General features: G+C 38.2%; 1 protein-coding gene and 1 non-coding gene across 10 annotated transcripts; one reads left to right on the forward strand and one right to left on the reverse strand.

Moving 5' to 3' along the window:
• Window positions 1–4345: 4345 nt before the first annotated feature.
• Window positions 4346–52248, reverse strand: ZMAT1 (zinc finger matrin-type 1). Of its 9 annotated transcripts, none has more exons than XM_074030171.1 (7): window positions 51944–52248; window positions 25765–25874; window positions 19759–19860; window positions 19505–19679; window positions 17882–17947; window positions 8683–8725; window positions 4346–6873 (listed from the first exon to the last, which is right to left on the reverse strand). In XM_074030171.1, exons 1-7 carry the CDS (start codon window positions 52227–52229, stop codon window positions 5562–5564), a joined length of 2094 nt encoding a protein of 697 aa, XP_073886272.1. In that variant the 5' UTR covers window positions 52230–52248; the 3' UTR covers window positions 4346–5561. The 9 variants fall into 9 exon arrangements, with proteins under 9 accessions (XP_073886272.1, XP_073886270.1, XP_073886271.1 ...); XM_074030169.1 differs by having other exon boundaries at window positions 8683–8782; XM_074030170.1 differs by having other exon boundaries at window positions 17882–17950.
• On the forward strand, window positions 35631–35733 carry LOC123571417 (U6 spliceosomal RNA). Its single transcript, XR_006695582.1, has one exon. It is a non-coding gene; the product is annotated as a U6 spliceosomal RNA (small nuclear RNA).
• Window positions 52249–72089: the final 19841 nt, after the last annotated feature.

The following is a 72089-nucleotide window of genomic DNA, read 5'->3' on the forward strand; positions in this document are numbered from 1 at the left end:
CCCTTTTCCCTTATGATACTAGTACTTCTCAGGTCAGGTTAAGTTGTGATTTGATCATAGTGGTTTAGTGGCCAGCAGGAGAGATGAGGACAGAAGCTAAGCGAGGAAACTTGTCTTGTAAGGCAGATGGCAAAATACTAGCCTCATGTAAGAAGTGGATGCTAGTCCTTAATTGGGAGAAATGGGATGGGTTGCCAGTTTAGCAAAAAGAAAAAATAAATACAAAGATACTCAGTTAAATTTAATTTCAAATAATGAATTTTAAAGTATAAGTTTGACTAAAGTATTACATGTAACATATTTATTACAATTAGCTCTTTATCTGAAATGCACATTTAACTGGGCATTCTGTATCTTATTTGACAATCCTAGAGCTCAGAGGGTTCAGGTGAATGTGGGATGAAGATGAAGAGATAAGTCTCTTTATATGTCACCAAGGATGCCTTCTGACTTTCATGTTTTGCCCTAAATTGTCATTCATTTTCTCAGCTTTTTTCTACAATGCATCAATGGCATCTAAAAAGTCAGCAAATTGTATATAATTGCCATTTCCCCTAATCATCTCAATTACTTGAGATATTACACTTGCATGTACATTCATTTCTACTAGTATTACTTGAAAGTTTTAACAACTGTACTGCCATAGCATGCCAGGGACGACCTACTATCAGTATTTTATTTATTACCAATGACAGAATCCTTATTGCCTGCTCTGAAAATCCCATTTTGGGGTCTGTTCCTTAGGATCACTTCTGTTATCCCGTTTTAGGTAAGGTTCTAGGGGAAAATGACTATGAGATAAAAATTCGATTGCAGACAATTTATAGGGGCGTGCTCAAAAGAACCCTTGTGAATTGGTGAGGGAGGAAAGAACAGCAGAGAAAGAATTGAACTGATATAATCACAACGAAGGCCTCAGCTGATCCTATGGGGAGTTTGGGAACTGAGATGACCTTTCAAAGTTGCCCAAAATTGAACCAAGAGGTCTGGCTTTTGTCTATCTACATCATTCCATCAGTGGATGCGGGCTGCATAACCTTAGAAGAGGCAGTTACTTTCAGATAAGGGCAGTTCTCCAGAATTTGGATAAGAGAGTGCCCCTGACCCGAGAAGGTATGGCAAGGGGTGAGGAGTGGTTGTGGGCAGCATAACACAGCCTCCATTTCAACAAATTTAATTGTATCTCTGTTCGCTTTTTTATCTATTACTTTTATCGATCTTTAGTGTTTTTTTGTGTGTGTTTATCTTCATTTTCCTCTTCATTTCTCTCATTACCAGTTTCTACTGTCATGTATTCCCTCCAAGTTAATCTTCACTTTTTTTTTTTGTTTTTATTATTATTTCCTTAGTCCTGTCGGTTTTTGTTTCATAGCCTTCTGTTCTTTATCTCTGGGTTCTTTTTCTGATTTATGCTGTTTCAAAGGTTTAAATGTTTACTTTCTTTCAGCTCATTTAGAAATACTATGTCAGAGTTTTTATCTGCTTTGTGTGTGCATGTTTCTGTGTGTTCACATCCTATGGGTCTTGTCTCTTAAGGTGTTACACTCACCTTTTGATGTTTATTTTGCTGTCATCATACTTTCTGGGATTTGATTTCTCTGGATTCTTCCTCCATCTGCTACTATCTGAACTTTCCTTTTCCTTTACCCACAATCTCTCTTCTCTGTTCAATTTGATTTCTGAAATAAGCAGTTCTCTTTCTGTATGTGGATTTTTTTCTTCTGGAAGAAAACAAATGCTGGATAGTTGTGAAATCCTTAAGGGACTAGTTCACCACAGCTCTCTCTGATCTCTTGATGATTCTGTGCAGTTTTCTTACCTGTCATTCAGAACCTGTGATCACTTCTTCCAGTGTTTCAATTGCTCTCAAATCTATTTTCCCAGTTTGGTGAAGAAATATTTTGGTGATATAATCAAGGGGAATTGCTTATGGTCTAATTTAGGAGAGAAGAGATTCTCAAAAATGGTTTTTGGCTTAGGCAATTAGATGGTTTTACAGAAATAAGGGAAACTAGATGAACAATTGGGAATGACAGAAGGCGGCATTCTATTTGGCTATATTAAGTTTGCAGCGCCTGTTAGACAATCATGTAGATAAATCAAATAAATAAATCTTTGAACTGAGAGAAAATGGTTTGCTTAGATGTCCTTTGGGAAGCCTTTTCTGAATGCCCTCTTCCCATCACATTAGGCTCATTACCTTCGCTACCCACAGCATCATTCATCACTTTGATTGAAGCCTTTATAACTTATTTTGTAATTGCCTGTTTATTGGTCCATTTCCTCTGCTGGACTGTGAGCTTTTTGAAAAACAATCTGTATTCATTCTTTTTTCAGGTTCCTTCCTGGCACAATGCTGACAGTCAGCTCTTATTTGTTCAATGCATGCACACAAGACAGTCAATTCTATTTTTTTCTACAGCTCCAATTTTTGAAAACTGTTTTCCAAATTTGCCCAGTACTTTTCCCTGTATCTTCTACCCAGTTCAGGATTTATCTCTGTAGTTAGATACTTTTAACTTGTTCCAAATATTCTCTTATATATTTGACTTAGACCATATGTGATTTTTATGTCTGGGTGAGCATATTAGTCTTTCAAATCAAACATGTAATAAAATCCTCAACATTGTTTTCACATGTATCTTAAATTATGTCTCCTCAAATATGTTTTTGTATTAAAATACCCAAATGTAGGATTTACTATTTATATCATTAAATTTCATCTTAGTGAATTCAACACTTAATTCCAGAAGTGGAGATCATTTGGGATCCTACACATAAACATCTTGACTTACATATACTCTCACCTCTAAGTGCTCAAAGGCAGAAAGAAGTTGGGAGCATAACAAATGTGCCAAAGTTGGGCTCCTGACCCTTTCCCCACCTTCAACCAGAAAATTATGTATTTAGGTTAATGTAAAATTTGTTTTATAGTGAGGTTAATGTCACATTTATTTTTGGCAAAAAATTGTTTTAAAACTTTTGAAAACCACTTTTCTAGAGCAAGTCACTGGTGCATGTCCCTAGACTGTAATCAATACCACATCCTTTTCTGTCTACTCAACCCATCAACAATTTAAATGGTTTTGATTTTTAAAGTTTGCATGACTTATCTACTATAGGTAACAAATGGGTGGATAATTTTTATGAATCATTGTATCTATTTTTAAAAGATCAGAGTAATTTTTTATCTTAGTGAATATTCTTATATAGTTTTGAGTCCTCTCCAACTTTAAACACAAACTTCTATGAAAGAATTCGTCAATTTAACAGATGTTGGCAATTCAATTTATCTTATCTTGCACTTTGTGAAAAGGTGCTGCAGTTCTTGGTGTGCTCAAAAATGGTAACTGGCCAATTTGTGCTTGGTGATTCGCAGTCTATGTATTCTACTCTAGTTCTTATTTCCCCTCTCCTTTCACCAATACAACAAATGTGTTTAAAATGGGGGATGATATTGTAGCATAAAATAATCTTACAAGTCTCATGGAAGAAAATTTGATTTCGGAACCATCTAATTCCACTTAGGACTATTTTTTCAACTAAGTATACACCCAATTAATCATATTATGCTTCAGCTCACACTTACTATTTTACTTAAATTGCGAAGAACAAAAACAGTTATTAAATGCCTTGCCCAAATGCAGACATGTCACCTATTAAATGCCGTGCCTAAATGTAGATATGTCACCATTTAGATTTATTTTGTTATCTTTAAAAAATAGAGACAGGATCTCACTATGCTGCCCAGGCAGTTCTTGAACTCCTGGACTCAAGTGATTCTTCTGCCCCAGCCACCCAAAGTGCTGGGATTACAGGCATGAGTCACTGTGTGGAGCATAAATTTATTTTTTGTTAGGATTAACACAAAGAGAATACAAAGCCTATTTTTTCATATTCCTGGTGATTCCGAGTTGGATTCTGGAATCACAGTGCAACTGAGACCAGAATCCTGGAATTTGCATTCACAGGCCATTGCACTTTCTACTATCCCATTGTGATCCTCAAATACTTAGTGGTACTGCTCACAAATAAAGGGAGCACCAGTGTAAAAAATCTGTCAAAATCAAAAAATTCAAAGGTAACACCCTCTGGTCCTCTACCACTTACAAATTCTTCCTCCTTCGGTTTCAAATATCTAATTGGTCACATTTTCCTAACCTTAAACTGAGTTTGAGACTCAATATCAGCTTCTATGAGATAAGATGTAGAAAATATAAAATTATTACAATTTCACAGTGTGATCTCCCCAGAGGTATTAAGTGCCAAGTGTTTAATTATTGCCCCTCCAACTCCCAAAATAATAATTTTGGATGGGAAATCATCATTTACATAAAACAATATGTAGAAATTAAAACACTTTAATATAAACATTTCCAGAATATAGACTGACTTTTTATATCAGTACTTTTTGAGAGCTTTTTAAAACTATATATCATCTAAGTTTATTATAGACTGTTTCATTTTTCCACTTTCAGAACTAGAAAATGCAAAAATACACTGCAAATTAGATTTAACAAAGAAAAAATCAGTAAGTTATTTCATACATATTCCTTGGAGAAAGCTGAGACACATAAACACAGAAAAACAACAATAAAATACCACCAACACTAACACAAAACCAAGCAAAGAATTGATTTTGTAATGCTTGGTAATTCTGTCCTTTAAAATAAATTATCTCTCATGAGTAAATAATTCACTATCACAGCAATTTGATGAGCAGAAGTAGAGACAACTTCATTTAGGGAAATTACATTATATGTGAGATATGTGAGAAACATTTAATAATGTTTTTTCTTTTTTAAGAAAATGAAGGAAAGTAACTTGAGGAAAAGGCATATTGAATACTTTTACTTCACTTGGCTTTTTTAGAGATTTAAAGTAGCCATCCACCTAGAAAAATTCCAATAACATGAATTTTATAAAACCAAACTTTTTTTTTCTTCAACTTTGAAGGAACAAAACTAAAAAGTTGAAAATCCTACAGTTGATTCATCCCAAATCACTGTCTCTTCTGTCTTAAGTAGGTTTCTTTTTCTCTTAAGTTCTTTTGTTCTCATGTTAGTGTTGTTCAGAGGCTAGGTTTAGGCTTTTTGTTGTTGTTGTTGTTTCTTCAATTAAATTTCAAGTTTTCTTAAATAGCTTTCCTGAAGTGACACTGACGTGTCCACCTCTCCTTTTCTTCATCTGATCTTCTTGCTTTTGTCTAAGTCCAGTTTCTTAGCTGATTTCCTCAATTAATCCTTGGGCAAACAAAACTAAAAGTTCAATACCCAAGAGTAGACTCATTCCAAAACATAGATTCTTGTCTTTTCTTTAACAGGTTACCTTTTCTCTTATGTTCTCCTTGAGTTCTTATGTTCTTTCTCAGAGGTTAAGTTTAGGCTTTTTTTTCCTCCTTTTAATTCAATTTAAAATTTTATACAAAAACTAAGTGTCCTGAAGTGACACTGACTGTATCTACCTCTCCTTTCCTTCATCGGATGTTCCTGTCTTTTTCTAAATCCATATTGTTTTGTTTTTTTTTTTCAATTCAACCTTGGGTAAACAAAACTAAATATTCAAAATCCAAGAATAGACTCATCCCAAAGCATTTCCTCTTCTGTCCTTTCTTCAACAGATTTCTTTTTCTCTTTCCTGTGCTTACGTTCTTCTTTCTCAGAGGGTACATTATGGCTTTTTTTCTTTTTTCGATGCTTAAGCTTTCCTGAACTGACCCTGACTCTATCCCCCTCTCTTTTCCTTTGTCTGATGCTCTTGTCTTTGTCTAAATCTGTATCTTCATAACTCTTTTTCCTTTTATGTTTGGACAGCTCTTTCTCTGGCCTTTCTTTGCCTTCTTCCAGGTGTCGTTTTCTCTTCTGATGTTTCCGTTTATGACCTGCTTGATGGTCAGTAGTATTGTTTTCTGAGGAGAGGTGCTTGTAAACTTCAGATTCTACACTGTATGAGCCAGAGTTATTTTCTTGCTGATTAAGGCTCAAGGGTACTGGTTTTTCTGGGAAACAGTCTCTGGTGAGTTGCCAGTAGCTAACAGAATCTAGTCTCTGTTTGCTGTCATGAGCTGGTAAGCAATGAGGTAACTGGTTTTCCACTACTTGTGAAATACTGTATGGTCCTGAATAGGTCTGGAAAGTCTCACATGGGAGCTTTTGCTCCAACATTCTGTGTCTGGGTCTGACATCAACCATTTCTCTGTTCTTATGTATTTCTACAGAGCTATCTCCTATCTTTCTGAAACAAGTTTTTGGCTCTAGTCCTCTGGCTTTCTGCACTTTTATGTAATCTTCAAGTTCATCTTGGAAAGAATCATATGTCCTTTTTGAATGGGTTGGTAACCACTGAGGTAATTGGCTTTCCACTGGTGAAATATGGTATGGTCGTTGGTAGGTCTGGGAAGCCTCATGTGAAAATCTTTGCTCGCACATTCTGGATCTGGGTCCAGAATCAACCATTTCTCTGTACCCACGAGTATCCACAGAGTTCTCTCTCACCTTTCTGAAACAAGTCTTTGGATCTAGTCCTCTGGCTTTCTGTACTTTGATGTAATCTTCAAGTTCATCTTGGAAAGAGTCATATGTCTTCTTTGAATGAGGTAACTGCTTTTCCACTGCTTGTGAAATATTGTATGGTGCTGGGTATGTTCGGAAAGTCTCAAATGGGAGTCTTTGTTCAAATATTCTATGTCTGGGTCTGGAATCGACCACTTCTCTGTATCTGTGGGTTTCCAAAGAACTCTCTTCCATCTTTCTGAAACAAGTCTTGGGCTCTAGTCCTCTGGCTTTCTGCATATTGATGTAATCTGCACACTCATTTTGGTAAGAGTCTTGTGTCTTCCTTGAATTCTTCACTAGATTGATAACAATGGATTCTCTGTAAAGAAGACAGTAGAAAATTCTTATTAGATTGTTTTATTCTAAGTATTTTCTTTGCTCTTAAAAGTATTAGTCTGAAAAAAGAAAAACAACAAATACCCAAATTTTAAAAACCTACTTCATTATAAAAGCTATAAATTGTGAATTTTTATGCCAAAAAAGCAGCATGGACAGTGAGAACCTACCTCATTATAAAGCCATAAATCATGACTTTTTATGCCCCCAAAAAGGAGCATGGACAATGATATATCTCCCAGGTACCTCACAATTTTTATCCAAAAAAAAAAAAAAAAAAAAGGAAATTTCCTCAGGCCCAGGATGAAAGGGAAGAAGGGTATAAAGTAGCAGATATATCTGATGTTGTCGTAGCACTAAAAATATTAAGGCATGTTGCAATGTATGGGTAGGGAATAATAATATTTAATGTCCTGAGAGATGCTCTGATTTGAATGTTATATCATTTTTAAAGTTTTCATTAATTCCTTATATATATCTTATAAATGTGATAGGTGTTTATTCTGTAATATTGAGATTTTTAAAAATCTAAATTATAAATCTAGCCAGGTGTGGTGTGTGTGCCTGTATTCCCAGCTACTGAGGCTGAAGCAGGAGGATCTCTTGAGCCCAGGAGTTTGAGGCTGTACTGCACTATGATGGAACCTGTGAATAGCCACTGGACTCCATCCTGGGCAAGATAGCAGGAACCCATCTATGAAAAAAAGGAATGTAAATTTAGGTTAATTGGGTAAGTCAGACAATTTAGCTTCTAAATATTCAGATACAAATAATAGAAATATTTTCTACTACAATAAAACAATGTAACAGAAAGAATATGTCTTGATTTTATTTTATTCATTTTATTTTATTTATTTTCTTGAGACAGGGTCTCACTCTGTTGCCCAGGTTAGAGTGCAGTGGTGTGATCATGGTTCACTGCAGTCTCAACATCCTGGACTCAAGCAGTCCTCCTACCTTAGCTACCCAAGTAGCTGTGATGATGGGTACATGCCACGAAACCTGGCTAATTTTTCTTTTTTCTTGGGTACAGGTAAGGTCTCACTATGTTGCCCAGACTTGACCTCAAACTCCTTGGCTCTTCCTCCCACAGTGCTGGGATTATAGGCATGAGTCACCAGACCTGGCTCTATGTCTTGACTTTAAAAGCATCAATACAAAGATAAATAGTCAAATACCCTCTGCTATCTGAACTACCCAATCTCCAACTGTCCATTCAATTCTCCTCTCCTTGAAATAACAGAACAAAATGGACTAAATATTTATTGAACTCCTACTATGTGCCAGGGCAGGCACCTTACACATATTATATTTCCTCATAACAATCTTATATAAGAACTGACCAAAGTTACACACTTGGTAGAAAAATGGATCTGGTATTCTAATCCAGGTCCATCTGATAGCAAGACCTTTGTTCTTAACCACTATACAGCACTGGAAAAATGGTGACTGGATCACTGAATCCCTGGAACCAAGCTAACCTTCCAGAAATTCTCTGAATTTGTGTGATTAGTGTGAGAGTGATCCTTTAGCATCTCTCCAAAGAACACTGCTCTCTAGTCAGGAGGGTTGCCAGTTAGCCAGCTTTGCCAGTACACTATCATTACTAGAACTAAAACTAGAACTCCCTGAGGGACACTAGTATGCAACATGTTGCGAATATTACCAACCACATCCAGGTTTAACTCATAGGGACATGAATGCCTAAGAAGTTTGTAAAATACATTGAAGAGTGCTTGACTAGAAGCTCTGGTCTTTAGCATCATAGGAAAATTTTAGCAAAAATACTTACTTAATTTGATGTTCACTTCCTTGCATATGGGACCGGAACATATCTAAAGATGTAAAAGCAATACTACAAATATGGCAAACATAGGTTCTCATACTAAATGCTGAAAAAACAAAGAGTTCAAGTTAAGAAGGTCAGTATACATTTAAAATCACATAATGTTAGAACTGGACAAGAATTTATTAGAGACCATCTACTTGACATTTTCCAATAAAGATGGGGCCCAGAGAGGTCAAATGACTTTGTCAAAGTCACAGAGCAAGTTAGTAGTAGTGTTAGCCTCTCAGAGCCACGCCTCTTAATTGAATGCCCACAATTCTTTTCACTACACCACACTGCTTCTCTAGCTTAACTTCTTCCCTAAGAATCTGCTATCTGTCTACTGACTGTTGCTACATGGAGGTGCAACAGACACCTGAAATTTAGCATGGCCAACCAACCTTTGCCTCTGAATCTCTTAACCAACCTTTTTTTGTTTGCCCCAACTCTGTTTCCACCCAACCAAAACCTGAAACGTCCCAAAACATTAAAAACAAATAAAGGCAAATTTTTTACTCTCTTACCTGAGATCACTGCAGTGCCTTAGTTACCAAAAGTAATTTCCACAGATTTTAGAAAGGAGAGAGGTTCAGTGAGCCCCACTCTCAGGATAAAAGCTGAAAGCAAAATTCTAAAACAAAACTACTAGTTACCACTTCAAAAGAGTCAAAAACTATACACTAGCAACTATATAGTAACTAGCACACTATTCTGCTTCATAGGTAGAATTAGAAGCAAGGGATACATTAATTTTTTAAAAATCTCATCATCTTCCACTTTATCTTTGATCAGAAAAAGCAAATTAATACATTTCATAAGCCAAATATAAAATCATTCTGACCCTAGGGAGGAGGAAATAAATTGGTACCTGCAAAGACTTTAGGGACAACAATGGTAATCTTCTTTTAAACCAAAAGGTCACCTAATCATTTAAAAGAAGCTAAATTAATTATTATCAAGTATATTGGCCTTGTCTGAGCAAAGACTATTCATAGAAACAGAAGACTGCTTGCAAGGGGAAAGAAAGACGCTGACTTTGAAGAACGTGAGGTTGCACACTACTGACTATTGCGGGCCTAGGAAAACTCAGCAGGTTATGTCAAAATCTGAATGAAATGATCCCTCAAAACTATCCTTTTCTATGCTCTAATTTCATGTGTACTAAGTCACTTTCTGATTATAATTGGTTTTTCATATTCTTTGATACCAACAAAAGGATACCCTGGATGACAGACATCAAGAAAAACTAGGAAATGGAAATATGTATCTCCTCTTACCATAAATCAATAACAGAATGACAATACAATAACTTAAAGTACAATGTTTCCCAGACTTCTGGGAAACCACCTAGGGTGTCAGTTAAAAATATAGATTCCCAGGCTCTCCCCTGGAGAACATGATTCAATGCTTCTGGGGCAGGGACAAGAAATTTCTATGATCACAAATATGGCAAATGATTATCACAGGCTTTGTGAGAAACATATTAAAGTAGTATCTTTCCAGTTAGTTTTTTATCAGCCACTTTCAAGTTTGTGGTTACTGAGTCCCTGATTTGAGGCTGATCAACTTGAAGATATTAGACTTCTTGCAAAGCTAAGGACTAAACCCAGGAGAGGACATATTCACAACAACCTCTTTCAGGAAATTCTTACCATCTTTTACAGGTGCTGGAACTTAGGCTCAGATTAACTTTGCCAATACCATATATTTTGAGGGCACCCAAGTTGTGCAAGATAAGCAGGAGTCCTGGTTTCCTCTGGATTAGTGTTTCTCAATGCTGGTTACACATTAGAATCATATGGAAAAATTTAAAAATATTGATGTTACAGCTCCATATCAGACCAATTAAATCAGAATCTCTAGGAGTGGAATCAGGCATCCTTACTTTTTGAAAGCTTTACTTATGATTTAACTGTGCAGCCACTGTTGAGCACTTGCCCTAAATCAAGCTTGTCCAACCTGTAGCCCACAGGCCACATGTGGCCCAGGGTGGCTTTGAATGTGACTCAACACAAATTCACAAACATTCTTAAAACATTATGAGATTTTTATGTGATTTTTTAAACTCATCAGTTATTGTTAGCATTAGTGTATTTTATGTGTGGCCCAAGATAATTCTTCCAGTGTGGCCCATGGAAGCCAAAAGATTGGACAACTCTACCCTAGATTATTGGGCCAATAATCTTCATTATGACTATAAACTCAGATTATATTTCAGAGTTTTTACATATTTATTTAATGCTTATAAAGTATACTGTATATAGTGTTCTCCTCAGTTCCTGCTTTCTCTACAAATTACATCAGAAATAATATTCTAATAGAGGTAATACAAAGGTTTAGAAGAGCTGCCAGTCATGTATTAAAGATCCAGAGGGGCATTTCTAGAACTGTAGTCTGATTACCATTACCTTAGCCCTTGGCTTTTTCACATATTGATGTTCTTTATCTTTTTATAGGATTCAGATATCTCAGAAAATGATATATAAAAGTTGCGTAAACCCTTTCTGTGAAGATATGAAACCTATTCATGGCCCCAAGGTCAGAATTCCTGATTGAATCCTCCTGGGGCTTGCCTCCATTCTGTTTCTTAAACTCTTCACTCTTTTATTCCAGAGACTACTCCACAGTTCTGTTCTGTTCTTGGCTGTTCTGCTCTCAGCCCTTCTAGGATTCGTTGTTTGAGTTCACCCAGAAACTCAGGCTCCTTTACAGCTTGTACCTTTCAGAATCTTCACTAACCTAAAACTTGTGGGGCCTACTCTTCCCCTAATCATACCCCTATCTCATAAGTCTCTGAACTAAGGTCTTTGTTTTCAAAGTATAAATTGGGAAAGTGCATGTCTAATACTATTTTCAATCTTGACTCCATATAAAAATCACTTAGGGAGTTAAAAAAGAGAAAACAAAACACGAATGTTAAATTCCCAGAGACAGTAATTTAATTGATTGGAGGGATGGCCTGAGCAATGGGAGGTCTAAAAGCTCCTCACATGATTCTAATTAGTCAAGGTTGAGAACCACTGGTCTCACATCTTAAATGGGGAAAAGCCAATTGAGAGCTGCACATAATCAAAACTGCAGCTATCAGAAAGAATAGCTAATGGATGCTGGGCTTCATATCTAGGTGATGGGATGATCTGTGCAGCAAAACCACCATGGCAAACATTTACTTATATAACAAACCTGCACATCTGCACATGTACCCATGAACTTAACATAAAAGTTGGAAAAAAACTGCATGTGAATATGGAATTTATGTTATAAAGAAAAATAGAAAACGTCCAATTTACCTATTTTAAAATTATGACAGGACAAAATATTTTTACAAACCTAACATTTGTTACAAACCTATTCTGTGATGGGTACTATATATACTACTTCAGTTAATTATTATTCAATCCTGTAGAGTTACATTATTTTCATTTTATACCAGAGGAATCTGTAGTGCAACTTGGCAAGTGACTATATCTCCAAATCTATGTTTATCCCTCTATACAACACTGCCTCTCAATAAACAATTTGCAAATATGAATTGAGAAAAAATTATGTCCTCATTACCATATAAAGCACTAAGAAGGATACTGCAGAATAAAATATAATCCTTTGTCTCAGGGAAGCTAATTCCCTTGAGGGGCTATAACTGATGCAATTGTCAATGAACAGTAAAGCCTATGAGAAATCAGAGAAAGGAGAGAATACAAAGAACCAGAACAGTAAGGGAAGTTGTGATGGATCTTTGAGGACAGAAAGGATTTGAATTTGTAAGAAAGCAGGTAAGGGCATTTCTGGGGATGAAAATAATTTCCTGTATGGCAGAGATAGAAATGAGCACAATATGTTGAATCCAAATAATCGGTTTAACAAACACTGAATACCTTTGTGGCACCAAGCATCAGGTTAGATGCCAGGGATACAAGATAAATAAAACAGCCAAGTTGTTCACAAATCCAGTGTGAGAAAGATACATGAACAAAATATTTCAGTCTCACTTGGTAAAAGTAAGAGAGGTATGTTTAAGAGGTATGCAAGCACAAAGAAGCAGGAGCACTTAGCATACTATGGGGGTCTGAAAAAGGCTACTGGAAGAGATAATGTCTTAGCTAAACTTGGAGGGATGATGAATAGTTAACCTGAAAAGAGTTGAGAAGAGTGTTTTAGGGACAAAAATTCATGAAAATAGCATAGAAGTGCTTACACGAACTTCTTAAACTTTGGAATTGTTGTAGAGTAAAACATAAGGGAAAGAGATGGGAAGAGGCAAAATGGGTCAAAGAAAGACTTATATGTTATGCTAAGGAGCCCGAATTTTTTATTCTGTGCTTTGGGAAACCTCAAAGTGTATTAAGTGACGTGGTTGGTCAATTGTGTGTTTTAGATGAGTCTCTTCTGTGGCTGCAATACAAAGGATTAATTTAAGAAGAGTAAGCCTAGAAGTAAGGAGATCAGGCAAGACATAATGAAAACATGGACTAGATAGGTCTCAGTAGGGGTAGAGAGAAGCAGGGAGATTGGCATAACATTTAACTTTAAAACTGGCAAAAGTTAGTGACGGAATGAATGTGAGGGATAGTGGAGAGGAGAGAATCTAGAGAAGTCTAAAATAATTCCCAGAAACCTAATTTGGTAAGTGGGTGGGTGGTGATCCCATTAACTGAAATTGGAACTTCAGATGTATGTGTTGTTTTAATGGGTGGGAGAGTAGGCAATGGTGAATAGTGTAAGTTTGAACACAGGGTCTAAGATATCTACAAAACTTTCATGTAAAGGTGTCCAACAGGTAGTTATATACAGGAGTATGAAAGGCAGAAGATAGGTCAGAGAGATTTTGGAGATGTCAGAACATGCGGGTGGATAGTCAAAATAATCAGACTGGATGAAATCTCCTGAAGATAATGTATAGGTGGGCACAGGAATAGCAACATACTGATAAAACCCTGGAGAATGCCATTCTTTAAAGAAAGATGGTGGAAAAAGATGAGCCTATGAAAAGTCCACCAAAGCAAAGGACAGCAAATTATAAGAATGAACAGGAGAGAGTGATGTCAAAGGAGCTAAATAAAGATGCTCATTGGACTTACAAATTTAGAAGTCACTTTGGCACTGTGAGCAGTAGTCACAGTGAGGTGGTAGACTGGTGGTGTGAAGGCTGAGGGAAGAAGTGCCAACAAATGGCAGTGAGTTGAGTAAATAATAAGTGAAGACAGTAAGAGTGGACTACATTTAAAAAAAAAAAACTTGGTTAAGAAGGGAAGGGGAGAATGTAGTAGTTAAAGGAAAACTCAGGGTTACAGGAGGGTTTGGTTAAACCAAGATACTTGGTAGTAATCCACATCTGAGGGCCAAATTTTTCTCGATGAAATCACAAAGAAGCTTGTCTGAGAAGTGTGAGGAGAAGGAATGTAGAGCAGGGGAAGAGAGTCTTGAAGAATGATACAGGTTTAAAATTGTCGCTAAGGGGAAAGTGAAGGAAAAAGAAACAGATTAAGTAGGACTAAAGGCCCAAAGAGGTTAGCTACCAAGACTCTGAAAACATACCCAATCTCTAGGTACCAAGACTCTGAAAACATACCCAATCTCTATACTTTATAATTTTCCATAGCATCACTCAGTAGGCTTTATGCAGAAGTAGAAAATGTAGAGGGTGGAACTGATCCAGGGATGAAATCCTGCTACTAGGGAGTGAAAGAATAACAATGAGGTACAAGTAAAGCTTTCCAGAAGGTTGTTACAGCATTAAGGTGTGAGGTGATGGTAGTAGAAATGTAATGAAGGGCTACAGAAAGGAGAAATAGTTCTAAGATTTGCTAATGGATAGAATATAGATAATCAGGTAGTCAAAGATACCCTCAAAGAGTCAAGTGTAGGTGAATAATAAACATTGGAACTACTAGCAAAGACAGAAAATTTGGGAAATTCAAGTTGATTGTAGAGATTATTAATTCCATTTCAGGTATGTTGAGTTACAGGTGAAGGTGAGGCATCTAAGTGCAATAATGGGGCCAAAAATTAGTAAGATAAACAAAACGAATACAATAAATAAAAAATACATACATACTTTAGTTCCATATCGTTATGGTAGCCATTCCTGTGCTAATAAGATCTGAGCTGGATGAGGGATATGAAGAAAGCAGTGAGAATGATGAAGAAAAAGAGAAAGATTAGATATGGGAGAAACATATATAAACAACAGCAGATGGAGAGGAAAGCAGACAGTAGAAAATGGGTGATGAGTGAAACAGTTAAGGTGGCATATGTTAAATTATTACCACTTGCTCACTTGTAATGAGGGCATCTGCTGTTACTGTTCTTTGAAATTCTCATTAGCTAATTAAAATTCTCCAGGTATTTTTAAATGTTCAAATGTTTACTACTCTCAAAATGAAAGAGCCAAGGCAGGGTTGAAAATATGCTGAGCTCTTGCTTCAGAGGCTAATGTAAAGTGATTCCAACGACTGGATAAAATTATGCTGATGATCATCCCCTCTCCTCCACCATCAGATGAGAATTTCACCAAAATCCTTCTTTCCTCATTCTAATAACATTAAAACTTCAGAGTGCCAAAACGGCCCTCCCCATTTAGAAGTGACAGGAGTGCACACACTTCTCATAGTTAAAACTCAGTTCAAATTTACCTAATGCTACAAAATTAGAAGCCACTTATTTCAGATACACTCAACCTAGCAACGGGAAAAATACCTTAACAAGTGAAAGTTGTCATTTCTCTGAACATATACTCCTATTTTCAGAAACCCTATCACTTGCATTTCTACACTTGCCTAAATCAACATTCTTCATAATACTAGATAAAAACACGTATCTCTATGTAACTTGCTGGGATATGCTGAATCACACTAAGTAGAAACCTGAAAGAGTAGAAAACAGGATAAACACTCAACAAATAAAGAAAATTAATAGTTCTCTGATACATATATTAAGCTAATCTCTATTGAAGTGGGCCTATTTCTGTGCCAGTTTCTATCTATAGCACTGGAAATACAGATGAATTAGATGAAGTCCCTTGCCTCAAACACCATACATTCTAATTGGAGACAGACACAGGAAGAGATAATTAGAAATGCAGGTTAAGGAAGCACATAAGATTAACCTTGAAGTAAGTGAATGAGTGGGAGTTAGCCAGGAGAAGTGTTATGGGGATATTCCAGACAAAGTGGCAGCATGAAAGAGGACATAGACACAAAAAAAAGGGTAATAGTTTCTGGAAACCATATGTGGTTTGCAGGTACTGACCCACACAGATCATGCCAGGAAGTAGCAGGGGATAAGCCTGGAGAAGGCAGGCAGAAACAAGATGGTGGAGAGCTATGAAGCTTAGATTTTATATTTAGAAGATGAAGGAACAATGAAGGATTTTAAAGAAGGGGAATGACATGGAAATACTTACATTTTAAATGAAACACTCTAGTGGTTAAATTGGGGGTGGGTTTGGGGAAACAAAACTGGAGACAGAAAGAGTAGTTAGGAGGTTGTGGCAATCGCTTCTCAAAACTTATTCAGTACAAATCACCTACAGATCTTGTTACAATGCAGATTCTGATTCCGTAGGTCTGCAGTGGGGCCTGAGAGTCTTTGTTCTAACAAGTTCCCAGGTGATGCCAATGGTGTTGATCCACAACCCACACTCTGAGTAGTAAACCTCTAGGAAAGATCTTGAGGACCTGAACTAATGTGGGAAGCGTAGGGCTGGAGAGAAGGGGAGAGTAGTATTCAGGAGGTAAAAGAGTCACAGCTTGGTGCTTCATTAGATACACGAAGTGAAGAAGGTGGTATTTGGGGGTTCATAGTTACTTGCCGGTTTCTACTTTGAATGACTAGGTGGATGTGAAATGGCTATGAGGCATCCAGGTGAAGCAGTAGCTGCCTTTTGGATATGTGAATCTAATGCTTGACAGAAAGGTCATAAGTATACAGATGAGAAATGAAACCAGGGAAATAGAAATTGTGTTTGCAGAGTAAGGTCAAGAATGAAACCATGGGAATACCTACATCTAGGTAATGAATAAAACAAGAGTCCATAGAGAAAAAAGAAACAGCAATAGAGAAGAACCAGAGCATAAAGAGTTACATATGACAAAGAATAGAGTTTCAAGGAGGAGAGAAGAATGAACATTTTCACATGAAGGAGAAAGGCTGGGTAAAGAAAGAACTGAAAAATAATAGTAAGTGGAGGAAAAGAAGTGGGTGGAAGAGAGAATATGAAAGGGGAATAAAATACACTAGTAGTGAGAAGGTGCCTGTGGGGGGAAAAATGAAAAAAAAAATATGGTTAGAAGAGCAAGTGGATCACTCCAGTCAGGATCAGTCTCTTTACTGTGCCTGAATTCTTGCCACTCTTTCTTAGCTCCAAGCCCTTTGGTTCACCCTTTCTTCTTCCCACTTCTATCCACTGAAAATCATCTAAATATATGAAGATTTTTCTGGACCATTATGCTTCACTCATCTAGTTAACAAAAAAATGTACACAAAAAGGCTTCTGTTGGCTCTTTCAGTGAAGTATTATTAACCTAACTAGTTTACACGCTCGCTCCTTTAGGGAAATGTATTCCCAAGACTGACTAGCCTAGCACCAAAGAGACACTTAAAACATACTTAGTAAAAAATGATATAACCACATGATATTAATTTAAAATGCTTCCTTATGTATGTACCTAAGGATCCTTATTTACCTAAAATAACATGAAACCATGAGAATTCCTATATTTGATACTAAAATCGACAGGGGTCATCTAAACCATTCAGGTTCTCATTTCCTAGGAAATGAACAGATCAAGTTAGATGGACTTGAAAGTCCTTATAAAATGCTATGATTCCATGAATACTATCAACCTCTCACTCAATAAGAGTAAAATGGTATGCAAATAAGCTAGTATGCTTTATAAAATACAAACTTCCTATAAAAAAGTTTTGGGATAATTTTATGTTTACCATTTGCATTTGATTTTGCTGGAAGAGATTTCTCTCTTATTTTGTCTACAAATGTCTCCCTGGCTTCATTTTTTTTGTGTTTTTTTTTCCCCAACATAATGTTGTTAGGTCATTAATGGACTATTAAAGGAAGCAGGATAGAGCTTGCAAAATTTGTTTGGATTACTCAAACCCAAATCACTGCTGGGAGAGGAAGGCATAGTCTTGTCTTTAATCCCACCTGGAGGAGGCTTGACAGGAAGGGGCTTCAGGAAGGTTGACTCTGCAGAAGTAGTAAGAGGCACTCCTGCTGAAATAGTTGTAATAAGAAGGGATAAACACATTTTCAGATATTAGAACTGCATTTATTGTAAAGTACTAGGGAAATTTAGAATTCTCTAAAAACCCACTCCCTGGACTCTTTTTTTCAACAGATAGCTGCTGGATAAAGCTTCTAAAGTAAAAAAAAAAAAAACTTCCTTCTGTGAGAATGGAAATGTGAATATGAATTTGTCACCAAGTTTGATATGAGAAGGAAGAAGTATTCTGTATTAGGCATTGCCTAACTATATTCATATAAAAAATCAGTGAAAGTATGATAGCCATCTTACGATTCTTTGAAAATAGTGAGGATAAAACATATACTAACTTCTAAGTTAGTCTTTCTTGAGTAACAAAGTAAGGCATCTATTCACTCTACATTTGTGATGTTTGCATCAGAATAAAATCGATGCAGTTGTTTAAGGCTATAAAACTATACATGTTCCTACAATTCCAGTATTTCACAGCTCTTTTATTTATCCTCCTCTCTGAGCCCAAGTTGATAAATCTTGGGACTGAAGATAAAAGTTTTATAAGATGTTTTTTCTTTTAGGGCACACTGATGCTATCTTATCTTTTGAATGACAGGCCGAAAAAATGTATAAAAATTAGAGACTAAATTAAAAAAAACAATTCTGGCTTCATTTATTAAGAAAATAAAAGTTTTAATAACATATCTCGTGGCATTGACTTTGCTGGGTGACTATGAGTTCAAAATTGATGTATCATGGTGAATTTTCCATGCCAGGCATGCCTTAGTCCTAAAGTGCTGAAGCTACAAAGAATGTGGTAAATTATTTATTACAGAGGGTTAATCATCATTTTTTGTTCTAGCACATGCATTTATAAAAATACAGGTTGGGTTTTCCAGGGTATACTCTGACATCTTGGGTAACTTTGAGTCAGTTTTCTCATATGTGCTGGTGACCCAACATCACTGGAAGAAGGAAAGACGCAATGTTTTATAATTCCCTGTTTCTTTAGGATTTAACATAAAATAAGTACTCAATAACTAACTGATGATGCTAGTAGTACTTTATATTCATAGGAAGAAAGAAATAGGCTGTCATAACAGAAAGAGTCAGTAACTTTTTTTGCCTACTGTTAGTAGGAAACACATAATTATATTATGGTGAAGACATTGATTTGAACACTCATATGAGATGTTTTGGAAAATACTAACGCAAAAAAGATACCAAGGGGAAGAAGTAAAAAGTGAAGATTTTATTATTTGATTAGAAATGGACAGAGCTCCAGCTGCTTACTGTTGTTTCTTTATAGCAGTATAGCAAATCACTTGCTTTTGTTTCAATTTGGTGAACTGAAAAGGAGAGGTCATAACATTTCTTAAAAATCAACTAGCAATTAAAATCTCCATACTAAATAACAAAGACAGAAACAGAGATTAACTGGGAAGAAGAATAATAATCAAGTTATTTCAACTGGGGTGAAAGTCTCCCCCAATAAAAAGGATATGGCAGAGTTAGACAAAACATGATAGGTAGATCCTTCATTGAATATCAGGAGGTGAATGGAACCTTACCCATCTCTGGTTGAAATCCTGATGGAGATGTCTGATCATGTTCCTCCATTAATTGCTTCAGTTTTTTAGCATGGACCTGTCCCACATAGTGAGACTGAGCAATAAATGGAGAGCTAAACATCATGTTGCAGAGATCACAAAATTTATTTTTGTCGACTCCTTCATACCCATGCACCTGAAATAGGCACAATCTTGTTAGAAAGATTCAATAACTCAAAGTTTAGAATTACACAATACCGACACACATCACTCACCTGAAAATTCTCAACATGCATCTTCATTTTCTTACCAGGCACTTCATTTTGTTCCCCATGCATTTGAAAATAAAAACTAACATTTTGAGCATGTTTTTCACCCTGAAAAAAGATATAATATGACTTTGTTTATTCAATAAAAGAGTCATTCAAAATTTACACCTTTCTGAATTTGAGGATGGCACTCATGTGTGTTAATATATTTAGTCAAACTTGGAGCAGACTCACATGATTTCAAATCTCTGTCAGTTAAAATGAAAATAATGCTAAATTTAGAAGCTAACAACTTTTAGATTCTTGTTTTTGAAATGGATTCCTAGTTGCTGCCCAATATCAAATACCTTCTTTTTACTTAGTTACAGATCTTGAGCAATGTACCCAGCTAAAAGACTATGTTTTTCAGCCTTCCTTTCAGCAAGATGTATCCACGTAACTAGATTCTGGTCAATAAGATATAATTTGAAGTGTTATGTGGAACTTCTGGGAAGCCTCCTTAAATGACTGGGCCATAATCCCTTATTCTACCCTTCTTCCTTGCTGCTTTTGGAATTAAGATACAAAGGATGGAGTTCCAATAGTCATCTTTGGACCATGGTGGACATTGAGGAGGAAAACCAGTTCATCAGAGCAGAAAGACAGAAAATGCCTGCTGAGCGTGGTGGCTCATGCCTGTAATCCCAGCACTTTGGGAGGCCGAGGTGGGTGGATCACAAGGTCAGGAGTTCAAGACCAGCCTGACCAACATGGTGAAACTCCGTCTCTACTAAAAATACAAAAATTAGCCGGGCATGGTGGTATGCATCTGTAATCCCAGCTACTCAGGAAGCTGAGGCAGGAGAATCACTTGAACCCAGGAGGCAGAGGTTGCAGCGAGTCGAGATTGCACCACTGCACTCCAGTCTAGGCAACAGAGTGAGACTTTGTCTCAAAAAAAAAAAAAAAAAAAAAAAAGCCTAGGTCCCTAATAATGTTATAAAGCTGTCATATCAGCCCTCTACTACCTACCTTACAAATTCTTTTAGTGAGAAAAGAAATCCTCCTGGGTTTAAGAGACATTAGAAATAATCTCTAACAAATATATAGCCAAATATGTAAGAATAACTAAGGTGTTGGTGTAGGGGGAAGGGAAACTAACATTTCTTGAGCACATCATGTGAGATAATCACTCTCTCTACAGAATTTTATTTATTTTTAAAATTATATTTTTCCATAAGTTATTAGGGTACAGGTGGCATTTGGTTACATGAGTGAGTTCTTTAGTGGTGATTTGTGAGATTTTAGTGCACCCAGCACCCAAGCAGTATACACTACACCATATTTGTAGTCTTTTATCCCTCTTCCCCCCAAGTCCCCAAAGTCCATTGTATCATTCTTATGCCTTGTATCCTCGTAGCTTAGCTCCCACATATCAGAGAGAACATACGATATTTGATTTTCCATTCCTGAGTTACTTCACTTAGAATAATAGTCTCCAATCTCATCCAGATAACTGCAAATGCTGTTCATTTATTCATTTTTGTGGCTGAGTAGTATTCCAGTGTATATATACCACAGTTTCTTTATCCACTCATTGATTGATGGGCATTTGGGTTGGTTCCACGCTTTTGCAATTGTGAATTGCGCTGCTATAAACATGCGTATGCAAGTATCTTTTTCAAATACTGACTTATTTTCCTCTGGGTAGACAGCCAGTAGTGGGATTGCTGGATGAAATGATAGTTCTACTTTTAGTTCTTTAAGGAATCTCCACAATGCTTTCCACAGTGGCCGTACTAGTTTACATTCCCCCCAGCAGCGTTAGAAGTGTTCTCTGTTCACCACATCCACACCAACACTACTGTTTTTTGATTTTTTGATTATGGCCATTCTTGCAGGAGTAAGGTGGTATCCATGTCCTTAGCCCACTTTTTGATGGGATTGTTTGTTTGCTTCTTACTGATTTGAGTTTGTTGTAGATTCTGAATATTAGTCCTTTGTCAGATGTACAGATTGTGAAGATCTTCTCCAACTCTGTAGGTTGTCTGTTTACTCTGCTGACTGTTCCTTTTGGTGTGCAAAAGCTCTTTAGTTTAATTAGGTCCAAGCTATTTATCTTTGTTTTTATTGCATTTGCTTTTGGGTTCTTGGTCATGAAATCCTTGCCTAAGCCATTACGTAGAAGGGTTTTTCCAATGTTATCGTCCAGAATTTTTACAATTTCAGGTCTTAGGTTTAAGTCTTTAATCCATCTTGAGTTGATTTTTGTATAAGGTAAGAGATGAGAATCCGGTTTCATTCTCCTACATGTGGCTAGCCAATTATCCCAGCACCCTTTGAATAGGGTGTCCTTTCCCCACTTGATGTTTTTGTTTGCTTTGTTGAAGATCAGCTGGCTTTAAGTATTAGGGTTTATTTCTGAGTTCTCTATTATGTTCCACTGGTCTATGTGCCTATTTTTATACCAGTACCATGCTGTTTTGGTGACTATGGCCTTATAGCATAGTTAGAAATCAGGTAGTGTAATGCCTCTAGATTTGTTCTTTTTGCTTAGTCTTGCTTTGGCTATGTGGGCTCTTTTTTGATTCCATATGAATTTTAGAATTGTTTTTTATAATTCTGTGAAGAATGATGGTGGTATTTTGATGGGGATTGCACTGAATTTGTAGATTGCTTTTGGCACAGAATTTACTGTAGACTGCATTTACACAATATTGATTCTAGCCATCCATGAGCATGGGATGTGTTTCCATTTGTTTGTGTCATCTATAATTTCTTTCAGCAGTGTTTTGTAGTTTTCCTTATAGAGATCTTTCGACTCCTTGGTTAGGTATATTCCTAAATTATTTTTTCTTTGCAGCTATTGTAAAAGGGGTTGAGCTCTCTTGATTTGATTCTCTGCTTAGTTGCTGTTGGTGTATAGAAGAGCTACTGATTTGTGTACATTAATCTTGTATCTGGAAACTTTGCTGAATTCTTTTATTAGTTCTAGGGGCTTTCTGGAGGAGTCTTTAGGGTTTTCAACGTTAACGATCATATCATCAGCAAACAGTGACAGTTTGACTTCCTCTTTACTGATTTGGATGCCCTTTATTTCTCTCTTTGTCTGATTGCTCTGGCTAGGACTTCCAATACTATGTTGAAGAGGAGTGGTGAGAGTGGGCATTCTTGTCTTGTTCCATTCCTCAGAGGGAATGCCTTTCAGCTTTTCCCCATTCAGTATTATATTAGCTGTGGGTTTGTCACAAATGGTCTACATAATTTTAAAATGTGAAATATACCCATTGTATGGGAAATAACAGGAAACAATATAATCAAAACCCATACCCACTACTCAGTTTTAACACTTTGTTGCATTTCTCTCAAATTTCCTTTTTAAAAGAGGTAAAATTTTACAGATACAATCCTATACCCTCATGCTCACAATCCTTTCTTCCTCTCTCTCTCTCTTAAAGTTGGTGTACCTGATTTCCTTTCATGCTTTTATTCTTTTACTACACACACGTATCCATAGTTTTATTTATTACTATCTTGTAAAATTTTTTTATAAAAATGGAATCATTTGATACATATTCTTTTCAAATTGCTTTTTAAAACTCAGCATTTTATTTATAAGATCTATTGATATTGATACATACAACTCTAGTTCATTCATGCTATAATATTCTACTCCATATGCTACCTATCCAGTTCCCTGTTTAGGACAATTATCTTTCAGTTTATTTTGCTAATACAAGCATTGCTATAATTAACATATATAAATAGATCTCCCAATATACATGTTCAAAAGCTCCTTTAGAATAGATACCTAGAAGTGGAATTCTTGGCCTATAAGGAGTGTGGATTTTCAACTTTACCAGGTATTATAAAATTTTGAAGCAGTTTACATCTCCAAATGCAGCGATGAGAGTGTCTGTTTCCCCATATTATCTTGAAGTGTTAAGTGTTATTAAATTTTAATTTTTCTCAGTATTATGGTTCTTATATGATAGTTTATTATCATTTTAACTTGCATGTCCTGGATGATCACTAGTGAAGTTGAGTATCTATTCCATGGACTGTTGACATCACTTTCCCATTTTTCTATTTGCTTCTTGTTCTAATTGATTTGTAGTCCTTTCTATATTCTAGACACTAATCCTTTGTTAGTTATACAGGTTATAAATATCAACTAATGTGAGGCATATATTTTTAACTTAGTTTATGATTCAAAATTTTTTAATGTCATATAAATTTCTTCTACAGATATTGTGACTTATTTGAAAGCCGTGACTTATTTTAAAGGTGAAATTGTTGTAGATATAGGAAACCAGGCCAATACAATAAAACAGGATAAAAGCCTCAAAAGAAACCAATATGTATGTGGAAATTAGCATACAATAGAGGTGCCACTACAAATCAGTAAAGTAAGGATCGACTATACAATAAATAGTGCTGGAACAACTGGCTATCCATATGAAAAACCTGTTGTCACCCTCTATACACAAAAATCAATACCAGATGGATTATAACATAAGAGGTAAATCTTCAAAGTTTTAGAAGAAAATAGAGGGAAGTATATGACAAAAGTGTATAGAATGGTTTATTAAACACATAAGCACAGACACAAAAGAAATATTAATATTAAAATTAAAATTCAAAACTTCTGCAATACTGTTATATTTTACAGTACTATACTGAGAGAGTCTGTGCATCTTTTTTTGCAAAACTGCATGTGTATATGTATGTGTGTGTTCAAAAATCATATTGGAATCACAGAAGCAAAAGAGAAATTCAATAATGGTTAACTACAAGTGATAGAATTATAATTTATATTTATTTTCCTGTATTTTGGCCTATTTTCTAAACTGAATAGTACTTTATGATTCCATAAAAAGCTGTTTTTCCAATGTAAATTAAAATGGTTCAAATGGATCAACTGTAGTTATCACAGAGCCCCCTGACTGTCTGTCTCTGTTACTAATTCTAAATCTTTGATCTATGGAGTCTAAAGATGTGCTAGGCACTCTCATACATTTGATTTCACTTAATTCTCACAAGTATAGTAAGAGATTTTTACCACTCTCATTTTACAGGTCCAAGAAACATGCTCAGAAAGGTAAAGTGACTTGCCAAAGCTTATGTAACTAGTCAGTGGTGGAGTTAAGACTTAACCCCACCTCCTCTCAATGCACAGTCAACACAATTTCCCTATCTGTAATTATAGGAAATTAATTTCAACAAACATTAGGACTAAAACATAATTACCAATAAGATTAGCAATAGGAAGAACAAGATGAGGTGTTTAAAAAAGTAGAACTGGCATTACATTAGTTTTAATTGAATGCGTCTAGTATTTTTGGTAACCTAGATACCAGATATGAAAGAAATCCAACAGCTCATCAGATGATGTAGAAACATGAAGCAACACCAAATGAAGGGAAAGAACAATGGATATGAAATCAGAAGAAATCATGTTTAGGCTTAGTCATACCAGTGACTAGCCATGGAGAAGTGTTAACCCTCTGGGTCTCAGTGTTCTAATCTATAAACTAAGAGAGTAAGGACATTAAACACTCTCTCTTTTAGCTCTAGGATTCTACATTCCTGTGTCTAAAAACATGTGGCTCAATCAAGTGCAAGACTGGTTTGTTTTGTTTTTATAGTCTTCATTTGCTATAAAGGAAGACTCTGGGAGTTCTACATAATATCCCTTGATTCACATTAATAGTTTCCTATGCAAGCTTCATAATGCCTCCCTTATATTTAATACAAGGGTGGATGGCTTGATGGATACAAAGTGAGGCAGAGTGGTGTGAAGAAAAGAAAACAAGCTTTGGAGTAAAAAGACTGAGTTTAAGTCTGAATTCCCCAAACTTAAAGTAGTATATTACCATCCCTGTCTGAGCCAGTCTCCTCATCCATCAAAGGAAAATAACACTACCTTTTTCACAGGATTCTCATAGCAATCAAGTAAGATGACTTATGGGACGTTTACTTGCTACATTTAAAAATCTGCTTTAGACCCTATTCCCATTATTTTTAACCTACCTCATAATGTGAAATTCTTTGTGATTCAAACTGTAGCATCACTCCACATACTTGACAAAACTTATCTGTAAAAAGTTCAGCCTTTTCCTCCTGTTCATTCCACATGGCATCTGTGAATAAAAAAGGGAAGACAAATATATCACGTTAATAAATATTTAGAGGTATCATTTTTCATTCCTTAACTATGTATGATTTCATATGCCACTTCAAATTTGAGTGCTTGTGAGGCTAGAGTAACAGCTCTTTGTTTGAGTATGCAATTTAACACACACATACTAAGTATCCCTCTAATGACAGATATGGCAAGAGTTATTTATTTAGTATGATAAGTCTAGGCAATGGCATTCTAAAAGAATCATTATGGGGGCACCAGTAACTTCATGAGCTTCATGGAATGACTTGGGACACCAGTAATTAAAGGCTGGGTTTAAAAACCCAGCCTTGGCCAGGTGCAGTGGCTCATGCCTGTAATCCCAGCACTTTGGGAGGTTGAGGTAGGAGGACCGCTTGAGGTGAGGAGTTTGAGACCAGCCTGGGCAACAGAGCAAGACACAATCTCTAAAAAAATAGAAATAAAAATTAGCTGGGCATGGTGGTAAGCGCCTGCGGTCCTAGCTACTCCAGAGGCTGAGATGATCACTTGAGCCCAGGAGGTCCAGGCTGCAGTGAGCTATGGCTGTGCCTTCCAGCCTGGGCGACAGCAAGACACTGTTTCAAACAAACAAACAAAAAACCTGAAAACCAACCAAACAAACAAAAAACAGCGTTGATATTTTGCGTTTAACAGCAGACAATCCTAAGAAACACTTTGTTTTAGGACTGTCACTTGTCACAGGATTCTCATTAAGAATCAAGAGATTTTTACCACTCTCACTTTACAGGTCCAAGAAACATGAAGCTATGCCTTCAATGTTATCTAGAAATCACAAGGAACCACAAAGTATCTTTGCCCATAGTGGGCAAACATCCTTCATCATTGTACAAACACTAGCATACTAATGTGGCCAAACAAGTCTCACACAAGCCCCTCAAAGCTATAATGTAATGTTCGTATACATATCTAGAAATGTATACTATAGTGTTTCTCACTGTAATAAATAACACATGCCAAAACTTTCTGCATTTACACTTGAGGTCTATACTGTCATCTAAACTTCTTAAGAACTACTCTGTATTCTTCCAAAGTTTATCCATTTTTCTATACAGTATGAGTCACAAACATCAAAATTCTCATTGTTATTTGGCTATCAAAGTGAATAAGTTGGTACCACATGCTTTCACAGAGACGCCAATTGCTTATTAAATGAATAAAAAGTTGTAGAACAAATACAATACATCAAATTCCCAATACTAACAAAAATTAAATGTATACACAGAAGAGTCTGGAATAAAATAAACCAAATTTAAAAATGGTTAACTCTGGTAAGTGGGCCTAGAAAAGGAACAAGGAGAGACAACTTAATGTTTAACTCTCTGTATAACTGTCTTAATTTTTGCAGAAAAGCAAGCATGCAGGACTTTCTAATTAAAAGACCATTAGGACAGACATCATCAAGATGGTGGAATAAGACTCTTCAGCACTCATCTCTCTACAGAAACATCAATTAAAATAACTATCCACAAATGAAAATACCTTCACAAGAGCCAAAAAACTAAAACACAAAACAAATATGCAGGAGATTATAGCAGCACCTGGGTGTAGCACAGAAATAAGGTGCAAGAAGGTAGGAAAGAAAGTTTTACACTATCAGCATCAGCCCTCTACCAACCCCAGCATACAGTGGAAACAGATACCCTCTGTGTGAGAGGAGAGGGAAGTGAGCACTGAACTTTGATTCCAATTCCAAAACTGGACCCACCCCAGTAATATCCAGTGCTAGGAAGACCCCCACAGCCCTAGACTCCAGGACAGTACCAGTGGACTCAGCCTCCAGGCTTGCTCCAGTGCCAAGCTGAATCATTCAACCCCAAGCTCCAGGACTGCACAGTGGACTTGGTCTCCAGGTTACCCCAACATCAGGCCAACCTCAGCAGCACCATGCCCTCGACCATCTCCAGCATTGGACTAGCTCCCACGGTTCCTGGCTTCAGGCCAGGGCCAGCCCCAGCACCCGGCCAAATCCCACAGCCCTAGTCATAAGGCTGGCACCTGCAGACTCAGCCTCCAGGCCAGCCCCTGGAGGGAGCTAATATAGGCCCCAACAGGCTGGTACCCACAGACTGAGCCTCCAGGCCCACCCCAGAACCAGGCAGGATCCCACAGTCCTACCCTCCAGGCTGGCTCCTGTAGCCCTTGCTGGAGCTCCTATATCTCAGTGTTCCAGCAGACCCAGAGCCCAGGCCAGATCCAGTAGACCACAGTGCTGGACTTGCCCCCATGAACACAGGTGCCAGGACCATCCCCGTGTGCCCAGGTCCCAGGCTGGCCTGGTGGCTCCAAGATCCACATTAGCCCCCAGGGACCTAGCCTCTAAGCTAGCCCTTGCACACGCAGCCTTCAGGCTTGCTTCTGCAGACTCAGGCTCCAGGCCAGCCACTGGAGCTGAGTCTGCTTCAGGTTCCACACTGGTCCCAGCACCAGGCCCCAGGCCCCAGGCTCCAGAGGACCCAGGCTCCAGGCTTATTCTAGAAGACCCAGGGTCCATGCCCACTCCTGTAGACCCCAGTACCAGGCAGGACCCCTTGGAATGAGGCTCCAAGACCACCCCTGCAGACTCAGGCTCCAGGTCTATCTCAGTGATCCCAGGAACCAGGCACCTCAGTGATCATTTCAATAATCCAAGATACCCCAGTACTAGGCTAGCCTCCATGGACTCAGGCTCCAGGCCCATGCTAGCGGACCTAGGTGTCAGACCCATCCAGTGTTCAGCCATCCCCTATAGACTCAGGTTCAAGGCTTACCTCAGCACCAGGTAAGCCCCTGTGGACCAGGCTTCAGGCTGGCTCCTGTGGATACAGGCTCCAGGCCTGCCCTTGTGGACACAGGCTCCAGGCCCATTCCCCAAGACCCAATCAACAGATCCACCCCAGTGGATTCAGGCTTCAGGGCCAACCCTGAAGACCCAGATACCAGGCCCACTCATCTGCTGACCCAGTTAGCAGGCCAGGCTGCCCAAGGACTCCAGCAACAAGCGCATCAGGGATCATACCAGATGGCCTGCCTGGGAATCTCTGGATGGGCTAACTGGTAAAGGGCTTTCCCAGAAAAATTAAGTCTGAAAAAAATTGGAATAAGTCCTTACATTTCTTTAAATGTGCAGACATTAATGTAAGACAATGAGAAACATGAAAAACCAAGAGACATAACACGACCACAAGAACACTATTTCTTAGTAGCTGACCTCTATACAAACTGTCTGACAAAGATTCAAAATAACTGTTTTCAGGAATCTCAAGAAACTTCAAAAAAAAAAAGAAATAGAGAAACAATTTAATGAAATCAAGAAAACAATAAATGACCAAAATTAGACATTTAACAGAGGGACTGAAATTATATTTTAAAAATATCAAATAAATTCTGGAGCTTAAAAATGCAATGAATGAAATGAAAAATGTAATAGCCTCAACCTCAGAATTGACCAGGTAAAAGAAATAATCTATGAACTCAAAGATAAGCTATTTGAAAATATACAGTAAGAGAAGAAAAAAAAGAATGAAAAGGAAAAACTAAACTAGAGCAGGAGTACTTATATTAAATAGAAACCACTGAAGATACTTATTTTTAAAGTTATGTTAGATATCTTCACCAAAGCTTAATTTTCAATACCATTACATGGACTAAAAAGGCTTACTTTTAGAAGTGCATACTCAAGATAAGAATAAATGTAATTAGAAACATGTAAAACATAACATAATTAATAGTTACAAATTTATCTCTATTACATATAGTATCACCTCTGAATTATTTTTGAGATTGTTTTAGAATATAGGATTTATCTAACTCCAACTCTAACATCAGCACTGTAAAGAAGTTAATTAAAATGCATTTCAGGACTTCCCTTTTTCAGGATTAACTACTATGTGCAAATTGAGCTTAGTGGTATAATCTTGAACTTCCCATCCATTAAAATCTTTAATAAGAATAAGTAAATATAGGAGGCAGAGCAAGATGGCACAACAGAAAGCTCTACCGATTGTCCCCCCACCCCACAAGGACACCAAGTTAACAACTATCTACACAGAAAAAAACACCTTCACAAGAACCAAAAATCAGGTGAAAGCTCAAAGTACCCAATTTTAACTTCAGATCACTGATAGATGCACGTAAGAGACAGAAAAAAAAAAAAAAGGTCCTGAATAGCTGATGCCACCCCTCCCCCATCCTGCAGCTGCAGCCTGGTGCAGAGAGCATTTCTGGATGCTGGAAGGGAGAACACAGCAATTGTTAGGCAGTGAACTTGGTGCTGTCCTGTTAGAGCAGAAAGGAAAACCAGACCAAACTCAGCTGGTACCCAACCAGGGAAGGAGCACTTAAACCAGCCCTAGCCAGAGAGAAGTTGCTGATCCCAGTGGTTCAAAGTTGAGTGCCCGCAAACCTTACCTCTGAGGGCCAAAGTGCTCTCAGTCTCTAAGTAAACTTGAAAGGCAGTCTAGGCTATAAGTACTGCAACTCGTAGGCGAGTCCTAGGACTGAACTAGGCCCAGAGACAGTGGACTGGGGTGAGTGGGGGGCACATAACATACTGAGACACCAGCTGGGGCAGCCAAGGAAGGACTGAAATCACCCCTCCCTTAATTCCAGGCTGCATGGTTTGAGGCTCCAAAAGAGACCTCTTCCTTCTGCTTGAGGAGAGGAGAGGGAAGAGAAGAGAGGACTTTGCCTTGCATCTTGGTTACCAGCTCAGTCACACAAGGATAGGGCACCAGTCAGAGCTGTGAGGACCCTGTTCCAGGCCATATCTCCCAGATGACATTTCAAGACACACCCTGAGCCAGAAGGGTATTCCCTGACTTGAAGGAAAGGACTCAATCCTTACAGCGTTCATCATCTGCTAACTGAAGAGCCCTCGGGACCTGAATAAACCAGCAGTGATACCCAGGAACTACCTTGAGGGTCTTGTTGAGCCTCTGAGACTTGCTGGCTTCAGGTGAGGCTCAGGAAATTACCAGCTGTGGTGCTATAGGGCAAAACTCCTTCTGCTTTAGAAAAGCAGAGGGAAAAGTAAAGAGGACTTTGTCTTGCCCCTTAGGTACCAATACCACCACAGTGGGATAGAGCATCAAGCAGGCTCCTGGGGTCCCTGATTCTAGAGTTGACTGTTGCACAGCATTTCTGGGACCGCCCTGGGCCAGAGGGGAGCTCACAGAGCTGAAACGAGAGTCCCAAGCCAGGCAGAATTCACCCCAAGTGCACTTAAGAGCCCCTGTGCCTTAAGGGAACACCAGTGGTAATCTGGCAGTACACCTTGCCTTGTGGCCAGGGGTGGCTGTGGCTGTGGGGTGAGGCTACTCTGCTTTTGGAAAGTGAAGGAAGGATAAGAAAGATGGAGTGTAGTGGTTTGAGTACCAGCTCAGCTGCAATACAATAGAATACCAGGTAGACTTCTAAGGTTTTTTAACTCTAGTCTCTGACTCCCAGACAACACTTCTAGACTCACCCAGAGATTAGGGGACCTCACTGCCCTGAAAGGAAGGACACAGGCCTGGCTGGCTTTGCTACCTGTGGATTGTAGAGCCCCAGGCCCTTGAGAAAACATAGGCATTAGTGAGGGAGTGGTTACAATGGGCCTTAGGCAAGACCCAGCTCTGTGCTTCAGTTGTGACCCAGCACAGTCACAGTGGTGGTGGCCACAGGGACGCTTGTGTCAATCCATCCCGATTTAAGTGGCTCAGAACAGACAGAGACTCTGTAAGTTTGGAAGAAAGTAAAGGAAGAGAAAAAGAGTCTCTGCCTGGTCATATAGAGAATTCTCCCAGATCAGGTTCAAGATCATCAGGGCAGCACCTCTACAAGTCTGCAAAACCCCACAGTGTTACAGGGTCTGGGGTGCCCCAGAAAGAAGACACAGCTTAGATCACAACACTCACATCCTTTCAAATATCTGGTCTTTCCAAGAAGGACAGCTACAAATAAGCCCAGACAGTGAAGACTACATTAAATGCCTAACTCTTTGATGCCCAGACACCGAAGAACATCTACTAGCATCAACATCATTCTGAAAAACATGACCTCACCAAATACACTTAAAAAGGCACCAGGGACCAATCCTTGAGAAACAGAGACATGTGGACTTTCATAGAGAGAATTCAAAGTAGCTGTGTTGAGGAAACTCAAAGAAATTCAAGATAACAGAGAGAACGAATTCAGAATTGTATCAGATAAATTTAACAAAGAGATTGAAATAATTGAAAAGAATCAGGCAGAAATACTGGAGCTGAAAAATGTAACTGGCATACTGAAGAATGAATTAGAGTCCTTTAACAGCAGAATGGATAAAGCAGAAGAAAGAATTAGTGAGCTTGAAGATAGTCTACTTGAAAATACACAGAGGAGACAAAAGAAAAAAGAATAAAATACAATGACACACACCTACAGGATCTAGAAAATATACTGAAAAAGGCAAATCTATGAGTTGTTGGCCTGAAAGAGGAGGTAGAGAAAGAAATAAGGTAGAAAGTTTATTCAAAGGGATAATAATGACAACTTCTGAAACCTAGATAAAGATATCAACATCTAAGTACAAGAACATTATAGAATACCAAGCAGATTTAATTCAAAGAAGACTACCCCAAGGCATTTAATAATCAAGTACCCAAAGGTCAAGAATAAAGAAAGGATCCTAAAACCAGCAAGAGAAAAGAAACAAATAGCATACAATGGAGCTCCAATATGTCAGGCAGCAGACTTTTCAATGGAAACCTTACAGGATAGAAGAGAGTGGCATCATATATTTAAATGCTAAAGAAAAAAGAAACCCCTTTTACCCTAGAATAGTATATTCAGTGAAAATATCCCTTAAACATGAAGGAGAAGTACTTTCCAAGACAAACAAAAACTGAGGGATTTCATCAATACCAGACCTGTGCTAAAAGAAATGCTAAAGGGAGTACTTCAACCAGAAAGAAAGAGACATTAATGAGCAATAAATAATCACCTGAAGGTACAAAACTCACTAGTAAGTACACAGAAAACCACAGAATATTATAACACTGTAACAGAGGGGTATAAACTACTCTTACCCTAAGTAGAAAGACTGAAAAATGAACCAATCAAAAAGAATAACTACAACTTTTCAAGACATAGTACAGTAAGATGTAAGTAAAAACAACAAAAAGTTAAAAAGTGGAGGAATGAAGTTAGGGTGAGTTTGTATTAGTTTTCTTTTTGCTTGTTTGTTTATGTAAATAGTGTATTAAGTTGTTATCAGGTTAAAATAATGGGTTATAAGTTACAAGAAGGGATCTGCAAGCCTCATGGGAACCTCAAACCAAAAAACATACAATAGATACACTAAAAATAAAAAGCAAGAAATTAAATCATATTATCAGAGAAAATCATCTTCACTAGGGGAAGACAGAAATGAAAGAAAGAAGGAAGAGAAGACCACAAACAACCAGGAAACAAAAATCAAAAGGGAAGAACTAAGTCCTTACTTATCAATAATAATACTGAAGGTAAACGGACTAAACTTCCCAATCAAAAGACACTAACTAACTGAATGGATGAAAAAACAAGACCCACCGATCTTTTGCTTAGAGGAAACATACTTCATCTATACAGACACACAGACCGAAAATGAAAGGATAGAAATAGACATTCCATGCCAATGAAACTAAAACAGAACAGGAGTCACTATACTTAGATCAGACAAAATAGATTTCAAGACCAAAACTGTAAGAAGAGACGAAGAAGGACACTATATGATGATAAAGGGGTCAGTTCAGCCAGAGGGAGGACATAACGATTTTAAATAGATATGCACCCAACACTGCAGCACCCAGATATATAAAGGAAATATTACTCAAGTGAAAGAGAGAGATAGGCCCCAATCCAATGATAGCTGGAGACTTCAACACCCCACTTTCAGCATTAGAAAGATCTATCAGACAGAAAGTCAACAAAGAAAGAGCAGATGTAATCTGCACCACAGATGAATGGATCTAACAGATATTTACAGAACATGTCATGCAACAACTGCAGAATACACATTCTTTTCCTCAGGACATAGGTATTTCTCAAGAATAGACCATATGTTAGGTCACAAAACAACTCCTGAAACATTCAAAAAAACTGAAATAATATCAAGCATCTTCTTGAACCACAATGGAATAAAACTAGAAATCAATAATAATAGGAATTTTGAAAACTATGCAAACACATGGAAATTAAACAATATGCTCCTGAATAACCAGTGGTTCAATGAAGAAATTAAGAAGGATATTGAAAAATTTCTTGAAACAAGTAACAACAGAAACACAACATGCCAAAACCTATGGAATACAGCAAAAGCAGTACTCAGAGGGAAGTTTATAGCTGTACGTCTTTACATTAAAAGAGAGTTTAGAAAAACTTCAAATAATCAAATGATGCATCTTAAAGAACTAGAGAAAAAACAGCAAACCAAACCCCAAATTAGTAGAACAAAAGACATAATAAATATCAAGCAGAAATAAATGAAATTGAAATAAAAAGTACAATACGAAAGATCAATGAAACAAAAAGTTTTTTTTGAAAAGTTAAACAAAATTGACAAACCATTAGCCAGACTACTAAGAAAAAAAGCAAGAAGATCCAAATATATCAAATCAGAAATGAAAAAGGAGACATTACAACCGATACTGCAGAAATTCAAAGGATCATTAGTGACTACTATGAGCAACTATATGCCAGTAATTTGGAAAATCTAGAAGAAATGGTCAAATTCCTAGATAGAAACAGTTTACTGACATTGAACCAGGAAGAAATCCAAAACCGTTTAGGCAAATAACAAGTAATGAGATAGAAGCCATAATAATAATAATAATAATAATAATAATAATAAATCTCAGTAAAGAAAAGCCCGGGACCTAATTGCTGAATTCCAGCAAACATTTAAAGAACTAAGACCAATCGTACTAAAACTATTCTGAAAAATACAGGAGGAAGCAATACTTCCAAACTCATTCTATGATGCCAGTATTACGCTGATATGAAAATCAGACAAAGACACATCCAAAAAAGAAAACTACAGGCCAAGATCTCTGATGAATATTGATGCAAAAATCCTCAACAAAATACTAGCAAACAGAATTCAACACTATATTAGAATGATCATTCATCATAAGCTAGTAGGATGTTTTTCCTGGGATGCAAGGATGATTCAACATATACAAATCAATCAATGAGATATTAATAGATCATATTAATAGAATAAAGGATTAAAAACTATATGATCATTTCAATTGATGCTGACAAAGCATTTGATATAATTCAACATTCTTTCGTGATAAAAACCCTCACAAAACTGGGGATAGAAGGAACATACTTCAACATAATAAAAGTCATATACAACAGACCCACAGTTAGTATCACAATGAATGGGGAAAAACTGAAAGCTTTTCCTCTAAGATCTGGAACTTGACAAGGATACCCAGTGTCAAAACTGTTATTCAACATAGTACTAGAAGTCCTAGCTAGAGCAATCAGACAAAAAATATATATAAAGGGCATCCAAATGGGAAAGGAAGAAGTCAAATTATCCTTGTTTGCCAATGATGATATGATCTTATATTTGGGAAAACCTATAGACTCCACAAGAAAACTATTAGAACTGATTAACAAAATCAGTAAAGTTTCAGGAAACAAAATCAACACACAAAAAGGACTAGCATTTCTATATGCCAACAGTGAACAATCCGAAAAAGAAATTAAAAAATAATTCAAATGCTTGCTTTGGCAGCACATATACTAAAACTGGAATGATACAGAGAAGATTAGCATGGCCCCTGCACACGGATGACATGCAAATTCATGAAGCATTCCGTAGTTTTCATCTCATGCCAGTCATAATGGTGATTATTAAAAAGTCAAGAAACAATAGATGGTGGCGAGACTGTGGAGAAATAGGAACACTATTAAATTGTTGGTGGGAATGCAAGTTATTCCAACCATTGTGGAAGACAGTGTAGTGATTCCTCAAGGATCTAGAATGAGAAATACCATTTGACCCAGAAATCCCATTACTGGGTATATACCCAAAGGATTATAAATCATTCTACTATAAAAGACACATGCACATGAATGTTTATCACAGCACTATTTACAATATCAAAGACATGGAACCAACCCAAATGCCCATCAATGATAGACTGGAAAAAGAAAATGTGGTACATATACACCATGGAATACTATGCAGCCATAAAAAGGAATGAGATCATGTTCTTTGCAGGGACATGGATGAAGCTGGAAGCCATCATCCTCAGCAAACTAACACATGATCAGAAAACCAAACACCGCATGTTCTCACTCATAAGTGGGAGTTGAATAATGAGAACACATGGACATAGGGAGGGGAAAAACACATACCGGGACCAGTTGGAGGGTGGGGGCAAAAGGAGGGAGAGCATTAGGGCAAATAGCTAATACATGCAGGGCTTAAAACCTAGATGATGGGTTGATAGGTCCAGCAAACCATGGCACATATATACCTATGTAACAAACCAACATGTTCTGCACTTATATTCTGGAATTTAAAGTAAAATTCAAAAAATTTAAAAAAGTAATCCAATTTACAATAGTCACACATAAAATTAAATACCTAGGCATTAACTTAAGCAAAGAAATGCAAGACCTCTATAATGAAAACAGTAAAACACTGGTGAACGATATTGAAGAGGGCACCAAAAAATAGAAAAATATTCCATGTTCATGGATTGGAAGAATCAATATTGTTAAAATCTCCATAGGACCCAAAGCAATCTACAGATTCAAAGCAATCCCTATCAAAACACCAATGACATTCTTCACAGAAATAGAAAAAAATTCTCAAAATTTATAGGGAACCACAAAAGACCCAGAATAGCCAAAGTTATCCTAACTAAAAAGAACAAAACTGGAGGAATTGTTCTTCTGTTACCTGACTTCAAATTATACTACAGAGCTAAAGTAACCAAAACAGCATGGTACTGACATAAAAGCAGACACATAGACCAATGGAACAGAATACAGAACCCAGAAACAAATCCACACACCTACAGTGACCTCATTTTTGAGACAGGTGCCAAGAACATAATCTGGGGAAAAGACAGTTTCATCAATAAATGGTGCTGGGAAAACTGGATATCCATATGCAGAAAAATGCAGCTAGACCCCTGTCTCCTCTATATACAAAACTCAAATCAAAATGCATTAAAGACTTAAATGTAAGACCTCAAACCATAAAATTACTGCAAGAAAACATTGAGGAAAATCTCCAGGACGCTGGTCTTGGCAAAAATTTCTTGAGCAATACCCCACAAGCACAGGCAACAACATAAAAACGGACAAATGGGATCATATCAAGTTAAAAAGTTTCTGCACAGCAAAGAATATAATCAACAAAGTGAAGAGACAATTCACAGAACGGGAGAAAATATTTTCAAACCACCCATCTGACAAAAGGTTAATAGCCAGAATATATAAAGAACTCAAAGAACTCCAATGGAAAAAGTATCTAATAATCCAATCAAAACATGAGCAAATGATGTGCATGGACAGTACTCAAAACAAGACATACAAATGGCAAACATGCATATGAAAAGGTGTTCAACATAACTGATCATCAGCAAAATGTAAATCAAAGCTACAATGAAATAACATCTCACCCCTGTTAAAATGGCTTATATCTAAGACAGGCAATAGCAAATGCTGGCGAGGATGCAGAGAAAAGGGAATCCTCATACATTGTTGGTGGGAATGTAAATTAGTACAACCACTAAGGAGACCAGTTTGGAGGTTCCTCAAAAAACTAAAAATTGAGCTACCATATGATTCAGCAATCCCACCGCTGGATATTTACCCCAAAGAAAGGAAATCAGTATATCAAAGAGATATCTGCACTGCTATATTTGTTGCAGCACTGTTTACAGTAACAAAGATGTGCAAGCAACCGAAGTGTCCACCAAAAGATGAATGGATAAAGAAAATGTGGTACATATACACAATGGAGTACTATTCAACCATAAAATGAATGAGATTCAGTCATTTGCAACATCATGAATGGAACTGGAGATTATGTTAAGTGAAATAAACCAGGCACAGAAAGACAAACATTGCATATTCTCACTTATTTGTGGGATCTAAAAATCAAAACAACTGAATTCATGGACATAGGGATTAGAAGGATGGTTACCGGAGGCTGGGAAGGGTAGTGGGGGGGTTGGCGGCGGGGAGGTAGAGATGGTTAATGGGCACAAAATAAACAGAATGAATAAGCCTAGTATTTGATAGCACAACAAGGTGTCTACTGTCAGTAATAACCATATAGTTTTAAATAACGTAAACAGTAATTGGGTTGTTTGAAACTCAATGGATAAATGAGGGGATGGATACCCCATTCTTCATGTGCTTATTTCACACTGCATGCCTATATCAAAACATCTCATGTATTCTACAAACATATACACCTATATGTATCCATGAAAAGTAAAGGCTGGGCGTGGTGGCTCATGCCTGTAATCCCAGCACTTTGGGAAGCCAAGGTGGGTGGATCACAAGGTCAAGAGATCGAGGCCATCTTGGCCAACATGGTGAAACCCCATCTCTACTAAAATACAAAAAAATAAAAAATAAAAAATAAAAAAATTAGCTGGGCGTGGTGGCACACGCCTGTAGTCCCAGCTATTTGGGAGGCTGAGGCAGGAATCGCTTGAACCCAGGAGGTGGAGGCTGCAGTGAGCTTAGATTGCACCACAGTACTCCAGCCTGGTGACAGAGCAAAAAAAAAAAAAAAAAGAAAAGCAAAAATTAAAGAGAGTAAGTAAATATTATTCTTTGATTACAATATAACTTATTACAGAAGAACCATTTCTTTTGAGGAAACAAAAGGAAACTATTAAAGGTTCAAGAATTCCTAAAATTTAACACTTATCTCCTAGATCAACTCTTAATTCCAGACTTCTCCACTATTAACAGTCAAAGTTTGAAACTGACATTCAAGTTCATAAATATCAATGCAGTTTTTTGTTTAAACACACTCTTTCATGACTGGCCCTCCAGATCATTTCCATGAAGCCTATGAAAATACTAGTGCTCCTATAACTTTTCCTTTAGAATGGCATTGCCTACACTTACTTCCTTTGACTCATTTCCTCAAACAAGTTCTTGGTCGGTCTCTCTCTCTTTTTTTTTTTTTTTTTTTTTTTGAGACAGAGTCTCGTTCTGTCGCCCAGGCTGGAGTGCAGTGGCGCGATCTTGGCTCACTGCAAGCTCCACCTCCTGGGTTCACGCCATTCTCCTGCCTCAGCCTCCCAAGTAGCTGGGACTACAGGCGCCCACCACCATGCCCGGCTAATTTTTTGTATTTTTAGTAGAGACAGGGTTTCACCGTGTTAGCCAGGATGGTCTCAATCTCCTGACCTCCTGATCCACCCTCCTCGGCCTCCCAAAGTGCTGGGATTACAGGTGTGAGCCACCACGCCCACCCCTCTTTTTTTAATCGAATGGCATAATATTCCCAGGATTAAAATCTCAGTCATTTTTCTCCCCAGAAAATTATTGACTCATATCAATTCTAGCTTATAACATTTTTCAACATCTACCTTTTCCTTTTAATTCATAACACTACCTAGTTCAGGCCCTCAGTGTCTTAGATATCATATAGCTTTATTGTTATGTATTGAGCTTAGTTTCAAAGTATTACGGTAGATATTTTTGAGAGATAAGAACGAACGAATATTTAATGAGAGCCTCTGTATGTCAAAAATGATAGATTATCCCTTTAGACTTTAAGACAAACACGCAAGGTAAGTGGCACATTTGCCTGAATGTTCAAAAATTTTGAAGAATAGAAAATTAGGATTCAGTGAAATCAAAATAACCTATCACATGTCATTTGGTTTAGCTGGAACTTAACTTTGCATTATCTTGACTCTTTTCATTATGCATACATAACTGTTCCACATGTTGGAAATGACAAACTACGTGATGCAATTCCTAATTTCATGAAATTGACAATTTAGTAAGGAAGATGAGATGTGTATTGAAAGAACTATGATCCCAAGACCAACATGGTCTAAGTGTTATAAGACACAAGAAGGTAGAGTGTGCTACTGCTGAGGAATTTGGGGGGGGGGGGGAAGGTTTCTGGAGTGGAACAGATTTTGAGCTAAACTTTAAAAGATGTGTAAAATTCAAATAAAAAGAGTGGAATAAAAGTTATTTCAGGGGAGGCAAGGGTATGAAGGACAATAATGGAAAGCTTAGAATAAGGCCAAGTCATGATGGGCATCACAAGGGCATATGGACTTAATTCTGCATTCAACAGGAGCAAAGGAGTGACTTAAAATAGGTATATCAGGGGTCAGTTTCAGGCTTCAGGCTTGAACCAGAAGGGCAGTGGGCACAGAATGGAAGGAAAAAATAGAAAAGGCATATCAAAACTAGAGAGTACTGAAGCTTGAGTTTAGAACTTGCTATGAATACAATAATCCTTTAGACCTATTACTTTTTTTTTTTTTTTTTTTGAGACAAGGTCTTACTCTTTACTTGAGCTGGAGTGTAGTGGCGCAATCATGGCTCATTGCAGCCTCCACCTCCTGGGTTAAGCGTTTCTCTCACCTCAGCCTCCCAAGTAGCTGGACTACAGGCACACACCACCATGCTCAGCTAATTTTTGTCTTTTTTGTAGAGACGGGGTTTCAATATGTTGCCTAGGCTGGTCTCAAATTCCTGGGCTGAAGTGATCTGCTCGCCTCTGCCTCTGCCTCCCAATGTACTGGGACTACAGGTGTGAGCCCCTGTGCCCGGCCTAGATCTATTACATTTAAGCTTAGTAATGTTGTTCCTGATGCAAGAGATGGAGCTTTGACTTTACATCCAATAAATTTGTCCACAATTGTCAGTAACAAATTCTCTTTGTGGGTGTAATAAAATGTGTTGATGCTCTGATTTCAGTAATTGAAAATTAAAATACATGAAAATATGAAATTATAAAAGATACTGGAGTGATGATTGGCATTTACAATGTACTTTAAAGGTAGACTGTAAGTTCCACAAGGAGAAAATAAAGGAAAAACAAAGGAAAAATTAAAATGTACTTAAAAGGATTTATCCAATTTTTTTCTAAGTCGCATGCTTTCCTCATTCAGTCAAACAGTTTATATCTACTTAAATATTCAGGAACAAATCCTAATGTAAAAATAATTATTAATCAGGGTTTTCTATCACATTCACACACATAGCTTTTCAAAATCATACATACTGAATTAAAATAAAAGTATCTGTGGGTGGTTCAATTCATCCATAAATGGTTTTTATGATCAGCTGCCCTACAGGACAGGCTTAGAATCTTACACATAATAGCTGTCCAATATCTATTTGGTGACTAAGTTGATTGATATAAAAGTCTTGTCATCTAGAATGGTACTTATCAAGCTAAATTACGCTTTAGTCTAACTTGAAGAGATTTTTGGGAAAAAAAAGATATATAAACGTGCATCTTTTTTGCACTACTTCAAATCTACTTAATTCTCCGAAGTTGAGGCTAAATAATCTCTGCTTTTAGCCTATATTCAGACGTAATCTCTTAGCCAAACTAGTCATTTTGTTCAACCTTCTACCATGGTTGTTTTCAAGCCTAGTTACACACCAGAATCACCAATTAAAACATAACAGTGCCCAGGATCCACTCCAGACTAATGAATCAGAATCTCTGAGAGTGGTTCCCAGTCATATTTTACTATTTGTTTTGTTTCTTAAAGCTTCCCAGGTGATACAACAAGGGAAGTGTAAACCTTCTTCTAAAATGACAATCCTTCAATATTTTAAGACACCTTTATTTATTTAGGACATATTTATTCTTCCTTCTCGCTCCACCTTATTTTTGAATTAATCCTAGTATGTCATAATTTCTAATCCTTTTATTAGTTTGCTTAAATCCCTGCCACTCACAAGGTATAACCTAAACACAATCACTTTAATACTGTAATAACAACAAATAAGTACAATGGGACCACCTTTTTCACCCTGCTGTTAACTAGCTGTGTGACTAAGAACATATCACAGCCTTTCAGATTTCTGTTTCTACCTGACTTTATATGGGTTGATAGCGATCAATGACAAAATATATTTTAGATGGGAATACATACGTAAGCAAAATTTTGGTGGGGGTACTTTTTTTAAAATTGTGGTAAAATCCATGTAAAATTTACTATCTCAACCATTTTAAGGGTAGAGTTCAGTAGTATTAAGTATATTTAACTCCTTATTTTGAATATTTATCTTCTATTAATGTAGTCTACAATAGTGTCACCATTTTTTGGTGGTTATATCATACTGCTGACCCACGCTCAGCTAACTTTAAATACATGGTTCTTTTTGATCTGGAACTGGTTAAACTATGTCCCTCTAGAACATAGTTATATAGATAGAAATTCTTCCGGATCCCAAAACAGATCCAATATATACTTATATTTTTGAATTTAAGTTTTACCTTGTTAGAGTCAACCAATCATTTCCAGCCTTTCAAGATATTTTTGGATCTTCTAGAATCTGCCACCAGGAGGCTCATGGAAGGGGGGTTTCCACTGAGAACAAATTTATAAAATGGTTGTTGTTTATCAGAGGCTACTGTATACTGCCAAATTCTCCTCAGGTTGCATTTCCCCTAAATTTGACATGAACTTGATGACGTCTACTTTCTGAAAGTCATGCCTAAGGCTTGGAGAGGTTAAGCAGTTTGCCCAAAGTCACACAGTTGATAAGTGTCAAAGCCAGGATTCAAATCTAAGTCTGCCCAAGATTTCCCTGAGAACTTGCTCTTAAAAAGGCTAGTCTCTGTTGTCCAGGCTGGAGTGCAGTGGTGTGATCTTGGCTCACTGCAACCTCTGCCTCCCGGGTTCAAGTGATTCTTCTGCCTCAGCCTCCCTAGTAGCTGGGACTACAGGCATGCACCACCATGCCCGACTAATTTTTGTATTTTTAGTAGAGACACGGTTTCATTATGTTGGCCAGGCTGGTCTTAAACTCCTGACCTCAGGTGATCCGCTTGCCTTGGCCTCCCGACGTGCTGGGATTACAGGCAAGGCTAATCTTAAAAAGAGACTTCATCTCCAGGCTTGACATATGTAAGAAACTTATGTCTGATTCACAAGAGATGCTAAATATTTCTTTTGATCCACCCGACCCCCAACCCCCACTATTTGAGACATGATTGTTGGACTCCCAGAAAAAAAATGACCAATAGCCAATTCTGGAAGTCAAGAGGAAACTGGTGACAATACAGATGTTTTTCAGCCTGTTTCAGGGTGACAGCTTAGAGGAAAGGTCAGCCTCAGGGAACAGATGTTAGAGGATAGGTGAGCAGATAATGTTGACTGTGAGGAAGATGACTGGGACAGGAACTAATGTTTACTGAGAACTCACTACCTGTCAGGAATAAAGGTGTTCTGGCGAAGAACTGGGACTTAGGAGCTGACTCTAGTAGACATGGGAACCAAGGGATAGCTGAAAAAACTTGGGGGCATCTTCCTCTCTTTTTGTTTCTTTTTTATACTCTCACCATGTCTTTTCTCTTCCTTAACTGATTAGAATATGAAATAAATCTATTTTTATTGGTTGGTTGTTGTGTGGGTTTATACTGATTCTTAATTCCAAAAGTAGCAAGAGTTGTAAAAAGCATTAGGATGAGAGAGACTGCGTTAGTTTTCACCCTGCTATTAACTAGCTGTGTGACTAAGAACATATCACGGCCTTTCAGATTTCTGTTTCTACCTGCCTTTATATGGGTTGATGGTGATCAATGAAAAAATGTATTTTAGATAGGAATATATACGGAAGGAAAATTTTGGCAGGGTACTTACAGAGGACCCAAATACCTTAGCTGCTTCCAAATACGAAGCACAGAAGATGATTTAAAGTTTTAAGCAGGTATACAGTTAATACAAACCTTTAAGGGCCTAAAAAATCAAAGGGTCCCAATATTTCTTCTCCTATTCCTCCATTATCTTTATTTTCTTGTCTATGTCCTAACCCTAAAGCTGGTTCTCTCCAAAATATCTCTTTGTAAAAATCCATGAGGCATTTCTACTACCAAGTGTAATATTTTAATAATTGCAACTAGAGTTTAAAAGAAATTTTTTTGCAAAATTAATATTTTGGTTATGATTTAGGTATAATAGTGAGTTTTCCCCAATGATAAATGTACAAACTTCATGGCAGATGGTCTTTTATCTTTCAGTCTAATTAAGAAAGAAATTAGGAGAGCTAGGGTTAAAAATATAAACAGATTACACATTAGAATATCAAATGACAATATACTGAATGTTGTGAAGTATGATTTCAAGTCACATCTGGAAAAAATACACTTCGTTGAACATAGTACAGTAAATACTTTCTGGTTAATTTTAGGCATATTTTTTCAATATTTCTAGCCTAGAATTTTTCAACTGTTCTTCATTTCCTGGTACATTTGAATTTTTTTATGCTACTATAAACTTGGAAAAGAGATATGGATAGAGGAGCAAGTTTTTTTTGTTTGTGTTTTGAGACAAAGTCTCACTTTGCCACCTAGGCTGGAGTGCAGTGGTGCAATCTTGGCTCACTGCAACCTCTGCCTCCCAAGTTCAAGTGATTCTCCTGCCTCAGCCTCCTGAGTAGCCGGGATCAAGGCACGCGCCACTGTGCCCGGCTAATTTTTGTAATCTTAGTAGAGATGGGGTTTCACCATGTTGGCCATGCTGGTCTCAAACTCCTGACCTCAGGTGATCTGCTCACCTCGACCTCCCAAAGTGCTGGGATTACAGGCGTGAGCCACTGTGCCCAGCAGAGGAGCAAGATTTTATAATCAGAATCAAAGCCTACTTATTGAAACTTGGCATTGAGATCTTAATGACACAAAGGCATGCTCTCAAATATGGACTGGAATATACCATCTTTAAAATATACAAGAATTTCTGATGCTGATATGATTTATTTCTATTTTAACATGAAACAAAAGCAATGGGGAATAAGGAAATACTATCAGAAACTAGGTTCAAAATGGGAAGATAACCTATATCTGATGATGAAGTAAGGGTTTAAAAATAATAGGATGTGGAAAAGATAAGATAAAACCAATGTTTACTAGATGGTCCCATTTATACTCAGGGTATAAGAGGGTAAAATTGCTTTGCAATGCTGTGCTTTGTGGTAATAAGAAACTATTCAAGTTGCCAACCGTTAACAAATGAAGCATAACTTTTAAATATATATTACTTTCCAGAAACTAAATACATCAGGAAGTTCTTCAGAGTGGAGAAATACGGTCATATAACAAAACTATGACCTATATGTACAGAGTTTCAATTTGGGATGATGAAAAAGTTCTGGAGATGGACAGTGGTGAAGCTTGCTTGACAATGTAAATGTACTTAATGCCACTGAATTTCACACTTAAAATGGCAAAGTTTATGGTGTGCATATTTTACCACAATAAAACATAAAATAAAATATTGAAAAAAATAAAAGATAAAAGCATCTGAATCGCTGCATGAAGTACAGCTGCCCTGTAGAGTCAACCTGCTGCTCAGAGGAAACTGCATGAGCAAGTGACGGTTGTTTTGCTACCACGACATAAGCAATCCACTTCTGAATAACATTTATGATGGTTATTTGAAATGAAATGATAGTTTTGTGACAAATTATAAATGGGATCTGATCAGAGAGCTCATATATTCCATGTAATGTATTTGATTACATTTAAGTGTGCCTTCAGCAATTGGTGGGAGAATGAGTAAACTCCAATTTTCTATAAATAAGAGTGTTTTTCCTCTTCATTTCCCTCTTACAAGAAATGTTTTCATGACCTAAGAAAATAAATATTTCATAATAATTTATAATGGGGAGAAAAACTATGACCTACAGCACTGGGATGTAGGAAAAAATAAGTAAGATTCTGAGCTGGTCAAATAGATTCAAATCCCATCTTTACCCACAACTATATAGCCTTGAGCAAATTATGTAACCACTATGCACCGTTTTATATTTCACCCAAAAAGTACAGAAATACAATGTGTAATTTTTAATTCTAGGATTTGGTGAATGTTAAATGAAATAATTTTTAAAATGTTCAACACATGTAGGCACTTGATAAAGTATGCTTGTTCACTAATCCAGAAGCTTTGAACGTTTTACTTAATATTATACATAATCATTTTATTTCGACCCGAGTTATTTTAGAGGTCATCTAGTTCATGGTTTTTCAAACTCGGCACTATTGTCACTTTGGGCCGGATAATTCACTGTTGTGAGGAGCCTGTCCTATACATTGTAGGATATTTGGCAGCATCTTTGGCAGAGCATTCCATAGTTGTGACAACCAAAAATATCTCCAGACAATGTCAAATATCCCCTGTGAGGCAAAACTGCCTCCAGTTTAGAACCAATCTAGTCTAATGTCCTCATTTCATAAACAAGGAAGCTAAGGCCCAGAGAGGTAATAGGAATTAAAGAACTGAGGGAGGTAAAATGTAAAACATATGATTCGAGACTCAGGTGGATTTGGTCTATTAAAAAAAATTCTAGTAGTCTGGGAAGAGACAATAGTAATAGCAGAGGGATGTTCTTAAGTCAGTAAAATGCAATTAGGAGTACTAACAGCTCACGTTCTACGGACTTGGGCATTACTAAAATCCCTTATGTTGATATAAAATACTCAATTCACTTTGTACCAGCCTATCTGCCTTCAATGATATAAAAAGCAAAGAGGTTGACTTGACAGAAACTTACTTTTTGGCTACTTTTGTTGGGTTGGGCCTACTCCAAATAACAGCACTATTATGTGAAAGTAAAGTAACATTAACTTCTGCATTCAAAAGTGCAGCTGAGTGTGAAATCCAAATGATCATATTTGAAACTTTCTCCTAATTAATGCTACTATATAACAACAGGCAATTTAAGATGAAATGCATTTTTTATGACAAAAATAAAACATTTATGGCTTGAGTCAGAATAATGAATTTGGTCCACCCGTGCTTACGGAATTATAAACCATGTAGAATCTCTGAGGAAAGGAACCAGAAAATTACCATATTTCTTCAGTTCCGGGCAACAGAACTCTCTGTTCATTCCAATTAAATGTTCTTTGTTAACCCCCAAGTTTAAGCTATTCAAATTAGGTGACTCTATTTTAGATATAACTGGCTATATTTAATAAAATGAATCTCACTTGCATTTGTTAAATGACAATTAGGTTGAGTTGCATAAAACCCCGAATTTCCTCTTCAGGATAACCTGTCAGATGTTTATGGGAAAAACTTGCTATTAGATGTTTTAATGCTTTGCTGAAGTGGGAAGTTCACAGGCCAATTGATCTTGATGCAAAAACATCTAGCATTGTAAAGGATTCGTTGTATATCCTATTTTAATAAAGTAACAAAAATGGAGCAAACTTCTGGACTGGCTGCAATATCATAAACAAATCTCATTCTCAGTCACAGATTTAAAGTCAGGCATTAAAAAATCTGAGAAATAATCATTTTAATTGTGCAAAGAGCACATGTGCTATATTCTCCATGATTACACTTTTAGAGATAAACTCCCTCAAGCATTCTTGATTAAATATAATTTGTTTAAAAAACTGACTTGCCCTTTGCAATCTTTTAATACCATCAGAATCTTAGAAAAGAATGAGCAGAGCACAGCACTAAGTTATAGGAGACTGGGGGAACTGAGTTAACCTACACAAAATGTTTTAACTCTTTTTCCCCTAAAGGTCACACTCTGTTTAAGGAGTTTTCATGAATAATAGCTGTGGTAGAAATGCAGATCTGTACCTATCAGCATGATGGCCACTCACAGCTATAATGCTATCTAGTGTCCTTAGTTTTTCAGTTTGTAAGATTAACACCTGACTTATGAGTTTGCCAAGTTTTAGCTACTTTACACAGTTATCACAATCAAACAAATAATGAAGGGTTTCCCATGGCATCTTAACAATTACAAATTACAACAGAAGTAACAAAATAATTGGGAGTACTAGTTATATGTTTAACATTTACATTGTCTTTATTTAAACCAAGTCCTCTGCCTTCATAATCATAAGCACTTTGTGGCTAGCCAGCTCAGGGTTCATGCTTGTGAAGTCAGAAACTGAATTAAGGTACTGTGTAAATCCATTAATACACTTGATCACATGACAGCTACTTTGCATCAGAAAGCCACCAAATACACAGCATTCATTCCAACAGGTTAGTAAATGTGAATGAATCTGCAAGGCTGCTTTCAGATGGGAAAGAATCAAAGTTTTTATCCTAACCGATATGTAATAAATATAGTAGGGGGTATGCTTAGGTTAGTCTTTAAACAAGCTTAGTTAGTATTTTCACACACTGAAATCTAACAAGAGGGCCAGAAACAAACAAATAATAATTTACCTCTCCCCAGACATCTCAACCTGCCAAATACAGAGAATTAAAAACTAATTCTGTAACAGTTTACTATTCTTCCCTCACATCAACATTAGATTTACAGTATAATTTGCTTTACTGTGCCTGTAGTACATATTATGAGCTACAGAGTACAGATTTATAATAAACAATGGAATGGTCTTGTGGCTCAGGATTCTGACTAGTAACATTTAATACTGCATTCCTTCGCTTATTTAAATATAATTTTACTATCAAGCACTATTACTGAGTTGTTTAGTATAGCTGTGTTTGTCCATATATCCTTAACACTAAGCATAGTGACTGGCACACACACATAGAGGTGTTCAATAAATGATTCCTGAATACATGAAAGGTTACCCACTAGATTTTCCTTTTCTTTCTTTTTTTTTTTTTTTGAGATGGAGCCTCGCTCTGTTGCCCAGGCTGGAGTTCAGCGGCGCGATCGCGGCTCACTGCAACCTCCGCCTCCCGGCTTCAAGTGATTCTTCTGCCTCAGTCTCCCGAGTAGCTGGGACTATACGCATGTGCCACCATGCCCGGCTAATTTTTTGTATTTTTAGTAGAGACGGGGTTCCACCGTGTTAGCCAGGATGGCCTCCATCTCCTGACCTCGTGATCTGCCCGCCTCGGCCTCCCAAAGTGCTGGGATTACAGGTGTGAGCCTCCACGCCCAGCCTACCCACTGGATTTTCTTATGGTGGACTTACTATCATTCGACTTGAAACTTTACTGAATAGTATGGAGACAAATGATAGTCTTGTTAGGTAATTGCTACACAAACGGATTAATAGCTAAATAAAAAGCCAGAAGGTCTTCCAATCTAAAACAGGATGCATTTGATATATTTTTTCTTAAAAGGAAGAGGTAAATAAGCAAGAATTTTTTTTACTATGAATATACCAGAATGTTATTGTTGTGTGAAAATTTATTTTTGAGCCATTAAACATTTTTGAAAAATGAAAGATGAAGTGTCCCACAAAATCTCATAATTCCCTTTACTGTGAATTCTGAGTGTATATGTGTCTTTTCATATGGCATTTCTTTTCTTTCTTTGTTCTATTTCTAGTTTTACTGCTCAATGTCCCATTTGTAATCTTTGAAAGCTTCTAATATTCCATTTGCTAGTTTCTAATGTCCACTGACATTTGTTCATTATTCACCCCAAGACAGATGAAATCCTCAAGAATAACAGCTACAGTTCAAAATGGATCAGCAAATGCTTTTCCAAACCACTTTTAATCATCCTATAAGGAGTGGACTTGCAATAATTGAATCTTGACAATTCTTTGACATCTTTTAGAGCAATCTCTTAACTAGGATTTAAGCAAAAGATACTGGTACACCATCAAGTAACATTTTCCTTTCTTCTCCTTTATCCACCATCATAATTGACAACCATTTATGGCCTTTATATACATATAAACAAAAATATTTTGAGGCCTAATAGTGTTTGGAACAGTGCAATATATGAAATGTTTGCCATTTGTTAAGTGAAAAGGTGAGAGAATTGTAGTTTGGACTGAATAGTGAATGAAGGACATTTAGCTAAAATGAAATGGTAAGAGATAATTTTTAGGTTAACAATTATATTTGGTTTTTCATATGCCAGTAAATTTTCTCAACACTAACTCAACATAGATCTCATTATTCACTGAATGTCAGGTGGTAACTATCAGAACAGGTTTCTTACGATTTATGAGTTATTGTTCTAGTGCACAGCCATGGAAATGTCATTGAAAGAATATCAATTCAGAAATGCAAAATCATGGTTGATACTTTCAGATCTGAAACCAACCCTCGGAGTGTGGGTAGTTTTATTCCCTTATTTCAAAAATGTCAAAACCCAAATCGAGGGGGCATGGGGCCTATTCAGGGTCACAAAGTCCAGTGAATTAATTAGCAGCTGAACCTATGTCAACTGCATCACACTCCTATGCCAGGGTGCTCCTCATTTTACTGCCTCGCAATAATATAGGTAAGGTATTGCTCATACTTTATGAAATTAGCTCTCTGAAAGCCTTTACTATTTGCATATATTCAAAGATACTGCAAACAAACCAGTTACACCACCAGGCAAAAAGCCATTTTTTTTTTTTTTTTTTTTTCCATGAGATACTGGTCTTAAACCTTACTGTGAGCAGACGATGAGAGCCAAACTGAATTGTGATCTTGAGGCCTATATAAAACTGCTCTTGCCTACTAGCTGGTTATGGACATAAAGGTTGATATAAAAATTTAAAATCCAGATTTCGTGTTTCCATCCACTGAGGATGAATGAAGACACTAAATGGAGTCTTTCAAAGGTTGACTTTAGTAAGAGAGTTGATAAATAAAACATTACAGTGTACTTCTAACTTCCATATTTAATAAGTGGCATTTATGTAATGTGCCTATACAAATATTGTAAGGGATTTTTTTTTCCTACTTTGCCATTCCTCCAAAGCGAAAGGTGTAAAAGGTTATGGAATAGCACACAGGGACATATCATTGAAGAATGTGAAGAAGAGATTTTTATGGAATAATTTTAATGGGGTATCTTCCTAAGAAAAAGGAATTTATTTTCCTCTATTTTGGTGTCCACAATCTTTCACTTTGAAGGCAAGTCAGCAACATAAGGTAACACAGCAAATTCTGGAAATTACAAAATTTACGATGGCAAAATGCTTTACTGGGGTGCTCTGCAGTGGAATGGTCTCCATCAGCTAAGAACATTTCCCAAACTGCTTTAAAACACATTTCAATGGCAAATTTTACAGTTTGCTATTAGTAGGCTGTTTAAAAGTATACAGAATTTTGTGTGAATACCGCTTATACTGATACAGTCAAGAAATATCTTTTTATGTTAGGAGTAATATGTGTTGGTAGGTACAACAGAACTTATTAAAAGTCAAACCACCTTAAAGATGGACCTGTAAACCTTGCTTTACCAGGTCACATTCTCAAATAGCCAAAGAAAACTCTCCGAAGTGATTCCTGAAATCTGTACTTCTGTCACACTCTTCCTCTTTCCCTAGTAGAGTCCCCTCCACCAGACCTTACCTTCCTAAAATCCGACAGATCTTTTAAACCTATACACTTCTAACCTGCCCAAATTTCTAACGCCATCTCTCTGTAAATATTCTGCCTCAAGTTTCTACACTACAGGACGTTGAACACCAAAAGGGGGTTTACTCCCCCTTATTTCTTTGGCATTTCCTCTTTTATCTCCGCCCGTTTCTCCATCGGTCCCCCTTCCCTTATCCTTGACCCTCTTGGCCCACAGCACTTCTACTTTGCCTTCTCTTCCAAATCACACCTCAGCTTCCTACAGCACACTAAGGTGTCCTGGCTGGGAGATAAATTATGTGGTATTTTTTTTCCCTTCAAACTCCTGCTTCGTGAGTACCTGCAATTCTTTTGCCTGGGGTCCCCCATCCTTTACAGGTGGGAGAGGTAGGGAAGGCCCTCTCTGCTTCAGTCCATCTTGCACACTCGGGGCTAATACGGCAGGGCGGGGCGGGGCGAGCTTGGCCTTTACTGCGCCACGGCAGGTGGGGGGTGGGGCAGTGGCGAACCGCGCCCAGCCCGATCTCGCACGGGCTGAAGAGAGGCAGCGAAGGAGATGGGGCCGCCCCCGCACCCCGGGACGGGAACTCACCTTCTCTGAGGCAAGGGCGGGTGTCTACTTTAAAACTACTGCCCCCCCTCCCCGCCGCCGCCATAGTGGAGCAGCCAAAGCCGCCGCCGCCGCCGTCGCCACAGCCACCGGCAGGCGGGCAGGCAGGGGCGGAGGTGGCGGAGGAGGCAGGAACAATTACTGCCGCCGCCGCCGCCGCCGCCGCCTCGCAGGCGGTGTAGGAGGAGGAGGAGGCGGCAGAGACGGTAGCTTCCTGAGGGGAAGACTCCGCCGCCAGCGGGGTGACTGTGCTCGGCACCGCGGCCATCGCAGCGAGGCGCGCGGACAATTGCACTTGCGTCTCGATTCCGTTAAGCTCCTTTAGCCCCGCCTTCCGTTAGCCCCACCCCCTTTGTCCCTCTTTTCAACGCTTCAGCTGGAGCCTCGTTCTCGCTCCTCAGTCCACCAATCAGAGAGCTTTAGAGCCGCCGGCCGTTTCCCCCGCCCCGACTGCCTTGCGTCACCCCACCTCCCTTTGGAGGGGAAGCAATGACGGCCAAGGGCAAAGGGCAAAAAGCGCGGGATGTAAAAGCACGTGGGCTTCACACAGTGAGGCTTCTTTGGAGAGCTAATGTAAAACCAATTTAAGAGTAAAAAATATCTGGAAACCTATTGATTCTACGTCCAAAATATCTCTGCAATATATCTTCACCTGGCTTTTTTTTCTTTTTATTTTCTTTCTTTTTTCTTTTTCTTTTCTTTTCTTTTTTTTTTTTTTTTTGAGGCAGAGTCTTGCTCTGTAGCCCAGGCTGTAGTGCAGTGGTGCGACCTCACTCACTGCTACCTCTGCCTCCCGGGTCCCGGTTCAAGCAATTTTGCCTCAGTCTCCCGAGTAGCTGGGATTACGGGCATGTGCCACCATGCCCAGCTAATTTTTGTATTTTTAGTAGAGATGGGGTTTCACTATGTTGGCCAAGCTAGTTTTGAATTCCTGACCTCGTGATCCACCTGCCTTGGCCTCCCAAAGTGCTGGGGATTACAGGCATGAGCCACCACGCCCAGCCCCTGGCTTTCTTAAAGCCCTTAGTACAGAGAATAGAACAGAATCTTTCGTCCTGACATTGTTTTCGTGGCCTCTAAAAGGACTGCTTATCTATCGATCTGCCCATCTTAATTACAATAAATTCCTGTGAATTCAGCACCCAATAGAAGAACTGGAATATTACTGATATTTTAAATTACATCTTGTCCCCCAACCTCCCCTCTCAAAGAAACCAATATCCTGATTTATATTTCTTATTTCTTTGCATTTTAATATGTATTCTTGTCACATAGATATGTGCCTAAATAGTGTTGTTTAGTTTTGATTATTTCCACAAACATTTATATGTTTTTCTAGGTAGCATTCAGGGACTTGTTTCTGTTTTTTTTTTCCCTCAACCAATACTCCCACCTCAGCCTCTGGAGTAGCTGGGATTACAGGAAGGAGCCACCATGCTTGGCCTGGAACTTGTTTCTTTCACGCGCAACATTCTGTTTCTAAGATTTGTCTGTGTTGTTGCTTGTAGCTGTAGTTATTCACTGTCGATGCTGTAGAATGTTTCACCCTTTTCCTTATTGATGGGCACACCTCCTGGTGCATTTGTGCAAGTCTCCCTTAAGTATTTTCTCCTTTCCAGTCTTAATCCATTGCTGCATTTCAAGTACTCATGATGTATGGTCAGCAGTATGGCATCTACCCCACTGGTCTTCTTTCCTCTGATCTCAATCCCTCCAATCTATTACCATGTTGTCAGTCATCACTGGCTGTCCAGTGCTTATTGAACAAAGTCAAAAGACACAATTTTGCACTATTAGTATCCCCATTCACCTCTTTGACCTCATCTCTTTCCACTGTCCCCATCTCTCCCCTCTGCTTTTACTCTGATTTAGCAATCCCTAAGTCTTCTTAGATTCCTGAGAAGACCATGTTATTTCATGATGTAATGTTATTGTATATGTTCTCTCTTCCTGAAACACCTTTTTCCCCACATTAAGCACTTGCCTAATGAAATCCTATACACCCTTAGAAACCCAGACAACACCTCACCTCACCAGGTAACCTGTTCTGTCCTTCCTTAGAGTTAATTTCACCTTCTGTGCTACACCTATATCTGGTGCATTTTTTTATTGTAATGAATTATATACTTTGTACTTCTCAATAACCTGGGACCATTTGAGACAAAAGACAGTGTCTTGTTTTAGGTGACTCATGCTCCAGGCCAGTAAAGTCCTAGGACAGAAGTTGAAAGGTAGGGATCCCTAGGCCCAGGTCTCTAAGTCCCTACATCTGGCTTATGATATGTTTTCTTCTACATACACAATTGTTTATTCATGTCCTCATCAACATTTGAAAGGGATATTTCATGCAAAATAAAAGTCTCTTAATAACATGAAGATTTGGCAGTACTGGTTGTGCATTCCTGAATGGCTACAGTTGGCTAGAACTGAGTAACCAATTAGAGAGACTTGGAGTGCTGGGCTCTTAAGCACTTATCTTTATGTTGTTTTTTGTGGTTCAATAATTTACCCAAGATTACCTGAGTCAATGAGTAGCTTCTCTAGTCTTCTATCTTGTCCTTATGTAAGTTAGATCAAACTTTACTTGTCAAGGAAATTACTGGATAGGCTAGACACAAGAAATAATCTGCTCAAATAGCTAGTAGGACAAGGCAAGCATACAAATGGGTGTGATTTTATTCCTTCTGATATGGAGGGATCTCTCAAAAACATTGTTTTTTGAAATATGAATCACTTATGTAAGAAATATTCAATCAGAATCTCTGGAGGAGTGGGCATCACTCAAGATTCAGTCAGCAAAAAAGAAACTACACTAGGTATTTCAAACAGAAAATATTTAATGTAGAATATCAGGTACTTGAAAGAGTCAGAAAGGTTAAAGAAGTAAAATCCAGAAGACTTACGCAGATAAGGTTATCTGGCAGTTGGAAGCTTTTTCATCCTCGTCTGTATTCTCTCTTTTGTTGCAGAGCTTTTTCATCCTCTTCTGTGTTCTCTCCTTTGTTGCAGAAGCTGGATTCCTGTGAATTACATTTCCTAAACTTCTTGCCAGCGGGATATGGTTTAGATATCACCAATGCTATGTATTTGTATGATATTTTTTAAATAGAAAGGAAATAAAAACCGTTCTTTATGTGGAATCTGGCAGATATAAAACAAAATTTTTTCATGGTCCTAGCATTCTTCTGTAAGTCTGTACTCAAAGACTTTGGAGGATCTGTGAGATTAGCAGTGGTTTTCTGCAGTTCCCTGACCTCTGTCTGACAGTAACAACTATCTCAGTCAACAAATATATATTAAATCATGGAATTATTTTGTTCTTAGGATCCATGGAAAATTCTGTCTCTGCCATTTTAACAGTAAAAAGAAGTGGTAGGACAATACACAAAATAAAATAAAATAATTAATTTTCTCCCCATCCTTCAACTGCATTTGGTGACATGCCATAACATGAAAATGCCACCAAACCTCAGTCATGCACTGTGACAATAAGCACACACTTCCTTTTCCTCCTCTCATACTTATCATTGCTCTCTATGACAGTAATGTTGTTAAGTGAATGCCAATGTAATTTATCTCACAGGAAAGAGGAGGTGGAATATAGCAGAGAGTAGCAATTGAGGAAAGCCTGCTATGGGCCAGACATTTCCTAGAATTACCCAGTCTTCTCACAACAGTGATGTTATATTGGACTCATTAATTCCATTTAAAAGTGCAAAACTCAGTCTCATGAGTGTAAATAACTTCTCCATGGTTCTTTACTTATTGATTAAAATGGTCTGTTTATATCATCGACCCACAGGGAGGAGACTGTATTAATTGAAATGAATTTCAACTGCCAATCCCCTGAATCATAGAAAGGAAACAAGGGCGGGATTAGGGGAGGGAAGTTGGGTGTAAGGTAGGGGTAGAGGTGCTAAAAAGAAATAAAAGAGAATATTTTTGCATATGTGAGAAATCAGCAAAAAACAAAAGTATACCAGTGGTCATTTCACTATATTTATAGTGAAATATAATATACCTCATTTGGAATAATATGGGGAAATTGAAAAGCCATTATCAACAAACACAATGCATTTAAAGGCATCAGAAAATGGGAGAAATAATCCAAACAGAATTTAATAGCATATAAGTAATGTGACTGACATAGGAATGAATCTGACCAGGTATAATAGTAATGTTTAATTTTATTAACAAATGATTCAAAAGAGAGAAGCAATGGCAAACATCCACAGTTGTTCAACAATACTAAAATTAAAGACAAATAAAAAGATACATTGAGATATACAAATAATCACCTCCCAAAGGCACTACCACTTAATACTATTACATTAACACTTAAGTTTCAACATATGAATTTTGGGGAACATTCGGACAATAGCAGTATGTATAATGTGACTCTATTTTGAACAAAAACATATTTGCACATATGAACATATAGCTTTTGAATTATATATAAACACACATAAAATATATCTGGAAAGTATATATGAAAATACTATGAGTAGATAGCCTGTGGTAAGTCAGGCTTAAGATGAAACTATAAGCTAATTAATGCATGTATTTCCCCATTGTTTCAGGAGTAATAGTGATAGATAAAATTACAATAGTATAGGATGTACCTGGTTAGGAATGGAAGTTATAGAAATTTATCTTTATTGATATGAAATGTTGTCAAATATATATACATATATATTTAAATGAAAAGGAAGTTATACAGAACTTTTATAAAAATAGAGCTGTGTATGCCTAATGTATTTGTTTCATAGTATACACTTTCCTATATTCTCATTCTTGTTCTCTGCTCCCTACCCTCATCACAGACACACATACATCTTGTCAGCCTAGGGAGGGTCTGAAGGAAATGTCCTAGCATGTGATTTAGTATCTAGATCTATGCCAGAATCACTCTTAATGTTTCCTGTCCTATGTAAACATCTAGAAAGTTCCAGAACGTTCTCACTGTTTGACTTTAACCATAGGGAAGTGTTTTCCTTTAACCTAAGTTTCTCCTTTATAATTGGTTAAAGGAAGAATGTAGTTAGGCATTGGTCACTTAATCACTCAGTGGAGTATGGAGTCAGTGAACAATTTCATCACTCCATTTTCTTTTGTTTCATGTGCCTTCCTGATCTCTGATTTTTATATTTTATGTTATTCATCCTCTTTACATCACCATGCAGGTCTTGCTTTAAAAGGCATCAACTTTCCTTCCAGGTAGTGTCTAGAGTTGTTCTTTTGAATAAAAACTGTTCTCTGCATTCAAGTGACAATGAAGATAATTAAAAGTAATTTGACATGTAATAGTGTGTATTAGATTTTAAAAATTTAAGACCAATCCTAAACCTAGCTAATAATCATCTTCTGGATGTAAAGAACACCAGAATAAATGTCATTGTAGCCATTTTTTTGTTATTGATAAAGGGTGTATTTCAGGAGGGCATTCTGAAAGTATTTAAGACAATTACAGAATGTGAAATTTTGTGCTCAGGGAAGAGGCTGAGAATTTAGCTTGATGATATATGGGGTGTGTGTGTGTGTGTGTGTGTGTGTGTGTGTGTGTGTACCTAAACCAAATCTAGGTCTTTCAACTCTTCTTCAACAGAACCACTCACCACAAGTCTTTTCTTCAGGAAAGAATGATTTTAAAATAACTCCATTCCAAGAGTGTTTGGGTGAGGGTCTGAACATTTTTGCTGGGCCTTGTATTCCAAAACTACTCAAAAGCACCACAGTATACTTAACTAATTATAATAATAACAGTTGGCATTTATTGAGTGCTGTACATGATAAGAGAGAGAGTGAGCTACTTTAGGTGCTGCAAAGACTAATGGCTCTGACTATGGGATACACAACTGCCAACTCTCACTTTAGTGCTCAATCCAATAGACCTACTCCCCTGAGTATTGTGTCTTTTCAGCCTCCAGGGATAGAACAGACATGAGGTTCCAAGAAGGGAAAACTTTGCAACTTTATAGCAAGTTTATATGATAATGGTTCTCATAGTCCTTCTTCAAAGGGACCTATGACCATTTACTTAGCTAACTGTACACCGGGGGAAATTACTTATACATTTTTAGGCCCTTGGACATAGGGTTATAGCTGACCCTGTGTCAACCAGATGTCTGAAGACCTGAAGCATCGTCATGGCCCTCTATTGGAGGCCCTCACTGTGTTTCTACTGAGTCTGCTCAGGTCTGGTTCACTGTCATTCTAATGAATCCACAAAATAATCTGTTTGTTATTTCCCTGATCCACAAATATATAATTAGAATGGATATACATGACACATGATAGAACCTCCACATTCGTTCCTTAGCCTATGAGGAGAAAGCTATCATTCTGGGGAAATTCAGTAGTAGCAGCTTCAGAGCTGCTACTATTCCAGCCAAAACAATAAAAAAAAAAAGAAAAGAAAAGAAAGAAAGAAACATACAAAATCCTTTGTGGGCCAGGTATGGTGGCTCACACCTGTAATCCCAACACTTTGGGAGGCTAAGGTGGGCAGATCACCTAAGCTCAGGAGTTCAAGACCAGCCTGGCCAACATGGTAAAACCCTGTCTCTACTAAAAATACCAAAAAATAAAAATAAAAAAAATTAGCCAAGTGTGGTGGCGCACGCCTGTAGCCCCAACTACTCAGGAGGCTGAAGCAGGAGAATCACTTGAACCAGGGAGCAGGAGGTTGCAGTGAGTGGAGTTGGCACCACTGCACTCCGGCTGAGTGACAGAGTGAGACTCCATATCAAAACTAAATACGTAAATAAATAAGTACAAATCCTGTGGGGAGTGGCAGAAATTTGTGCCACTCTTAATGAATTAAATGATGTAAGGGTAGTGATGTCTATCATTTTCCCATTTAATTCACGAGTCCAGAAGGATTATAGAGAAGGAGAGTGAACTACCATAAACTCAAACAAGTATTAGCCCCGATGCAACTACTGTACTGGATGTGGTATTTTTGTCAGAATAGATGAACATGGTTTTAGGTACATGGTGTATGGCCACTAATCTAGCAATGAATTATTTCCCATCATTACCATGAAGAATGACCTAGTGCAGTTCATGTTCACATGCTTTGAACAACAGAATTAATTTAGGGCTTTGCCCCAGAGATATGTTAACAGTTCCACTGTTATAACGTAGTCCGAAGAGATATGGACTATGTGGACATTCTGCAGAACATTGCTTTGATCCCCTATATAGATAACACCACATCAATTGGATTGAATGAGAAATAATTGGCAGGTACATTTAAGTCATCAGTAAAACACATGTGCTCCATAGGGTGAGGAATAAAATCATTGCAGACTCATGTCAGTAGAGTTTCTAGGGGTCCAGTGGTTTTGGGCATATTGGCACAATCCTACAGAAACAGCACACACATTATAGTATTTTGTGTTGTCCACCACTAAATAGAAAACACCACACCTGATAGCCTGCTTCAGATTGTGGAGGCAATATATTCTAACTTGGGAATACTGCACTGATCCACTTACTGACTGGCATGCAAGACTACCAACTTTGCCTGGGGCTGAAAGCAGGAAAAGACTCTAAAGCAGGTCCAAGTTGGAGTGCAAGTTGCCCTGCTTCTTGGGCCATATGACCCAACAGATCTTATACTATTAGAAGTGCAGTTGGAGGAAATAGATTCCATGTGGAATTTATGGCAAACTTCAACAGGAGACTTACAAATAATCTCTGATGTTCTGATTCAGGGCCATGCTATCTGCAGTGAATAATTAGCATTCAAAAAAGATTCCCTGTCATGTTATTAGGGCTTAGAAGACACAGAGCACCTGATTCTTCAACATCAAGTGAACATATAGCCAGAATTTCCCATCATAAACTGGATACTGTCAGACCCACAATATCATAAACTTGAGTGGGTCCAGCAACACTTCTTTGTAAATTGGTAGTGGTACGGCTGCGATTGGGCATAGGCAGGTCCAGAAAGCACAGTGAAACGATTGGAGAGGGGATCCAGACTTCCAATTTATCAACACTGTTGCATCAGAGCCTCAGGTCTCAGCTCACATTTACGGCCATGGGAGATCCTTTATGACTAGCTGATGGAGAAGGAAAATGACTGAGCCTGATTCATGGAGGGATTGGCTCAATATGCGGGTACAAGCTGAAAATGGAATGCTGCTGCACTAAGCCTCACTCAAAGGTAACTGAAAGACGTCCATTTTAAGGGCAAAGCTTCCCAATGTGCATAGGGAATACCAGGGCAGAGCATCTGGTAATTTATCTTGGTTCAAGGAGAACTGGCTGGAGGTAGGAATATATACTTCTCAGTTTGGTCAGGGTCCTGGAAGGAGAAATATTTGAATATCAAATACCGTAAAGTCTGGGGAGGAGGCATGTGGATATACTAACGGGAATATGAAGAAAGTGAAAATCTTTGTATTGCCCATTAATGCCCACTAGAGAGCATCTACCTCAGAAACGATACTAAACACTTAAGTAGACAGGATAACCCAGCCAGTTGTCATCAGTCAGTCTCTGTTAGCAGTCTATTATGGTGCTAGCAAAATGAGTACCTGAAAGGAGTAACCCCTAATGACAATGATGAATACTATGCATAGGGCCAACAGCATGGGTTTCCTGAATTGATTTTTCTATCAAGTGATCCCACTATTATGCTGTGTCCCTCTGTACCATCTTTTGGAACTCAATGGGAAATTTTCTCCTAAATCACACTATATGATAAAATCAGTGATTAGGAAAATATATGAAAGAAAAGAAAATGATAAAATTATTCTTTTATTCTTTACTCATTCCATTAGGTAACTCATCCTATAACCTCTGAATATTGAAAATAATGTGATGTCTCTTTTCCATCCCTGCCCCTCAAACACACACACACACACACACACACACACACACACACACACACACACACACCTTTCCTTGAAAAATGAGATACTACTTATCAAGGAACAAATTCAGTGCTTTGGCTGCTGGAGGGGCCACTGGACTGAATTCAGGAAACCTCTGGGTTCCGGTGAGAGATCTAACCCAGTAACTCTGCAACAACCTTGTGTAAATCCCTTCACCTCTCTTTTTTACCTTACCTTTCAGCCTGAATTTTGTCTATCCTGCTTCTCAAATATCCAGAATTGTGCAGGAGAATAATGTGAAGATTAGATAAATTACTTTATTTAAACATCTTCTGGGTCATCACATTGAGGCATGATGGCATCAAGAGGCACACTGTGGCTAATTACTAGCAAGAGCAGAAGTCTTGGATTCAGTAGCCCTAGGTACTGGTACCAGCTTTATGGTAAGCATGTGGAAGTGGTTTAAAGCACCCTGAATTAAAGTTATTGGTTATCATTTTACTACAAAATAGAATCCAGTTTAATCTAGTATGCAATGAGAGTCCACCCAAGTACCCATCAAACCAAACTGTGTCCATTGCCTTAAAGGACCAGTTCCCCTCCTAGGTTATATATGATGCCTTTCTCATAACTGGAAGCCCCTTTTCTATACTCAAGTAACAATTGGGTAATGAGGTGCATTTTTGTCCTTTCTCACCAACACCAGAATTTAAAATGCAAACCAAGATTGTTCTTTCAAATAGAACTTCATTTCCATAATTCCACACACCTACACAACAAGGTTATCATTGATCAACACATTGATCACAAGATACCCAATGTATGATTCTCACAAGAGTACCAGGATCACAAGAGCACAGTCAATACACTCAGCCTTTTTTTGATACATAAAATCAAACCACATTTTCCATTTCTTTTTGTTTGTTTGTTTGTTTTTGAGACAGAGTCTCACTCTGTCGCCCAGGCTGGAGTGCAGTGGCATGATCTCGGCTCACTGCAACCTCTGCCTCCCAGGTTCAAGCGATTCTCCTGCCTCAGCCTCCCAAGTAGCTAGGATTACAGGCACGTGACACTATACCCTGCTAATATTTTGGATTTTTAGGAGAGACGGGGTTTCACCGTGTTAGCCAGTATGGTCTCAACCGCCTGCCTCGGCATCCCAAAGTGTTGGCATTACAGGCGTGAGCCACTGCGCCCGGGCCACATTTTCCATTTCTAGAACCCATATGATTTATAGAACACTTACAATGTCTCTCAATAGCTCTTTTTCTATTAATATGTCTTCATATTAGACATTCAAGTATATAATACAAATGAGTTATGAAGTCAATTCTCATATTTTTGTTGATCTTACCTTAGGTTCTTTTCAATAGTGGCTCTAATGCTAAAGGCAATAACATTAAATATAATGTCATAGAAACACGAGTTACAATATATTTTTTTCTCTACAGTGACTGTGTTACCCAAGATTTCATCTGGTGAATAGAAATGATAAGACTCCGGATCATAGTTATGCTGAAGGAAATAATTGGGGTGATTTGTGTCAAGGAGCAAGCATAGTACCTGGCACACAGCAATCATGCAGAGTTCCTGGGGTTCCCAGAGTACAAAGACAGTGTAAACTTTCTTCAATCCTTCCCAAAACCAGTGAGCATGTATTTAGTGATAACAGCAACAAAAAACAGTTTTTAAGGTTTCTTCCTAATGTAGAAAAAAATGAAGAAACAGGTTTAAAACAATATCAATTTTTGGTATTTGTTGTGAAAAGTAGGTAGGATAAAATGAAGGAAGTTAGTAGGATAAAAAGGAAGTGTGGGGTTGATAGGTGCAGCAAACTACCATGGCACATGTATACCTATGTAACAAATCTTCACGTTCTGCACATGTATGCCAGAACTTAAAGTAAAATAAAAAAATGGAAAGCATGGTGATTTTAAATCGTGTCCACAAAATTCTTGACAGTTGCTATGGTCTGAATGTTTGTGTCCCTCCCAAATTCATATGTTGAAATCAATTCCCCAATGTGTTAATATTAAGAGGTGAGGTCTTTGGGAAATGAGTAGGTCATAAGGGCAGAGGACTTGTGAATGGGATTAGTTTTCTTATAAAAGAAGCCTGCAGGAGCTTGTTTGCCCCTTTTGCCCTTCTGGCATGTGAGGGTACAGCTAAAAGGAGTCATCTTTGTAGCAGGGAGCAAGAACTCACCAGACATCAAATCTGCTGGCAACTTGATCTTGGACTTCTCAGCCTCCAGAACTGTGAGCAATAAATTTCTCTTGTTTGTAGATTACCCGGTCTAGGGTATTTTGTTACAGCAACCCGAATGGACTAAGACAGAAACTGGTACCAAAAAGTGGAGTGCTGCTGTAACTAATATCTAAAAATATAAAAGTGGCTTTGGAACTAGGTAATGGGTAGAGGCTGAAATAATTTGGAGGCACATGCTAGAAAAAGACTACATTGCAGCAAGTGGAGCATTAAGAGTGATTCTGGGCCAGGCGTGGTGGCTCACGTCTCTAATCCCAGCACTTTGGGAGACTGAGGCGGGCGGATCATGAGGTCAGGAGATCGAGATCATCCTGACCAACACGGTGAAACCCCGTCTCTACTAAAAAAAAAAAGAAATTAGCCGGGCCTGGTGCCGGGCACCTGTAGTCCCAGCTACTCAGGAGGCTGAGGCAGGAGAATGGCATGAACCTGGGAGGGGGAGCTTGCGGTGAGCTGAGATCTCACCACTGCACTCCAGCCTGGGCAACAGAGTGAGACTCCATCTCAAAAAAAAAAAAAAGTGATTCTAGTGAAGGCTCAGAAGAAGAGGAGAGCTGTAGAGAAAGCTTCAGTCTTCTTAGAGATTACCTAAGTGGTCATAACAGATGCCAAGGTGTTAACTGCTTACACCCAGGGCCAACTAGTTGCACTTCAACAGTCCAAGGAATTGCCCGGACCACCCATTTCCCAGCCTAGGGTCTATATGGGTCTATTCAGATTACTGTACCAGAGGGAGGGTACTGGACTAAACAAAATGCATTAAACTTCCTCTGCCTCCACTAATCTTCATTCGCCTTCTGGTTGGCTGGGAGGAATACAAATTATGATATATTCAGCTAACATATATTGAGAATTTAAGTGCCAGGAACAATACCACTTAAGATATGTACACTCCTTCTTTTACTCTTTCCAACACTTTTATGTAGTATGTACTTTTATTTTTATTTCATAGATGAGGAAATAAGTTCTTAGGGAAAACACATAACTATGGTCAATTATCATGCAAACAACAATAAGTTAAACTCAGGCTTTCATTAAATGTATTTATATATTAGATCTCTTTATGAACTTGCCATTTTGTTCCTTAAACATTAATTATCATGTTTCTAGCCATAAAATGGGCACTTCTCACTTATGACTCTAGGTATACAATACCTAAATATAATATCACCTTCCACTTAATGACACCTTCCCATTTTACTACCTCTTTTCTATTTTGGCAAAAATTATGCCAGATTGATGCCTGGATTTAGGGAAGATAATAGAATGGGGATCAATAAAATCCAGAACCTCCTCCACCCCAAAAGTTTATTCCATATGCCACAAAAAGGCATTCTGCCAAAGTCTGCAGTCATTCTCCATTATAATGCTTTTAAAGTTTGGTTAACTAACTGTAGGTTCTTAACAGGGAATAGAGATCTCTGCAACTGATCCCACACTTACAACTGTGTAGATCTTCCAATGAAGAATAAAAGATCTGAAATTAGTTCTCAGAGCCAATATTATTAAGTAGGATACCAGCTCTGGCTCCAACCCATCACAGTGATGTTGAATGAAGAGCCACTACAGGATTCAAGATGACAATACCCATGAATCTCATCATAATGAACAAACACCCTGAGCATACTAGGGACTATATGCCAAAAGCCTGAAAATGTTGTAGAGCAGTTATTCTGGTTATGCTTGTCCTGGCTAAGACTTAATTTAGTTCATGGTTTAGATGTGGATTTTACTACTTCTGCTCAATGCCAAAGTCCTTGGGCTTCTTTTCATCCTTCTTGTTTGGAGTATTCAATTAGTTCACAGTTTTTCTATAAGAAGTGACTCTATAACTACTAAGGCAAAAGACAAGTCTCTGGACACTTTTGTAATAATTTTTCAAAGGTAACACTTTACCTCAAGGTCTTAAAGGTAATTCCAGACTCATATCAGGAGCCCCGACCTCCCACCACACTAGGTTCTTTACAGTTAACATTCACAAGCAGTAACGAACAACACAGGCCGACAATCATCATCTCAAGAATGATGACCTCAGACTGTCAATCCAACTTTTCCAAGATTATGACCTCTGCCAAAGAGACCAACTCCTTCCAAATGATGATCTCAGCACAACTGACAGTCCCAGCATTGACAATGATACCCTAGAATGTCCTGCCCCCAAAATTCCATGCTCAAACCCACCAAATAAATACTCTGATTTCCTCTTTGCTCCCAAAAACAACCCCTGGCTCTTCCACTCCACCTGTAAACCCACCTGGATCCCCTATAATTTCCCCAACTGCTGTTTCTTATTTCTCACTTCCTGCCTGATACCCCAAGTTTCAGTCTATGCAGATATTTGTTTCCTACCTAGCAGATGCCAATACCACCATCGTAACCATGAACTGCTTAACTAAAGATCCCACCCATCCTGCTTACATATGTCCTTGTGATTTCATAGCCTTCTTATTTATGCAGTGTTAAGGATACCTTACAAAGAAGTAAAGCTTATTGGCAGGTCCTTACTTGCCTAGACCATACCTAAACCCTGATGAATGACACCATGGAGATATCTGTCACTGATTATTACATATTCTGTGCATCAAGGAACTCCTGGTAGGTTATTTAGATTTGTTCTTGACATGCTTTTTTTCTATCTTCACTCATTGCAGTTTTGTTGCAAGCTAGTACCCTATAAATTAGCTGACTTATTTTACAGGTATCACACCACTTACTTTCTCTTTTGGGGTGCCTAAAATCTGAATTGAGATCTACACTTCCACTCTTCCTACACGAAGGGCTAAAGTTCCACCCTCTATAATGGACCAGGCCATAACTATCCTTATAACTATACCAACATCACTTCCCACTATGATTCCCACAACTGCACTAGCTATGATTTTGCCTTGTCCAACAATTCCCACTTTGTTCTCCACTATTCCCCAGTCACAATCCCCTACTTCTTTTTTTCCTCATTTTTCTATTATTATATTTTATGTTCTAGGGTACATGTGCACAATGTGCAGGTTTGTTACATATGAATACATGTGCCATGTTGGTGTGCTACCCCCATTAACTCGTCATTTACATTAGGTATATCTCCTAACACTATCCCTCCCCCCCCCTTCCCCCCACCCCCCACCCTCCACCCCCCAGTGTGTAATGTTCCCCTTTCTGGGTTCAGGTGGGAATTGTTCAATTCCCACCTATGAGTGAGAACACGCAGTATTTGATTTTTTGTCCTTGTGATAGTTTGCTCAGAATGATGGTTTCCAGCTTCATCCATGTCCCTACAAAGGACATGAACTCATCCTTTTTTATGGCTGCATAGTATTCCATGGTGCATATGTGCCACATTTTCTTAATCCAGTCTATCATTGATGGACATTTGGGTTGGTTCCAAGTCTTTGCTGTTGTGAATAGTGCCGCAATAAACATACATGTGCATGTGTCTTTATAGCAGCATGATTTATAATCCTTTGGGTATATACCCAGTAATGAGATGGCTGGGTCAAATGGTATTTCTAGTTCTAGATCCTTGAGGAATTGCCACACTGTCTTCCACAATGGTTGAACTAGTTTACAGTCCCACCAACCGTGCAAAAGTGTTCCTATCTCCACATCCTCTCCAGCACCTGATGTTTCCTGACTTTTTAATGATCACCACTCTAACTGGTGTGAGACAGTATCTCATTGTGGTTTTGATTTGCATTTCTCTGGTGGCCAGTGATGGCAAGCATTTTTTCATGTGTCTGTTGGCTGCACAAATGTCTTCTTTTGAGAAGTGTCTGTTCATATCCTTCGTCCACTTTTTGGTGGGGTTGTTTGACTTTTTTCTTGTAAATTTGTTTAAGTTCTTTGTAGATTCTGGATATTAGCCCTTTGTCAGATGGGTAGATTGCAAAAATTTTCTCCCATTCTGTAGGTTGCCTGTTCACTCTGATGGTAGTTTCTTCTGCTGTGCAGAAGCTCTTTAGTTTAATGAGATCCCATTTGTCAATTTTGGCTTTTGCTGCCGTTGCTTTTGGTGTTTTAGACATGAAGTCTTTGCCCATGCCTATGTCCTGAATGGTACTACCTAGGTTTTCCTCTAGGATTTTTATGGTATTAGGTCTAACATTTAAGTCTCTAATCCATCTTGAATTAATTTTCGTATAAGGTGTAAGGAAGGGATCCAGTTTCAGCTTTCTACTTATGGCTAGCCAGTTTTCCCAGCACCATTTATTAAATAGGGAATCCTTTCCCCATTTCTTGTTTCTCTCAGGTTTGTCAAAGATCAGATGGCTGTAGATGTGTGGTATTATTTCTGAGGGCTCTGTTCTGTTCCATTGGTCTATATCTCTGTTTTGGTACCAGTACCATGCTGTTTTGGTTACTGTAGCCTTGTAGTATAGTTTGAAGTCAGGTAGCGTGATGCCTCCAGCTTTGTTCTTTTGGTTTAGGAATATCTTGGCAATTTGGGCTCTTCTTTGGTCCCATATGAACTGTAAAGTAGTTTTTTCTTTGACCTGCTAGACAATATATATGTAATAATACTTCACTTAAGAGTTAAGCCTCCAATAATACTGGGCCTGTTACCCAGTGCCCCAGCATGGGCGACCACTTATACAACTAAGTTCTACCTCTTTGGAGGTGTTCAATATCCATATTGACCACTTGTCATCCCCCCACTCACCCACCAGCCCTGCACTTCCTCCCAGAATTTCCTTGACCCTATTAGCTTTCCCTATGTAGACTTCACATTCTTTCTGACTTCCCCATCAACCAATATTGTATACAGCCATGTCGTTCCACTGAAACTATTTGGCCCTCACATATCCGTGCTGAGATAAATCCACCAACCAGAAATCTCACCATCCAAGTCCCCCTGGGCTACTGATTCTTCTGTGGCACTGCTCCTGTTCAACAGGGTCACACATTCTACTCCTCCAGTTTTTCTCCTTCTGCCCCATGCAATCTGACCTTTATTTTATGCATATTTAGTGCTTAGGTTACCCTATATACAACTAGAAAATCCATCTTTGCTTAGTACGTTCAGGCTGTTATAATAGAATACCATAGGCTGGGCGGCTTAAACAATAGAAATTTATTTCTCATACTTCCGAGCCTGTCAAAATCAGGGTTTCAGCCTGGTCAGGTTCTTGTGAGGGCCTTCTTCCTGGTTTGCAGATGGCTATGTTTTTCCATGCCCTCACATTGCAGAGAGAAAAGAAAGGAAGCAAGATCTCTCATGTAGTTTCTTACAAGGGCACTAATCCTGTTGTGAGGGCTCCACCTTAATGGCCTGATTACTTCTCAAAGGCCCCATCTACAAGTACAATCCCATAGGGGATTATGGTTTAAACATATGAATTTTGAGGGGACACAAACATGCAGCCCACAGCAACTTCTCTCATTTAGCTTCCCCACAGAAAGAAACACCAACTTATCTTTTTCTCATATTGGACCTTATGACAATCTCTGGTATAACAGGCACACATTTAGTTATTTTCAATTCTGTAACACAGACTGAATTCATAAGGCCACTCAGAGATTGTCACAGTCCTGGCAGACCATATACAGTAAGCATCTTAAGCCTTAGAAGCCCTTAATGCGGCACAAAGCCCTTTAGTTGCTGTGGTAGCTGACAAAAGATTAGCCTTGGACTACCTACTGCCATGTCAAGGTGAAGTTTCTGCCTTAAAGAAGACCTCCTGCTGCATGTAGGTTAATAAGACAGAACAAGTCTCCAGAATATTTAAACAAATAGAACAAACCAAAATAATTAATAATACTACAAGAGTACTCTAAGAGATTCTCCAGACCCCAGTTGATATCTTCTCTTGGCTATCTCCTTCTGCATGCAGTGACTGGCTTTGCCCTATCTTTCAGGGAGTTATAATAGTTGCTGGTCAAATTATTGTGAATTGACTTTGCAAATTTGATTTCTCTCAGACAAAGTATATGTTTATTTACAGGAGACCTGAGCAGTTGCTGTGCTTACTCAGATTTAGGCATAATTGCGAAGACCACAGGAAAAAAAATCTTGTATCCCCACTGATATTTGATTGAGTGTCAGCAACCCCTAAGCCACATTCCGACTGTGTCTTTTGCCTCCTTTAGCATTAGTATTCTGATAACGGTCACTCTGCCCCCCCCCCCCACACATACCACAAGCTAATGCACCCTCTTGATTCCTCTTTTAAACTTTTTGCTGACAACTTCCTCTTTTATAAAATGCTTATGTACTTGCTAGTCTCTCTCTCTCTCTCTCTCTCTCTCTCTCTCTCTCTCTCTCTCTCTCTCTCTCTCCCTCCCTCTCTCCCTCCTCTCTCTCTCTCTCCCTCTTCACCTGCCCCTAGGCTCTCTCCCAGAGGGCTAACCTTTCATCCTCTTGCCTTGAGATTTCTCTGCCTGTGTAAGTAATACATGTTTCTTCGATCATACCAAAGGATTATTGTCTCAAGTTTTGATATCAGAAACATATTTTCAGGCCGGGAGATTTCCAGTGTCCCAGTACAGTTGCTATACCAAGAGGGTTTATTCACCATCCATCACAACCAAAGGGATTGGGATAGGCCAGTCTTCTTCCAATTGGTCTGAGTCTGCTTAGGCGAGCCAGTGCATGTGCCCAGCGGAATCATTCCATAGGCTTCTGCTTCCATTTACAATAATCAGGCTCCTTTCTATGTGATTCAGTGTGACAATATTGAAAACAGAGACCACTATAATTCCATGTACACTCATTTAAGCAATAGAAGAAGAGGATGAATAAGGGGAGATAAGAACCCTAACACATAATGAATGTATATTATGGAAAATCTGTCTTTTTTGGAGGGAAAAAACAAATAAGGGGAAAATTCCATCTTTTTGGAGTGAAAAGCCAAAACAGGAAAAAGGCTTTGCTTTGATTTAAGCAAATTTATCCACTCATTCAATACGTATTTACTAAATACCTACTATGTTCCAGGAGTTATACTAGATATTGTAAATAAAAAGATGAATAAGAGGGCATAGTCCCTGACTTCTGAGAGCTTACAATTTGATGAAGTATGCAGACAAGTAATCGAGTTTACAGTACATGTAAGAAGTGTTACTGGAAGGATGGGGACTGTAGTCTGCTATAGGTTGAAGACGGAATTGAAGGTGAAAAACTGCAGAAATATAAGAGATAAGAAAGAATACAAGAAATAATTCTGGAGTTTGACTGGCAAGATGGCTGAATGGGAACAGCTCTGGTCTGCAGCTCCTAGCAAGACCAATGCAGAAGGCGGGTGATTTTTGCATTTCCAATTGAGGTACCCTGTTCATCTCATTGGGACTGGTTAGGCATTGGGTGCATCCCATGGAGGGCAAGCAGAAGCAGGGTGGGGCATCGCCTCACAAGGGAAGTGCAAGGGGCAGGGGAGCCTCCCTTTCCCAGCCAAGGGAAGCCATGAAAGACTGTGCTATCCGACCCAGATACTACACTTTTCCCACCGTTTTGGCAATCCACAGACCAGGAGATCCCATTGTGTGCCTACACCACCAGGGTCCTGGGTTTCAAGTACAAAACTGGGTCATTGTTCAGGCAGATACTGAGCTAGCCTCAGGAGGTTTTTTTTTTTTTTTTTTTTTTTTTTTTTTTTTTTTTTTTTTTTTTTTTTTTTTCTGTACCGCAGTGGCACCTGGAACCCCAGCGAGAGAGAACCATTTACTCCCCTGGAAAAGGGGTTGAAGCCAGGGACCCAAGTGGTCTCACTCAGCGGGTTCCACTCCCATGGAGCCCAGCAAGCTAAGAACCACTGGCTTGAAATTCTCGCTGCCAGCACAGCAGTCTGAAGTTAACCTGGTGCAATCCAGCTTGGTGGTGAGAGGGGTGTCCACCATTAGTGAGGCTTCAGTAGGAGGTCTTCCCCTGATCACGCTGAAAAGGCCTGGAAGTTCGGACTGGGTGGAACTTGCCACAGCATGGCAAAGTGGCTGTGGGCAGACTGCCTCTCTAGATTCCTCTTCACTGAGCAGGGCATCTCTGAAAGAAAAACAGCAGCCCCAGTCAGGGACTTATAGGTTAAACTCCCATCTCCCTGGGACAGAGCACCTGGGGGAAGGGGCAGCTGTGGGCATAGCTCCAGCAGACATAAACATTCCTACATGCCAGCAGTGAAGAGAGCAGTGGATCCTGAAAAGGAGGGTTCTTCCAACACAGTGCTTGAGCTCTGCTAAGGGACAGACTGCCTCCTCAAGTGGGTCCCTGATCTCTGTGCATCCTGACTAGGAGAAACCTCCCAACAGAGGTTGACAGATGCCTCATAGAGGATAGCTCTGGCTGACATCAGACCAGTGCCCCTCTGGGATGAAGCTTCCAGAGGAAGAAGCAGGCAGCAATCTTTACTGTTCTGCAGCTTCTGCTGGTGATACCCAGAAAAATAGGGTCTAGAGTGGACCTCCAGCAAACTGCAGCAGACCTGCAGAAGAGGGGACTGTTAGAAGAAAAACTAACAAGCAGAAAACAATAACTTAAACATCAACAAAAAGAACCCCCACACAGAAACCACATCCAAAAGACATCAACCTCAAAGATCAAAAGTAGATAAATACACAAAGATGAGGAAAAACCAGCACAAAGAGGCTCAAATCCAAAAACCAGAATACCTCTTCTCCTCCAAATGATTTAACTCCTCTCCAGCAAGGGCACAAAACTGGATAGAGAATGAGTTTGATGAATTGACAGAAGTATGTTTCAGAAGATGGGTAATAAACCTCTCTGAGCTAAAGGAGCATGTTCTAACCCAATGAAAGGAAGCTAAGAACATTGACACAAGGTTACAGTAACTGCTAACTAGAATATCCAGTTTAGAGAAGAACAGAAATGACCTGATGGAGCTGAAAAACACAGCATGAGAACTTCGTGAAGCATACATAATTATCAACAGCTGAATTGATCAAGTGGAAGAAATGATATCAGAAATAGAAGATCAAATTATTTAAATGAGGTGTGAAGACAAGATTGGAAAAAAAATGATTGAAAAAGGTCGAAAAAAGCCTCCAAGATATATGGGACTATGTGAAAAGAC

This window comes from Macaca fascicularis, chromosome X, assembly GCF_037993035.2.
Source record: "Macaca fascicularis isolate 582-1 chromosome X, T2T-MFA8v1.1".
Classification (NCBI taxonomy): domain Eukaryota; kingdom Metazoa; phylum Chordata; class Mammalia; order Primates; family Cercopithecidae; genus Macaca; species Macaca fascicularis.

Coding starts and splice junctions, on each gene's coding strand:
- ZMAT1 (XM_045384424.2), bottom strand. CDS start 52,229: ATGGCCGCGGTGCCGAGCACAGTCACCCCGCTGGCGGCGGAGTCTTCC. Junction 25,875..51,691: donor CCCAGGCAAAAGAATTGCAG/GTACTCACGAAG, acceptor TTTTATTCACAG/ATGCCATGTGGAATGAACAG. Junction 19,861..25,764: donor AAAGAATTTCACATTATGAG/GTAGGTTAAAAA, acceptor ATCTTTTTTCAG/GGTGAAAAACATGCTCAAAA.